We start from the raw sequence: 72,089 nt of genomic DNA, 5'->3' as shown, positions 1-72,089 counted from the left end.
AATAAAGAGTTTTGCCAACTCTGGCGTTTTAACAATTTTCTTCGTGGCAATAAACTTTGCCATTTTAGTTGTCCACTACTACCCCCACCGAGTTATTCCCTCGACTCGTCTTGGGTAACCGGTAATGAAATCCATGGAAATGCTTTCCCATTTCTCTTGAGGAATCTCCAGGGGATGGAGTAGTCCTCCAACCTTAAGACGTTCATGTTTATTGACCTGGCACTTACTGCATTTCAGCACATAAGTTTGGACGTTCTTAAACAAACTAGGCCAATAAAATTACCTTTTTACTAGTGCATAGGTCTTCTGAATCCAAGATGACCCGCACTTGGACTATCAAAACTATACCCCGAAGGCTCGGCTAGCCTCTCCGGACTAACTCTCGCCTCGCTACCCGCCGCACCTACGGCCAGTTTCTCCGGACTAGCATTATGTGCCGGCGAGGAAGGTGGGCGCCGCTGTGATAAAGTGCGTACGCGTACAGCACGCCAGACCTCTGTAAAGACAGGATCATGCTCACACAAGCCGATTTGGTATTTCAACCAAAATCTTAAGGCAAATTTCATGCCTTATTTTGCATCATGTCATTAGCACAGAAGCTAATGTACTGGAGAGCATTTTAGTAGCATAAGTTCTTAGACTATACTACTAGATATTTGTAGACTACGCTACCATGTTGCATCACCAACTTTTTAAAACTTCTCGTTGGAAAGCTCTACGGCCATCGGAGAAATAAACTAGAGCCAATCTAATCATGCATCACAAGGATTAGTTCCAAAGCTGAGAGATACTTTCTCTCTTAGAGTAACATCTTTGCACAAGCATATGCTCTAGAATCTTGTTGAGTTTCTAACTACCATCAATCTACGGATGGTTAAACTCCACTCTAACTCAGAGTAAATGTAACTTTTAAAAATTTCCATTCAAATATAACAATCAAACTTCCTATCTCTTATGCCATACTATATATGCGGGGACCATATAGTATGTGGAGATGTTTGATAAAGATTTTGCACCACTACGGGTGTCTGGAGTTACATCCAATCACTTACAACTCTTTGTTGCTATTACCAGACACATCCTTTCAAGTATTGTCTGGACTCACACAACTATTCCAGTTTATGTGATATTTGAGGATATCCCTCAAGAAAGGTTTTTGTCCTCAAAAACTCTACTCTCAAGCGGACTACGCGCTAGTGTCATAGGTCCAAGAACAAATCTAGACCGTGTTTAATATCATATGTTATATTCTTGAGTCCTTCCAAGAAACTTTTCAACATCTTGCAACGAAGATGTGGTATAGTGTCTACGCACATATGGTGGTACTATTGATAAACTGCTTTGCAACAGATAGTGGTTTCACACTTGTAACAAAGTGCTTCATTGTTGCATATTATTACCCTTCATAAGCGGTTACACACTTATGAATCATTTGGGTGGGTTGTACCATCAATCAAGAAAAATTCCAAACTACTAATAACCACATTATCAATCCACAGATAATGACTGAGCTTGATGCTGCGAAGCCATAGGTTGCTAGATAATTGATGGTAATTACACAAGCCCAATGTCTCATTACATCATACATTCAATATAAATGCAAACATCACAGTACTTCGTGATGATGAACTTAGGAATTTCATCCTATCCCTGTTTGGTGTTGGTATGAAGTATAACTATGAGAACATTATTTGCTGCCTCCTCATTATAGCGGCAAAGCTACCTACCCATTACAGGTGGCAATCTCTACCAAGCTATAACCAATGACAAGCAAATAAACAAGTACTCTTGTAAGAACTTCATAACCATATCTCACACCAAACTCATAATCACTACGGATTAAATGCCAGGGCTTGCAAATTTGAATGTTGTCTGATAGGTAGAGGGGATCATCAAACTACGTATGACCTTGACAACTCACTAGGACTAGTGATATGTAACTTTTAAGTTACTTCTCCCTTGCTTATTCCATACCATCGAACAAATCGGTCCCTCGATTTGAGCAACGTCAACATATTTATGAGTACCTCGATACTCATGGATTGTGGTTCGGTAATTTAAAATGTTGATCTAGAGTATTTCACTCGAGGATCTTAATTTTATTAGCAGCTATGTATTAGTAGTGAGTAACTACGTACCCACTATCATCACACTAGTAACTCCATACTAGTCTGTGAGTAACTCCGTACCCAATGGCGTACCTCCCCCGAGTGGGAGTACCATATACAACCATCTATAACAAGATGCTTAAGTCACTTGCTGCTAAAAAGTGACTACACAAATTGACCCCTCCATTGCACATTGCAGTACAATTCTGGTATTACAACACGAATTTTTGGACGTCCTTATCATAGAGGTCAACTTAAAAACTAGTGCATACGTCTTGTGGAGTCTCGGCTGACCTAACCACACCACTGGTGACTTCCTACAAAAAATGTGGCGCCGAAGTCACCACCTATGTACTTTAACTCCGTAAAGTACATGGTCTTCATCTATCATCTATGGAAAGTTGTAAAACATTCCTGCGATGGATTTTTATCACCCTAAAATCATTGTGCACTATTTTAGTGTGAAGAGCTTTTTTCCTGGGTACCATGGTTCACCCTAAGCTCATCTTTTGCTAAATTCTCCGATTTAACAAAAGATATGTCTGCCTCCGAACACTCCGATTCAGCCCCAGACTTTGAGTTTACTTCTTAACACTCCGGTTAAGTCAAAACTCACCAGATACAGTAGGATTTATCCTAACTCAGCCCGAGTTTATGTACACTTCATATGTCGGATCCGATACTAACAACAACCAGGCTCATCTGGAGTGAGATACTACTCACTATTGCCATGTAAACCGGTAATGAAATCCATGGAAATGCTCCACCCATTTCCCAAGGGGTCATACGACTTATAGGGTTTACACGCACATGAACTTTGTAAGCAAAATAGCCTGTCATGCAATATTACAATTGCTTATGTAGGAAAGTAATATATTTTCCAAATTCATATGGAAGCAACTAAAATGTGCTCACAATCGCACACTTATGTTGAACATAGGCAAGACTACGCTTGCAAAATGCTATAGGGCGTCCCCCATGCATGAAACTGTCCAACCAAACTAGTCTTACTGCTAACCTCTAGATTTGGATCACTCCGGAACTAAATCACTCTGTTAGCACTAGTACACCATCATGGTCTTGCTACCTAGAGCTTCTCCGAATTTTGTAACTGGGTTTTATCCCAACTTATGGCTATATTTGGTAATTTTCAAAGTTCAAATTTTATCTTGCACACTTTATCACTACAGACAAGTATACATACACACCTGCCAAAGAGTCAAGTTACATGCACAAGCCTTGGTGTCCCATTCCACCAAGACTACAATCGATTCCGTGAGAATTTGATGTCCCATACCATCAAATTACCACCAAACCAATTGATGTGACATATAAAAAGGCTCTTTCCCCCCTCGAAAGATCACCACAAACTCTCGAGCAGTGGGATGTCGACGCATGGCAATAAAAAGAAGAGAAAACCATGCTAGTAAGTTTAAGAACAGTTCTCTTCGCTCAACTTGTATAAGGGCATTGAGCATTACATCTCAAGACTATACCCCTTCAGATTTACCTTTGATTTCTACAAATCAATCCTAAATCTGCTATTATTATCTAGGCGTATGCTAATCCCTCAGATTAGTACTCCTAGATAAACCAAATTGAGTACTGTTAGCAACACTGCTAGCGCCTTTATCCCAAGTAATACACACTTTAGGGATTACTTTTACAAGGTAATCTACGTGACTAAATCAAACTAGCTCCACTACTCTCTAGGCCCAAGTAGTGATACTATTTTGTTACTACCAACAAGGGCCAGCTTGCCTCTACGGGCCAAGACTCGCTTGTTGCTACAAACAGTAAGCAACTTGTTTGGACACAAGGCATACCACATCAAGACTACGCTTGTACATGGTTCTCATTTGCCAAAGTTTATCACAATCTTCGAGCATCTGTTAAAAGATTGTGAAGGGTTATGAGCACTACGGCTCAATTAGGCTTACCTTGATTTCTCGTGATAAGCACTCCGTCTAATTTGGGCACAACTGACGCCATTGCCAGTCTTCTTAGCCCAAGTAAACACACCACAGTTTTAGATTTACACTAGCCAAACTACGTGACTTTGATGGTCAACACTAAGTCTATGCTCAGCTTAAATTTAGTTTCTCTGAACCAAATGTGTGATCACCACATGTGTTATTCTCGAGGTGCTACGGTCTTAGACTTGTTCACTAGGCACAACGGCCATAGAACGTCTTTTTCTCGAAGAACTCGGCACTACGGCCGTGGGATTTGTCTCTCTTACACGCGACGCTACGGCCGTGTGCGGTGGGTCTCTCTCGTGGAAAACAGGCACTACGGCCACACGGCACGACGGCTGTGTTGGGTTTGTTTCGTGGGATGTCTACAGAAGAACACATTTGTTTGTCACCACATAACAAACACAAATTTGTCCGAACAAAACTTTAACTCTAGCAAGACGACGCTCGCAAAAGTGTAAATTGAAATCTGGTGAGGCTACGCTCCCAGAGTGTTCATAAAAAAATAAAAATTGTCGAGAGGCTGTGCCTTGCCGGGATTAACTTTCCTCCCCTTCTGCGAGAGGATTCATTTGAAATTTCCTCATTTTTAATTGCATAAAAATGAATAATAAAGTATAAATAAAAGAAAAAATAGTTTTTAACTCTTTCTTTTTCTTTTTCTTTTTTTTCTTTGTCTCGTGGCGTTTGGGCTGGTGGCTAGCCGCTGCCGCCCCTGGCTGGCCGGCGTGGGCTGGCCGCCGCAGCCGTCGCCGCCGCCTGGTTGGCTGGCTGGCCGCCGCCGCCGCCGCCTGCTTGGCTGGCTGGCCGGCCTGGCTGGCTACGCAGCACAGGTGCCCCCTTATACAGCCAGCACGCCAGTCGTGGCTTTCGTTGGGTTGTTCTTCGCCTTTACAAGACAAGCCCCCCCCAGCTCTTCAACGCAGCCGTGGGGCTGGTGGGCTAATGCTGCTCTTCGCCCCACGTCAAAGCAGGCTCCAGCATAATTCCAGCAAGTCTTCGCCCCCCCCAGGTCATCCGTCAAGTCTTCGCCCCCCCAGGCTGGTGGGGCTAGTGTTCGCTGGGGGCTGCTCTTCGCCCCCCTCCAGGCTCTACACACAGTGAGAGTGGTATTCTCTGACGAGGCGACTGTAAAGTAGAGCTTGCAGAGATGGGTCGGTTCGCTGCCGTCCGTGGCAGGGGCGGGCTCGGGCTTGTAAGGGTTTTGTAGCAAGTCACCGTGCGTTTCCCAACTCGCGTTTCCAAGGCAAGCCCCCCCCCCCTTGTGAGGTACGGGGCTGCTGTTCGCCTTCCCCCACACTCAACGCAAGTCACAGACAGTGGGGCTGTGCCGCCCTTTCCACACAGAAAACGATTTTTTTTTTTAATTCTTTTGCACACAAGCTTCAACGCAGCAAAATACACAAATTGCTTACCTCCAATGCTGCTTGCTGTGTGACGGAGAGAGAGAGAGAGAGAGAGAGAGAGAGAGAGAGAGAGAGAGAGAGAGAGAGAGAGAGAGAGAGAGAGAGAGAGAGAGAGTTCTTCCCCTCCATTCTTCCATGGCCGCCTCCCTCCACACCCTCCATTCGAGATAAGGATAGGGAGACGAATGGTCGAAAACCATCGAGTGGGCTCCGGTCCCCCGGTCACGCGCGGGCTCTGACAATCCCATCGAACCACGCTCTGATCTGATACCAGTGTTACATTCCCGTAACGCCGCTACGGGCGTTACCACAAGAGGGGACGGCCTCTGGCTCACCACCCAGCCATAGAGGAAGAATGAGGATTGCCCCTCATCCCCCAGGCTATATAGTGTGTGGCCTGCCGTCCACACTAGCCTGGCTGCCCATGACTCCGCATGGGCATCCTCTCCCACTGAACCCCGGACATGGCCATCCGGTCTGCCGTCGGTCACCACAGGCATTACAGCCTACGTGACACTTAACAATGTGGCACCCTTAACAATATATCTTCACTATTTATAGAACCCCACATTCCACCCTCATGAATGGTGAAATGTTCTCCATTAGCCTTGCAGTCAATTAAATTCTTTCATTAGCCTCTCTATTGGTTTTGACTTCAAAAGCACTAGATGACTCACCGGCGTGTACTTGATTATATCTCTGCTTATGTAAGAGCACTTAAATACACTTGAAAAAAAGCACATGGGATGAAGAATGCAAGCTATTATGTTACATTGCTTCAATGTATCAAATGAAGAATTGAGCTCCGAACTCCCCATCTCTTCTCCTCCATTGCTAATAACCCGAATCCTGCTAACCTCAATAATAACAAACATTGTAATAATCCTACTTGTAATTTCAAAAAATAAAGAAGCGAGCAAAAAAGAGAAAAAAAAGAACAAAGTAATTATCCACCCCGTCTCATCACTAGCTTGACAAGCCTTTCTCGAAGGAACAATGACCATTAAGCATTTTGTTAGGATCAAGGACAATAACAACTTCTTAGCTCTCTGCATAACAAAGTCTTCTGCTTGATCACGAGGATACAATTGACATCATGAATGGAGGAATGTTAACCCATTTTGGGATTAACAGATGTCACCACTAATAGTCTTCATCAAAAAGAAAAGACAAACACACCGAAAGGATGTGCAATCAAAGATATGACTCAATGGTGTGTCTAAATCTACAGATTGGATAGGGGCCTGTAATGGTCCGGCAATGGAACACATGCCAATTCTTTCCACTTTAAGAGCATGTGGTAGCAAGCTAGGATGAATCCCTTGTGAATGTACTTTATGCATATTTTATGAGATTAAGCATTGTAGAAGCAATAGGTCACTTATGAGCCTTGCATGCCCGATTGACCAGTTTAACTATGCGAACACTTATGGCCTTGTATATAAGTTAGTTTGTTCTCTCATGATACAACACACTCTCCCATTGTGTAGATGTTGTCTTGCTCTTGCTTTTCTACTCTATCTTTATGCTTGTCTAGCTACCATAGCAGCCATACATGATGTAACTCCAGAGGAGAGGTTTACCGGCAGAAAACCTGATTTGTCTCATCTGAAAGTCTTTGGATGCATTGCATATGTGCATGTGCCAGATGAGCTGAGAACTAAGCTAGATCCAAAAGCTGAAAAATGTGTGTTTATTGGGTATTCCCTTGAGCAAAAGGGATACAAGTGTTATAACCCTGCTACACGTGAGTTGAGGAGGGTAAGCAGGGATGTTGTTTTTTATGAGATGAGCAGCTGGTATGCTGTTGAAAAAGAAGCTGTTGGGGCAGATGTGAGTGGAAATGTGGTTGCACAGAATGCAAGTCAGCAATCACAGTCTTTGAGTGGACCAGGAGAGTCCTCATCTAGTGGTTCAGTTCATAGACCATGGAGTGTATGCCTGACATTTTTACAGGGCATTCTCATGTTGATGGAGAGTCTATGGCTCAGAGATGAGCCTTGATGAGGATCTTGGGATACCAACTATGAGAACACCTCGTGTAAAGAAGGCTATGGAAGCCAGCTATGAGAACACCTCGTGTAAAGAAGGCTATGGAAGCCATGAATGCAAAGCTGCGAAGATCTGGGAGAGTGAAGAATCCTATGCATAGGTTTACCTATGATGGTTATGTGGCACATCACTATGCATACATGGCAAAAGTTGTGTAGGTTGTAGAGCCCACATGCATTGATGAGGATGTTGTTGGAAATGTGTGTATGGAGAAAGCTATGGATGAGGAGATGGATGCACTATATGGAAATGAGACTTGGGATTTAGTGCAATTGCCTGAAGGCAAGAAAGCCATTGGATGCAAGTGGGTGTACAAAGTAAAACATAACAGTGATGGAAGCATAAGCAGGTATACAAGGCTAGATTGGTAGCCAAAGGATATGCGCAAACATATGGCATTGATTATGAGGAAACTTTCAGCCCAGTTGCCAAGATGGCAACAGAGAGTTGTGATAGCATTGGTTGCGTCAAAGCAATGGTCTTTACATCAGATGGATGTAAAGAATGCATTCTTGCATGGGGATTTGTAGGAAGAGGTGTATATGTGAGTCACCCCGAGCATGTTTGCAAGTTGAAGAAAGCCTTGTATGGCTTAAAATAAGCACCAAGAGCATGGGGATTTGTAGGAAGAGGTGTATATGTGAGTCACCCCGAGCATGTTTGCAAGTTGAAGAAAGCCTTGTATGGCTTAAAATAAGCACCAAGAGCATGGTCTGACAAGATTTCTGAATATCTTGTCACTATTGGCTTTCATGTAGCCAATGCAGATTTCTCGCTATATGTGAGACACAGTGATGATAGAGGGGTTGTGCTTGTTGTCATCTATGTAGATGACATGATCATTATTACGGGGGACCATGATGCAGAGATCTTTGATGTAAAGATCTTGCTTAGGCAGAAGTTTGAGATGAAGGATCTGGGGGAGCTCAAATATTTCTTGGGCATTGAGGTGATTAGGTCACCACATGGTATTGGATTACTGCAGAGACGGTATGGCTTGGACATGTTGTCCTAGTACGGTATGACAGGCTATATAAGCCTATGTCAGTGTCATTGGATCAGAATGGCAAGGTGAGTGCAGATTCAAGAGAGATTTTGGAGGATCCTACTATGTATAGGCACATAGTAGGAAGCTTGATCTACATGACGATCACCAGGCCAGATTTGGGCTATGCTGTTGGGTTGGTGAGTCAGTTTATGCAGGTTCCTCGGAAGCCGCATTTGGATGCATTGAGACGCATACTGAGGTATGTGAGGTCTACTTTGCATTGTGGACTATTTTATGAAACTAGGACAGAGATATGTGTACATGGGTACATAGATGCTGATTGGGCTGATAGTATCTCACATAGAAGATCTACTAGTGGCTTCATGTTTTCTTTGGGGAGTGCTGATGTGACTTGGAGCAGCACAAGAAGCAGCCTACGGTTGCTCTATCCAGTATAGAGGCCGAGTACAGAGGTGCTGCTACTATGGCAGCATGTGAGGTAGCTTGGTTGAGAAAGCTACTTGCAAATTTATTGTCTATCAGTGGTGGATAGACAAGTTGTCATTTTCTGTGACAACATTAGGAGTATACAGTTGGCCAGGAACCAAGTTTTTCATGCTCGCACGAAGCATATAGAGGTCCACTACCATTTTGTCAGAGAGAAGGTTTTGGCACAGGAGAGGTTGACCTTGTTTATGTCAGCACACAAGATCAGGTCGCTGACATCTTCACCAAAGCATTGGGTACAGAGAAGCTCCGCAAATTCAGGGCTTCGCTTGGTGTACGTGAGATGGAGTTGAGCTCGAGGGGGAGTGTTGAGATTTTGAGCTCATCTAGTGAGGCGGTGGACACTAATGACCCGCCTGGGGGATAGGCCCCACACTTACACCACTGGCATGGTTGGTGAGATCATGGGTGATATGCGACCAGTGGGATGACAGGCTGTGTGACAGCTATTCTAGAGATTGGCATAGTTATAGCACCAGCTTATTTAGTTGGGTTCACACTATAGAGAACCCTAGTATGTATTTGGTTGAGTACCTTTTCATATGGTGGTGGGAACTCTTATTTTTGTATATGGTGTTTTGAGTGTTGTGTGAAGAAGAAGAAGATTTTCAGCCTCTCACCTTGTGTGTGCTCTTTTAGGGTTTTGTGAGTGTGTGTGTGCTTGCAAGAGCTCAAGCTCTCTTCTCCCCTGCATCTTTTCAGATGGGTGGTATGGGAAACTCTAAGGTCACATGGATCTTGCTCTCATCTATAGAATGCCATTCATGGAGATGATATGTCCAAGGATGACATCATGTTTGACCAAGAATTGGCATTTGAGTAGGTTTAACGACATATGGTAGAGTCAACATCTCTCAAAGACTAGTGGAAGATGAGTAAGATGCTCCTTCCACTTTAAGTGTATGCAGAGATTGTCAATGAATATCTCTAGGATCTTTTGAAGGAGATTCTTGTCTTTTTGAAGGAGATCCTTGAAGGCTATACACATCAAGCATTAGAAGGTGGTGTGAGGGGCATTGGTCAAGCTTAATGGCATGACATGATACATGTAGCTTCCCCATTCTGTAGCAAATGTTGTCTTTTATTGATCGGATGTTGTCTTTTATTGATCAGATGGGTCTTTTATTGATCGGATGGGTCGATCATTATTTTTGGTCATAGAGCTAGAGAAGCTATCCAAGAAGCTATAAGCTTCTGCTCTCTCTGATGACTCTTTCCAACATGTGGTCGATGTAAGGTAAGGAGTAGTGATCCGCGAACTGCAGTGGCATTAACCTTTTTGAGGAGGTTAACACATACTCTAATCTTTCCATCTTTTTGGAAAAAGGACAACCACTATGTGTGCTCGATCTTAGATGTAGCCACTTCTTTGAGCCTTCTTGATGTGTAGAACTCTTAAAACATTTCTTGATTTCTCATTCATTATGGTGACTTAAGAGAAGTAGGAAAGATAAGTTATGTTGTTTTTTAATGTCTTGTGATTTTTTTATTAATGTCTTGTGATTGTGAATATGAGAGAGAGCTATGCAAGCATGGTCATGTAAACTTGTAAAAGGGCATGGAGATTTATTCCCTCCATGATTATCCCCTCTTATACTTGTTATATGTAAAGACAAAGATAAGAGGGTTTAGGCCCACAAGTTGTCCCAAATAAGGGTCCCGCGAATAGTGCATAATGCTTATCTTCACGGGCTCTTCCTACCTCCTAGCCACACTCCCCTCTATGGCTAGGTGGTGACTAGAGCTCCTTGCCCTCTTATGCTACGGTGATGGTGATGGTTATGGGCAACATGACATTGTTATTAGAGCAATCCGTTCTCTCTCTCTCTCTCTCTCTCTCTCTCTCTCTCTCTCTCTCTCTCTCTCTCTCTCTCTCTCGCTTCTTCTTGTGCGCATGATCGAGCTTTGGAAGAGATGAGTCTTATCTTATTTTGTTTTTCAATTGTTCTTTTTTATCTCTCGTTTTTCTCTGTGTGTCTGCCTACTTGTGTGTGGAAGAGGATAAGGTGGAGAAGGAGTTGCTATATGTGCGAGTAAGCACGATTCAACGAGAGCTCTCTTCTTGATGGGAGGGGTGTGGGGTGTGGGGGTTGAGAAAAGAGACCTACACTGCTACTATCACCACCCAAATAAAAAAGGGTTTAGGCCCACAATGTGTCCCAAGTAAGGGTCCTGAGTAGTGCGTAATGCTAATCTTCACATCCATCTCGCACGTGTTGATGGCCAAATGCCAAGTCAGCACAGCCTCCTCCATCCTTTCACTAGGCGGCAACATTCATAACTCAAAATTTCCATCCAGTCCTTGTTTCTTAAAAAAAATAGTATCACTCTGGACTCTCCGTTGAGACCAGCTGGTCAGCAAACGAGATCTAGTAACAGAATACAATAATCATTGGTCTATCATACAAATCTTCCCACGACATATGCATGGGTGTCCTAGGCACCACGAGCCCATGCATCGCCTGGTCAGAACCCTCCAGGATCCTCCTTAGGTGTCCTGGCACTTCACTCAGGGAGACCGCTTCATCGGCCCTCGTCCATTGTACCAGAAGCGCACCATTTTAACCGTATCGAGGCTTGTTAAGACCTGGGTAGGCTTTGATGCGTGAGCTGTCCTTTGAACACTCCCTGCCAGAGCTGGTTGCAACTAAACTTCTCTTAGAAAAACACATACCAAATGCTCCCTCCAGCAGGCGGCGTAAGTCCTTTAAGAAAACAGGGTTTCTATGCAAGTTTTCAGTTTGATTTTCTCTTGAATACAATGAGTATATCTTAAATCAGTATCCCCAAAACTTCATAATCGTAATACTGAATTTCAAAACAGAATTCCTCGAATTCTGTAACCATGATCCTTGGATCAATTCGAAGGGTCTTAACTTAGTTTCAGATTTGGTGGGAGATTTGAGTGTATTTTCTTGAACTGGTCACATCTTCTTTTCTCGAAACTAACGAAAGAGTTTGGTCTTAGTCATAGTCTTATTCAGGGTTCGAGTCTGATAAGGTTCTTTCTAAACTATCTTTCTCAAAAAGGGTGTGATATTTCAGTTACTATTTTACTGAATTTCATTCATTAAATATTCACTTAACTGATTTCTAAATTAATCACGAATTCTGATGAGAAATAAATTAATCATTTATCTGAATATTTCGACTTCGATAGATTTCCTGAATTTTCTCTTTATAATCCGAGTGAATATAAAACGCTAGAAATTCCTCTCTCAGAGTATTTACTTATTCACTTATCAAATACTCATAGAAATTAAACATAGAATTAAAGAGAAATCTAATTTTGATATAAAAAATTCTTTATGCATCTATTTATGCATAAAATCCAACTTCAATGGAAATAACATTTTTATATAAAAGAAAATCCTTTTATGCATCTATTTATGCATAAAATTAATTTAATAGGAATAACACTTTTAAAATAAAAAGAATTTCTTTATGCATCTTTTTATGCATAGAAATTAAATTTAATGAAAATAACACTTTAATAATTTTCTTTTTCTATTATGCATCTTTCCATGCATAGAAATTAAATTCAATGAAAATAACACTTTTATAATAAAAAAATTCTATTATGCATCTTTCCATGCATAGAAATTAAATTCAATTAAAATAACACTTTTATAATTAAAAAAATTTCTATTATGCATCTTTCCATGCATAGAAATAAAATTCAATGAAAATAACACTTTTATAATAAAAAATTTTCATTATGCATCTTTCTATGCATAGAATTTAAATTCAATAGAAATAACACTTTTATAATAAAAAAATTTCCATTATGCATCTTTCCATGCATAGAAATTAAATTCAATGAAAATAACACTTTTATAATAAAAAATTTCCATTATGCATCTTTCTATGCATAGAAATCAAATTCAATAAAAATAACGGTGGGGATTACTCTTTTAGAATAACATAAAAATAAACTTTATTTTTCACAAAATTCAAGAAAATTTTACCATAACCTCCTTTGTATGACTGACCATTTTTCAAATTTTAACATTCTATTTTGAATTTAAAATTAATCCCAATTTGAAGTAAAGTACTCTAATCTACTCAATTTTCACTTTCTAGAGAGTGTAAACAATAAGAAAAGTTTAATCAATTTATTTGTTACTCATTCTAGGATAAAGAAAGGCTGAATTCTTAAGAAAGAGAAGGGGGTAGCCTTTTCATCAAGGCATAACATCAGGATTCACTTTAATCAACTAAATAAAAAAATAAGGAAATAAAAAAACCATAGATTTGAAATTAAAAAGTAGAAATTTTAGCTTACATAGAGTTTTGTAAGCTTTCCTTTGGCTTGAGGGATTGAGGGTTCTACTCTTGTTTGGATCAAGACAGGCCACCAATTTCTTTGGAGAGGATTTAGTCAAAAATAATTGAATTATCAAGAGAATTTAATGTAATTGGCTCTGGGTAGTAGGAGTAGAGTAACAGTGCAGAAACACTATTAAGCTTTTACAAAGGGGGAGGCTTCTATTTATAGGAAAAAGTGAGCCTCAAACCAAGCAAACTGATTCTAGAATTTTCCAGATCAGTTTGGTCAATTTTTGACCATTTTTGGGTTAGTTCAGCTTACTTTTTGAAACTAGAGATGAAATAGGAGAAAGGAGAGATGAAATATCTCACTTAATTGATTTAAAATTGAAAAGCAATGATGAGAAAAAAGGCGCCTCCTTCATGAGGGAGAATCCCCACTCTGAGGTGTCAAAATTTTATTTTTTTTAATGTTTCCTTTGGTCCTTAGTCCACTCTTCATCTTATGTGAGTATTTACTCATGTTGGGGGGGTTTTTCTTTATTTCTTCAATTTATCTCCTCCCTACATTTGGATTAATCTTATTGGTCCCTCAAAATCTTAATCCAAAATTTTCAGAAAATGTGGACCCTTAGGCTAAGGTCTTTGAGCAGATTGTAATTTATTTCTAATGCACCTTAGGAAATTCTTTTTAAACTTCTGTGGATATTTTTCCATCCAAAGATATCTAAAAATTGAGTTACCTCTCTCTAGAATATTTTCTCTCTCTAGGCCAAAACAGGTAGAAACAAGATCTTTTATTATTCTGAAAAGGGGATTGATTACAGGGAAAGAAACTAGACATCTTGAGGGACTGGGGAGGAATCTTACACCTCCTCTCTTCTGGATCAAACCAAATCAAAAGAAGGGAGCCAAACTAGGTCCAAATCTTATCCAAATTCAGCCAAACTAAACCTGGAAAATTCTAGAACCTAGTTGGACTTGGTTAGAGGCCTCCCTCACCTATGAATAGATCCTTAGTCTTTTATAAAAAAAAATCTGTGAACTATACCATGCTAGTATTACATTAAAATAATGATATTTTTTAATTATCCCTTAAAAATCCTCTACTTTGGAGAGAGTGGAGTCTCTCTCTCTCTCTTCAACCATCCTTGGAGCTTTCCTTTCAACACACTAACCAATTGATTGGTTGGGGGCTTCTTCTAAGATAGAGAAGCAAGCAAAAACAAGAGGTAAAGTGTAATTTTATGGTTTTTCTCTACTATTCTCAATGTTTTCACTTCTCAACCCCTCTCAAACTTGAGAAGTTTCTAAATTAAGTGTTTATAATGCAAATCAAGCTTTTCTTAAGAGTTGTAATGAAAAATTAAGCAAAGTTTATATTTATGCTTAATTAGGATACTTCTTATGTTTAATCCATAAATTAAATTTAAGGTTAAAAGATAGATATACTATCATAATTACATTACTAAGTCTTATTCTTTTCAAAAATATTAAAAATTGTCAGTAATAGTAGCGGAGCTATGGTAAAATTTTTAAGAAATTAATACATAATTTATTCTTATGCATAACGTGAAAAGAGGACTTCCTACCATATTCTAGGATTGAATATCCTAGGCTAAGAGAATGATTTTTATCACATTCAATGGAAAAATAATTTTTAAGGTTTATGTATAATTAAATAATTAAGAAAAGAGAAAATTATGGTAATTTTATTTAAATGATAAAAGAGAAATTCCCATGACATTTAGAATTCAATCATTTAAATAGGAAGAGTGGAATTCTTAGCATATTGGAATTAATGGATTTTTTATTTAAATTCAAAGAGAAATTTTAGATAACTTTATTTTATGCATAAGAAATATTTAAATAATAAAAGAGAAATTTCCATAACATTTGGAATTCAATCATTTAAATAGTAAAAGTGAAATTCTTAGCATATTGAAATTAATGGATATTTTATTTAAATTCAAAGAGAAATTTTAGATAAATTTATTTTATGCATAAGAAATATTTAAATGATAAAAGAGGAATTCCCATGACATTTGGAATTCAATCATTTAAATATTAAAAGTGAAATTCTTAGCATATTGAAATTAATGGATATTTTATTTTAGATAAATTTATTTTATGAGAAATATTTAAATGATAAAAGAGGAATTTCCATGACATTTGGAATTCAATCATTTAAATAGTAAAAGTGAAATTCTTGGCATATTGAATTAATGGACATTTTTATTAAAAAAATAGAAATTTTAGATAAATTTATTTGATGATAAAAGAGGAATTTCCATGACATTTAGAATTCAAGCAATTAAATGTAAAAAGAGAAATTTTCATGATATTTGAGATCCAAGAAATTAAATGAAAAAAAGAGAAATTTTTAGTATAATTCAATTTATGAATATTTATCAAAAGTGGAAATATGGGTAGAATTGATTTTTGTAAATCCCATGAATTCTTTTATTCAAAAGAGGAATATTGAATATAATTCATTTGAGAAATTGAGAAAGAATATGGAAATAGTCGTTGAGAAAAAGAACCTTTATCTAAGCCAAACAATTTGCAGAAATTTAGAAAAAGTCCCATTATCGGTATCGAAGTAGGAAAAGCTACTAAATGGGAATAAGATGTGAATGGATGCGATAGGATGTGAATGGATGTGATAAGATGTAAATGGGATGTGATAGGATGTGAATAGATGTGATGAGATGTAAATGGGATGCGGTAGGATGTGATAAGATGTGAATGGGATGTGATAGGATGTGGTGTGATGAAAATAAATGTGGATGAGATGTGAAGTAAATGGATGTGGATGTGAATGATGAGATGAGAGGATATGTGAAAGGGTGAGATGGAAAGTAAATGGATGTGGATGTGTATGTGAAAGAATGTGATGTAAATGGATGTGGATGTGTATGTGAAAGAATGTGATGTAAATGGATGTGGATGTGTATGTGAAAGAATGTAATGTAACGGGATGTGGATGTGAACATGGTGTAGATGTGGATGAGATGTGATGTAATGTAACGGGATGTGGATGTGAACATGGTGTAGATGTGGATGAGATGTGATGTAATGTAAGGAGATGTGGATGTGAATGTGATGTGGATGTGGATGAGATGTGATGTGATGTAAAGAGATGTGGATGAAATGTGATGTGATGTGAATATATGTGGATGTGAAGTGATAGATGTGAATGTATGGATAGATGTGGATATTCGTGCATGTGAATGATTGGATGGATGTGAATGAATGAGATGGGATGTGTATGAATGAGATATGATGTGAATGTGATGTAAAGTGGATGGAATAAATGAGATATGATGTGGATAGATGTGGACATGATGTAATGTGGATAGAATGTATGTGATGGAATGGGGATACAATGAATGTAATGAATGTGAATGGATGTGATGTGATGTGAGTCGAGATAAGTGTGAATGGGTGAGATGTGATGTGAAATGGATGTGATGTGATGAATGTGAATGGATGTGATGTGATGTGAGTTGAGATAAGTGTGAATCGGTGAGATGTGATGTGAAATGGATGTGATGTGATATGATGTAAATTGGGATAGATGTGAATGGATGATATGTGATGTGAATGGATGTGATGTGATGTGAATCGGGATAGATGTGAATGAATGAGATGTGATGTGATGTGATATGATGTAAATTGGGATAGATGTGAATGGATGTGATGTGAATCGGGATAGATGTAAATGAATGAGATGTGAGGTGAAATGGATGTGATGTGATGTGGATCGGGGTAGATATGAATGGATGAGATGTGAATGAATGTGATGTGGATATGGGTAGATGCGAGTGGATGAGATGTGATGAGTATAAATGTGGAAAGATGAAAAATGATGTGATTGGATGAGAATGGATGAAGGACGATGGGAATACATACGATTGGACTTGGATTAAGTAATGTGGATTGATGTGGAACAATGTGGAAAGACGAGAGTTCGTTATAAAAACTGTATTTATGACCTATTTTTAAATGACTGTTTTATGTCAAGAATGCTGGGGAAGCATTTTGACGGTCTTGTGAATGAGGTCGTGGAGACCTAAGTGATAAAGTTGCAACTGCTGATGAGACGGAGAGTCAATGGAGGACGTCTCGCGTAGCACGGTTGGTCGAGGTCTTGACCAGTCTTGGTTTGATTTAAATGGTGAGCTTCCGGTATGGTGGATGAGGGACCAAGGAAGCAGCCTATGAGTGAAGCGCTAGGTGACCTGCGAAGGATCCTAGAGGGTGCTGACCATACCGTGCTGCTCGGGCTCTGGGTCACCGAAGATACCCACGCGTGCGTCGAGGAAGATATTGGAACAAGGAGTAAGAGTTGTTTTCTGAATTCGGGCATGGATCTGGTTGATTGACCTTGCTAGTCCTCAATGAATAAGTCCATGGCTCTTTTATATGGATATGTTGGTTGATTGCTGATCTTCAATGTCGAGAGCCCATCTGGATTTTTATATGTGAATATATTTTCGGGTACTATGAGCTAGGAACTATTGAAAAGGCCCCTAAGTGGACAAGTGGTGAGCGTTATCGTTGCCAAAATGATGCCATAGGTACACCGATGAAGGAATGATTAGAAATTAGAATTCAACCAGATATTTTGGAGGATTATGATTAGTGATACTATGGTTTCATTAAAAGATTGTTTTAAAGACAGCTGAATTTGTGAAAAGGCATCGTTCCATTCATGGGATTGCAGTATTACTCCATCCGATGTTCAACAAGGTCGAGCTCCAAACAAACACGCAACTTAATTTGCTCAAGGATGCTTATGTGTCTCAAGTGCTTAGCTACGATGACATGGTGACCTTCGATGGAGGAGTTGGTCGTCTACTGCAATCGGGTGGGAGTTGCCTTTGGCAAGTTGAGTGCCTCAGTAGTTCAAGGGCAATCGAAACCACTTACGTGGTGGGACATCCATGGATTCCAAGCCAAAATTGCCCATACAATGGCCTTTAGATTGCTATCTCAAGTTTGTAACTTTAAGTTCTTAGTTTGTACAATGCAGTCAATGTGTAATCTTGTCTTTTGACATTTACCAGTGCATGCGAATGGAATTGGCAATTTCATATTGGGTGTGTAAGTGGTGTGACTATCTTGAAGTTTGCATGAAGCGCCGGCTAGGGGGCCTGGGAACTCTTTTCACTGGTACCCGGGACAAAACATAACCAAATTTCTAAATGGATCCTATCACTACAGTGGTTGGGCGGTTGGCTAACCCATGGGACTGGATGGGGTTAGGTTGGACTGATGGATCCCTAAAATAAGACTCAATTCTGTTATGGTACGATAGATGAAGTAAATCCCAGACAGACCTTGTTCTATGGAAAAGAATCAACGGCTGTGCCTCTCGATGAGGAAAAAAGCGTTGGTCTCTATGATCCAAGTGCAAGTCTTTTCCTTGATCTGACCATGTGACTTACGAGTTCGGTCGGATCAGTTCGCTTAGTTAAGACTCTTGACTACGTTAGAGTAAAAATAGCCTAGAGGAATCGCTCGTACTTTCTGGGCGAGGGAAGTTTTTCCAGGTTCGTTTTTGGAAGAACCGAGGGATTAGTCCCTTGTCCGGATATTTGTGGGCGAGGCCCCGAGTGAGAGGCTCTGCCCTATGTAAGAAGTGCTACTTCCACTGCTAGTACCCCCGAATTTGTTGCACGGAGGGGGCATGGATCTTTCAGTTTGGGAGGAAAAGTTGGCAGGAGCAAAGGTGGAAATCACCCTTCCTCAATTATGTGGTTTGAGCCAGGAAATAGGAGAGCAATTATTAGGCTTGGTCCAGCATTGGATGGATCCGAAGAGGCAACTAGGGGTGAAACCACATCTAGTAGTAGTGGGCGACAGCCTAGGAGGTAGCAAGGGTATGCCTCAGTGTCCTAGGAGTGGCCGATCACCGAAGCCCAAGCATGACAGTCTCTGTGGGAGGAACTCAAATTACGAGGCCATTGTGGATGGTGGTTCTGGTGCTAACATCATACCTGAAGCTACTAGGAAAGTCTTGGGTCTCCGAATTACCGAGCTAGCTCCCTTGAATTCCACTAAAAGAAGGCAGTTGGCCGGTCAGGAAGGGCATCTACCGCGTGAATCTAAAATATTCTAAAGTGCAGAAGAAAGAGCTGGACAAAATGGGAGAGGCACGTATCATCGTTCCCATTGAGCACTCCGAGTGGTTGTCACCTGTAGTGGTGATTCCAAAAAAGAAGACCAACAAGATCAAGATTTGTGTAGACTTCAGATCCCTCAATCAATGCACTTTGGAAGATGTGGCTGACCAAGGGTGGTGGTTCAAGCGAAATGCCTGCCTCAACTCACTCTAGTGTTTGTGAAGTGCTAGGTATCGGGTCTTCGTCTCCCAAAAAAAAAATCCCCCTCTTAGGTTTCTTTTTCCCTTCTTCTTTTACAAGAGATGCAAAAAAAAAAAAACTCTCTCTCACCCAACCTCCTCACCAACCAATCTCTCACTCGTCACCCACCCTTTTCCTCTCTCTTCTCCCCTTCCCTCTCTCTTCTCCCCTCAACTCTCCTCACCGACCCTTTTCCTCTCTCTTCTCCCCTTCCCTCTCTCTTCTCCCCTCAACTCTCCTCACCGACCAACCCAACCTCCCCTTCTCCCCGATCAAGCAAAAAAATAAAAATTTAAAAAAAAATCCCCCGCGACTCGGTTGCTAGCTATACCTATGAGAGCTTTTGATTCTTGAAGGGCTTTTTGATGAGGCTTGCCATGGCTACGGTTATGGCTATGGAGCTTGCCGGAATAGCTCCTATTCAAAGAGAGTGAAGCTTCTTTTGGCTATGGTTATGGCTATCTTCGGGTTGAGTAGTTACACCATTGGAGAAGGTGATCTGCAACATCTGGAGCTTCTTCTGAACCGCATGCCCAAGATTGTCAATGGCTCCCTTTACCACAGTGCCCTTTCTTCGCTTCATTATGCAACTACCCATGGCCAACCTGATATCCTCTTGCTACTTTTGGAGAATGGGGCTATGGTGGAGGCCTTGATTCATCACAACCAGACACCATTGATGTTTGCTTGCTTGAGCATGGTAGAGTGGCTTGCATTGAGCTAATGTCCTCATATTTGATGCATCCCGTGGTCCCGTGGGAGATAAGTGTGAAGCAAGCCTCGGATTTGGGGGCACACCTTTGCATGTTGCGGCCCGAGCTTTCCTCTTTGGCTGCAGGGCCCTTGGTATGGCCATCTCTGTGGTGGCAGTTTATGAGCAATCTTAACACACTGAAGCAAAAGTTCTGTTGGAGGTTGCCTTGGCAGATGCTAATGAGGCTTGGGAACAGCAGATCTTTTTTGTTAATGAAAAGTGGATCTTTTATGTACTGGCCATGGCCAGATTTCATTTTGTATCTTGTATGCCTGGACTTCGTGCCGGAAGTTTTGCCTGGACGAAGTGGCCAGATGATTATTGTTTAGATTGGTTTTTTGCTTTCGTTGAGGTTAATCTTCATGTCGGATGCTTTGCCCGAGGGACAACATGGTAATACAATTAGTGCTATCTTGCTGGATGAAGTGCCCAGGAGCTCTCAGAAATAGCTTGTTGGATGAAGTGCCCAAGAGCTCTCAGAAATAGCTTGCTGGATGAAGTGCCCAGGAGCTCTCAGAAATGGCTTGTGGGATGAAGTTGCTCATGAGCCTACTTGACTCATTTTTTGTGCATCTCTCTAGAAAAAGAAGGTTTGCTTGGAAGGATCATTGTATAAGGTTTACCTGGGAACCTACGTGCCGGATGTTTTGCCCCCGGAGGCTAGCTTGCCAAAAGAACCACCTATGTTTTTCTTGGCATTCACCGGGACGGTGAATTGAGTAGTAGTGGGTGACCTGTGGGTTGGGAAGCCAGGTCCTCCACACCTCCACCAAGAGCTGCCACCATCATCTCCGACCCCTTAGACCACTGTCCACCGCCGATGTGCTCCGACCACTCCGACCCCTGGTGCCCTTTGATGGCTCTGACCGCCAGTGCCCTCCTGATGGCTCCAGCCTGCCGGCCGTCACCGCCTGTGTTCTTCGATTGCTCCAACCGCCGGTGCCCTCCGACATCTCCGACGTGCATGGCCAACTCCGATAGCACTCATGGAGACAACACCCCTCTCCCTTTCCCAAGGCAGGGAGAGATCCTGAGCACCTTCTTCCTTTCCCCTCTCCCTTTCCCAAGGCACGGAGAGATCATATTGAGCACCACCCGAGGAGGAGGACACCGAAGGAGGAGATAAGGGGATAACTCTCTCGGTAGCAGGATACACACAGTCTAGGACACACTCTCACAGAGGAGGACACTCTCGTGTATCACCTTCATTCTAGCACATTCATTCTATTGGAGCGGAGTCTCTCTTGTATCATTCCTTTTGGTATCGTGATATGTTGTGTTGTGCTCTGTTGGGGTTTTGTCTGTCTCTTTTTGTGAGCGAGGTGAGAGGTGTGAGTGGTGTGAGTGGTGTGTGTGTGAGGCCTGGGTACTGCAGTGTGCTAGGTTGTGGTCGGAGAGCATGGTAGAGAGTGTAGAGCATAGGTCTTGCATGTCTAGCCAGTGAGGTCGACTCATCCTTGGCGGGTATACTTCCCTGAGAGGATCCACGCTCCCTTCTCCCCCAACCATAGTGTTTGTGTCGGTTGTCCTCGAGTTCCCTAGCGAGGACCGGCGGAGTCATCCACAGTAAGCACCAAATCAATGTAATTCTTATGATTGTGGCATATTTAAAGAAACATTTCTATAACATTTTTATGGGGTTTGTACCCAAAAAGGGCTTTGAATAGTCAACCAAGACGATCACTTCAAAACACCATTATCAGAGATGATAGAGAGATACTTGATAATGAAGGTGGAAGCAAGGATGATGATTCTAAGGATGGATTTGATTCTAATTTTGATAATCATGCATCAACCATTCCTCCAACACTCTAGCTTGTGTCTTCTTATGGAGATATAGTTGATAAGAATTCTTCCTCATTGAGGACTATGCATACAGTGAGGACACACCACTAGCTCTCGAGTTTCAAGATGATGGAAAGTTGCGCACAACCATTTATTGAAAATGAAAGAAGTTTAAAATGGATTGACACAAATTATTTAATCCTTCAAAGTCTCATAAAAAAGTAAACAAGATAGCTCAATGTCTCGCTTAAGCTCTCTCACACACATGCAAGAAAAAAAGAGGAGGCACAATGCACAACCATTGACTCTCTCTCTCTCTCTCTCTCTCTCTCTCTCTCTCTCTCACACACACCCACACACACACACACACACACACACACACACACACACACACACACACACACACAAACACACGAGTTAGCCAAGATTATTCTTGATTATTTAAAAGAAGTGGTGTCCAACCATAAACAATAGCGAGATTTACTATTATACTTGCCCCTTGCATTCACACTTGGTCGGCCATCTCTTTAAAAGGCTAAATAGTAGACACAAGCTTATGACAACATCCTCCTTTACATGGACTAAAGAGATATACTCTTGACTAAAGCTTTTGTAGCTTGATACATAACTCATAAAAAAATATACATGTATATCAAAATGTGCCACAAGAAAATGTATTAAGCCCAAATGGGTGTTAACATGCCCCCCTTCTTCAGGCCAATTCCATGTTTGGAAGCTTATGTTATAGAGTTTGATGTGCAGCTAACTTAAATGCTTTCATAACATGGCTACAAATTCTCCTTCATCTATGTCATGATCCATCTGCTTCTTCAACCACACCTCGCCTCCAACATTTACCATGGAAGAATTCCATTGCCACACCAAGGGATGTGTATTATGTTGTGTGCTCTATTATGCAAGTGAAGTGATGTGGTAGTAGTGGTTGTGTGTAGTTAATGTGATGTTGAAGGAAAGAGAGGGTTAGTGTTGAAATAGAAAGAGTTCAAGACTAAGAAGGTAACCTTGGAGGTGGGCCTCATGTTCTCTTTTTTGCTTGTCAAGAGCTTTACCATGTCCTTGAGAAGTTGACAACTCATGTGTTTTCTGTAGAAATTAGGGTGGATGGAGAGACACCATGATCATACTCATGCTAATTGCATAAGACAAACTAGATAAGATGAAGATTAATGCTAATCACATCATTAAATAAATGGGCAACATAATGACACAAGAGATGGGATAATGGAGGTTGTGTATTCTTGCATTAGATGAGAGCCTCTTATATAGGCTGGAGTATAATGGATTAGGGTGTGATTAACTCCTAAGCAAAACCCTAATTATATCTAGCAGAGAGAACCCAAAAACCTAAATTAGAGTGCAAAGGAGATCTCCTCCCACTTGCTCTAGGCGCCTAGAATATGCTCCATATATTCTAATGTATGTCATAAACCATAGTCTACCAAAAATTTCTAAGGTTAAGTGACCATATGAACCATATGCCCTAATTCCCAATGTCACATGGATGATTTGTTGTATTGTTTCCAACACCCTCCCTCAACAAAATATCCATGGCTCTAAATGACAATGCTAGATCTAGTTACTGTTTACAACTCTAGTTATGATGACCATCCAAGTGCCCATAGGTCTTACTCATGGTGGTTTACAATGCTTGAAGTTGATGACATATGCTAGGATACTAGTTATGATTACATTTCACTTAGGATAGAGGGGTGACCACAGGTGGGTAGATCCTAAATGGTCTAAAAAGCCTAATCATCTTCGATGAAGTTAGCCTCCACTAAGGCTCCTTCATTTTTGTTGTCGTTTATGTCTTCGCTTGAGCCTCCACTAAGGCTCCTTCATTTTTGTTGTCGCTTGAGCCTCCACTAAGGCTCCTTCATTTTTGTTGTCGTTTATGTCTTCGCTTGAGCTGCGAGATGTTCCTGCTGCAAGTAGAGATTTCTGAGATTTGTTTCTATAGAAACAATCTTTTTCTTCGTGCCCTGTTTTTCCACAAAAGTTGCATGACTTCTTGGGGAACTCTTTCTTTGGATTTGATCCGAATCCTCTCCTGTTCTTCTTGTAGCTGCCTTTGTTGAAGAAAGCACTATCTGTATTGCCTTGAGTATTACCTTGCCTTTTCTTAATTTTTGCATCTTCTTCTAGGAGAGATGCTTCCACATCCAGAAGCTTTGGTGAGGGCAAGTTACTGAGAGTGGTAACTATGTTACCATGCTCCTCTTGAGGTAAATTGTTGAGGAGGACAACTATGACTACATCTTCTTCAATAGTCTTCTTGATCCCAGCCAGCTGTGTAAGAATACTTTTCATGTAGTTCAGATGGGTCAGGAGTGACTCCCCTGAACTCAATTTTAGCTTGAAAAAATTGATTAGGACGCTGATTTTAGAGTTCTTTGACTATGCTCCAAAAAGATAATCTAGGGTATTCCAAGCCTCATCTAGAATACTTTTCATGTAGTTCAGATGGGTCAGGAGTGACTCCCCTGAACTCAATTTTAGCTTGAAAAAATTGATTAGGAGGCTGATTTTAGAGTTCTTTGACTATGCTCCAAAAAGATAATCTAGGGTATTCCAAGCCTCATTGGATGAGTCCTTTCCATCTATGTGATGGATATAGGTATCACTTAGTCCCAAGGCTATGATGGCCAAAGCCTTCTCATCCTTGCCAATCCATAGAGTTTTCTCGTCCCTAGTGTTTGGCATTTTTTCTTTCCCATTTGTTACACCCCATAGCCCTTTTCTCAAGAGAGTAAATTTAATCTTTGTCTGCCATATATGAAAGCTATACCCTTTAAACTTGTCTACTTTATATGTACTAGCCATTATGATTAGGTAGGTCTTACCTCTTGGCACTAGATATCAAAAGACATTGTCTGAACCCTTACACAAAGTTGAGATGCCAGAGGCTAGAACCTAAAGACCCCCATCACCATAGAGATGCATATTGGAGGACAAAAACCTTGAAAACCCCTGACCTCTTGCAAGATGATAGTACTATGTCCTTTTTGCTGAGGGTTTTGTTGTTTTTGACTTCTTTCCCTTTTTCTTGGGCTTCAAATGCTTTACATTTGAGGATTCATGTGATGAGGGAATGATTAACAAGGTTAATCAAGGGCAATCATTTGGGATTTAGTGAATAAATTCACTATTTTGGGACAACCAATATGCAAAATATTGGTGGATAAAATTGATGTGTTTCCACAAACCATGAGGCCAAGGGGTTAAACCACATGCATTAGCAATACATTAAGAAGAGTTTTAGCCATAAAAACTTTGGATTAGTCATAATAAACAAAGATTAATCTCTGCTTAAGTGAAGAAGCCTTTTGGAGGGTGCACAGAGCCGGGCCGCCTTCTACACCTGCTCTATTGAAATTGTGAGACCACCACCGGTCGAAAACCCCCGTGGGTGAAAGGATTTACGCAATGCTGACCTGAGAACATCGAATTTCTCCTTTCCCCCAAAGTTTTTGGCGCCGGTTTCCCTGCAGTTTGCCGGCGGTCTCGAGCTACATTGCAGCCATTGAAGTGGTCCGCCTCTTCACCTCTAAGTTGGGAAGAAGCCAGCAGAGGCAATGTGGGCTTTGGTTGAGTGTGTGGAGTGGATTCTACCCTCCACTAGCAAGTGGCTGTGGAGGTGATTTCCACAACAATGTTGCCATGGCTAGATTAGTGATGACTAATCCTACTTTGGAAGAAGGTGATTAGGAGTAGCTAATGTAAGATTAGGATGATAACCTAGCTCTTGATACCTTGTAGAAATTAGGGTGGATGGAGAGACACCATGATCATACTCATGATAATTGCATAAGATAAACTAGATAAGATGAAGATTAATACTAATCATATCATTAACTAAATAGGCAGCATAATGACACAAGAGATGGGATAATGGAGGTTGTGTATTCTTGCATTAGATGAGAGCCTCTTATATAGACTGGAGTACAATGGATTAGGGTGTGATTAATCCCTAAGCAAAACCCTAATTATATCTAGAACAGAGCACCCAAAAACCTAGATTGGAATGCAAAGGAGATCTCCTCCCACTTGCTCTAGGTGCCTAGAATATGCTCCATATATTCTAATGTATGTCATAAACCATAGTCTACCAAAAGTTCTAAGGTTAAGTGACCATATGAACCATATGCCCTAATTCCCAATGTCACATGGATGATTTGTTGTATTGTTTCCAACATTTTCATTGATTAGATCATCTTGGGTAGATGTAGAAGGTTGGCTAACTCAAACATGTCCATATCCATCTCACATGTGGCATTGGTTGTTTATACTATAGTGGTTTTTGTTGTTGTTGTGGTTGGTGCATCTCCATGACATCTAGAGAGTCATCATGAATTTCCTCAATGATTGGCTCCATCACATCTCCATGACATCCAAAGAGTCATCATGAATCTCTTCAATGATTAGTTCTAGATCTTTGCCTTGTGTTTTGGATTCCCCCAGAAAAGTAATTATCCCAATTAATTGGCTGGTCTTGGCTAATCCTCTTGACCATATTTACATTACACTTATTGTCGTGGTCCCCATATCCATCAGCTAATCAAGGATTCTAGCTCACCTCTGCTTTGAGGGAGTCGATAGTGTGGCTGCTTCCTCTTCACTTTCATGGTCTCTCTTTGGGTCAAACTCCTAGAAATCTTACATCCCCGTCTTGCTATTTAGCTGCAAACAACTGGTATAAAGGCTAACCACTTGCCCCAACCTGAAACCCAGAAGCAACAATATCCGTTAATCCTTGATTGTAAACCAAGAATTTCAGCTCTTGTGAACCACACACATCATACACATCTCTTGATATAATGCATCAGTGTTCTAAGAGTGCTTTTCTTGTCATTGGCTATGTAATTGCTTGCCTTCATTCCAACTTACATTTCTCTCGAGTCAATTTTTAGGTTTGGGCATCTATGTTACACAATATCTTTGAAAACTCTCTTTGACATGCCTTTCTCCAAGATCTCCTACCATACCCACTTTATCATTGTTCTCCATCAAATTCATCACCACAATCATTCATAGTCTAAAGAATGAAAAGCTAAGAACCATGAGGCGGCCACTTTTCATAGCTATGAGGTTTGAGCATGTATGTTAGGCAATGCCTGTAATGAATCTATTTTATATGCCTTCTCTCCTATAGTGGATTACCAACACAATTTTTTCTAGACTTGAAATAGGAGAACCGAAGGACCTACAAATTACCACACTCATAGCTTATTGAGACTAATATTTACAATGGTATAATGAATATTGAATGATTTAGTAGAGAGAAAAGGAGTTATATGCTATAAATAAGCAAACTCCACTTTGAACCATATTTTTACACTTGTTGGGAAGCAAGCACAAAGAGGCATGCTACTATATTACTAATCTTTATGGATCTTTCCATAACCTTTGCATTGTTGGACTTGCATTGGGGAGTTGTAAATATTACATCTAGCCTATGTATGTGCTTGTGTTGGTCTAGAGAGTCTAAGTGGTGAAAAACTTAATAACATGAAGCAAAAAACATGGTCTAATAAAAAGGGAAAGCATTTTGCAAATATAAGGAACAAATCAATATAAAGCCACAAGGTCAACAAGGGCTTGGAAACTCCTCCTACTTTACCAACTCCATCAAATCTACTAAACCGGCCTTTTCCACATTCTCTACAATCAATGGGAATATGCCTACAAGAGAGTTGTTACAACCAAAGTCTAAGATTGATTACTCTTATGTCTTCGGGCCAACCATGGAGGGAGCACCTCCACCTTTTTTGTATAGCTCATCACTTTTTCTTCATTAATGAAGGATGGGAGTGGGTGGAACCTAACATTTAGTTTGGTACTTTGGGACTTTCAAGTGTGCTAAGATACTTTAATGGGAATGTTTTTAGACCTTTGCCATTAATTTGGCAAGAAATATTTTTCCCTAGCTTCCTACTCATGTATATGTTATAAGAGAAGTCTCATGAGATATAATGCAAAAGTGATAGGGTCTTTTTAAAAACCCCTTAATAAAAGGACACTTTTATGTCCCTTAAAGATACCCAACTACTGCTAAACCAAAGTACATGACAAACTACATGCATGTAGGCATGGAGGCTTTAGACTTCAAGTGGAATTTCTTGTAAAAATGCACCACCACCACCACTACATATACAATTTTTCAATGTAGATATTTAGGAAAAAGTAAATGATAATTTGGTTATAACTATATGTACATGAACTGATCTCAACAAAAGAGCAATTGTTTTTGCACAAAAGCTTACAAATAAATATTTCAAGTAATAGCATTTCCACCCTATCCATGCTTGTATGCATTGTCTACATAACACAATTGTTAAGACATTGATTTCATGTAAGCAACAAGATTATTGAGTGCATTTTTTATGGGCACAACATGACTCTGGCCAAGGGTGCAAAATGCAATGCAATGAGGATCCAAAATGTGGTTGCCTCTCTTGGTCAGGAGACTTGGGTAGCAGAAAGCCCCTGAATTGGTCCACCAGCACCAGCACATGTATCAACATATATGTCAAAGAATAATCACAAAAATATGGCGTATTTTGGACGTAATTAACTTGCAAAAATATTTCCCAGCCATCATAAATTACATATAAATAGTTGAAATACTTGCAAGTCTCATCCCTCTATACCATCATAAATTACATATAAATGGTGAAATACTTGCAAGTCTCATCCCTTTCCCGTCAAATTTTACAGGTAAGGGTGCCCATCAAAAGGCAACCCTGCAGAGAACCCATCTCTGCTCCACAAATAAGGTCCAAATAATGTCACAGGTAAGGGTGCCCATCAAAAGGCAACCCTGCAGAGAACCCATCTCTGCTCCACAAATAAGGTCCAAATAATGTCCTAGGACTGATATCACACCTCTCCTCTCCATGCCCAGCCATATGGACACCATTCTATCACTACCAGTGCAAGCATAGAACTATACAATTTACACAAGCTTGAACCACATTCTCAGCCTTCATTACTCCCAGATTAATTTTTGTAGCACCATTCTGTGTGGGTACTATCGCCCACTTTCTCTCAGCCTTCATTACTCCCAGGTTAAGTGTGTTGCACCGTTTTCTTCATCGGGACTGTCGCCTGCCAGAGTCTTTTCCTGTGCTTTTTCATACATTTTCTGAGCATCTTCAGCAAAAGAAGCCATGGACTCGAACACTGTTGGAAGATGTTGCTTGAGAAGATCAAGGGTGGTGTCTCTCCGGCCTTGCACTGCTGCCAAGTGCTGATGCTTCTCATTCTCCACAAGAGTTCTATACTGGTCCAAACGAGCCCTGTTTTCCTGCAACTTGTTTTTCGTATTTTCTCTGCCCTCCACATCCTTCTTCTCCAGCTTCTTGACGAAGAGTGTCTGCTGATCTAAGCGCTTTGCCGATCTTTCTGCCTGTTTCTTTAATTTCAGCTCATTAGCCTGATCGTCCTCTAGAGAGCGAATCACATCAGCAAAGCTCCTGACAACATTGTTGACCTTCTGCCGAGTTTCAAGGCCCACAAGCACCTCCCTCCATTCTTTCAGGAGCAGGAAGATCGGGGCCCTTTCTGTCCTCTCAGAAGAGACTTTTTTGCCAGGCTTACTTGGCTCTTTTGTTTCATAGCATCTCTCTAACCATTTATGCAGATCATTGATGTACTTTTTCTGAGACCAAATCCAGTCCTGGAAATGACTTCGCCACTTTTCGAGCTCATGTTCTAGCTCAATAGTTGCCTTCTTGTGTGCTTCACTGGCCTCATCCCCCGCAATCGAGTTCTCAAGAGTCTGCATCTCCAATGCGATTGCTTGTTGTGCTCGATGACATTCCAACATCATCTTCCACATGCTCACTAACCTGCATTTAACCCAAAATGTGTTAAAAAGTGGATTAAAACTTGCTCACTCCTACCACACATAACCAAACAAAGCTGAATCTCAAGCCAGCAATACGTGTACGGATGAGATAAGGGTTTTGCCTGCCCATACCTGAGAGGAATAGTGTAAGCTCATAATCAATTACAGAGTGAGTTTTGGGACACTTCACAATTTTCCTTGTCCTACAAACGCCTTGCATCATGTATGGGCATCCATAAACCCTAATTTTGGGCCAGTATTTGATTGCTAGTTTCTTCAAAAGAAGAAGATGCAGCTTGCAGAGAAAGAGAGCCTTCTATTTCTCTCACCATTTGGTCCCTCACCCGTCTCGACTAGTGTTTTATACACTAGGTGCAACCAAGGTGTGAACGGGGATTTTTCCACAGGAGAAAGCTAGAGCATTTTACTAGCATGGTTTGGCCTGAAAGATGGCCATACAGCATGAGCAGCATGGGATTTTATTCATCAAAGTGACTTATAATAAGTCGGGGTGTTCACATATCATTAATGATTGGCTGGACATATTATTATTATTGGGCTTGGAATGGTGGATGAAACTTGGGCATCAAGCCAAGAAAAGCATAAAGTTGATATTTTTGGACCAAAACTTGGGGTACAAGCCAAGAAAAGCATAAAGCTAATATTTTTGGGCCAAAACTTGGAGTACAAGCCAAGGAAAGCGTAAAGTGGATATTTTGGGCTGGTTCAGCCACTTTTAGCCAAAAAGGGGAAAAGCACTTCAAAAATAGAGCTAGTCGACTCTATTAAAGCAGGTTTGGGCTGTTTTATCATGATGAGCATCCCTTTTCAGCATACTGGGCGCTCTCTCTCTACAGGCCGACCTACTCTGTTTCTCTCTCTTGAGTGACTGGCTGTACAGCAGGTACAGTTGCAGGCAGCTCCTTCCTCCCCTTGTGCTGGTCGTACTGTGGACAGCAAGCCAGCCAGCTCACTCTTGCACTGGTTGTACTGTGGACAGCAGGCCAGCCAGCTCACCTTCTCTCTCTTGCACTAGTACAGGCCGTACAACAGCGTACAGCAGCACAGTACAGCATGGACAGCCACCTTCTCTCTCTTCTGGGCGACTAGCGCGGGCAGCAGTTTGACATTCTCTCTCTCTCTCTCTCTCTCGTTCCTGAAGTGTAGACCGTACAGTGGTATAGTGGTCGGGTGGATGATTCTTCTCTCTTTTGCTCAGGTTGTGCACTGGTACAGCAGCTGGGTCATTTCTTCTCCTCTCTTCACCACTCCCTTCTAGGCATTGGTTCAGGGGCTGTGTTTGAAGGTACCAGGGATTGTTTTTGAAGAGCTTTTCCAGGACTGTTTTGAGAACCTTTTCAGGGCTCTTTTGGCCATAGTCACCAGAAACGAGAAACGGGAACGGAAACGTTCGAGGAATGGAAACGGGGAAACAAGTTTTTAGGGGTGGAAACGGCCATTTCTTGTGACAATATCACTGGGGAAACGAGAAACGTCCATGGAAACAGATGGGGTCCTGAAACGGAGAAACGCGTTTCTAGGGTTTGAAACAGCCGTTTCCTGTGACTATGGTTTTGGCACAGAGTTCGGCATTGGGTTTGACACCACACCGGGCTGTTGATTCGTTCTTGGAGCGGTTTGTGCTTTGATTCCTATGCAAGTGTTTGCTGAGGAAGCTTTGTGGAAAATCCGGTGCAATATTGCACCTGCACCTTGGTTTGGTTGTACCCCTTTTATTCATTGGAATAAAGCAATTCCTACGGGGGACCGGAAGTTCTGGCTCAGTGTCATGTTCCCTTTCGCATTGTTTATGGTTATTTCCGCTGTGTTTTCACATCTTTGTTTGGCATCTGAAGTGCCTGTACATTGTTTCGGATTCCCGTCTGGTTTCAATTTCGTTTCACCTCTCGGACTTCAAAAGTAGCAAGTACGTATCCTTCTCATATCATCTTTAGCGACCCCTCAATTTAGGGCTTCTACACACATGACTAGACTGAACCACTCTTGCCCACCAACGGCTGCAATGCTGTCAATATCTCCTAAGACGTAAAGCTCCTTTCCAGCCTTCCACTACATTAGTTAATACCTTGGGCCTTTCCCTAGGCAGTGGCCACCTCAATCATTCCATTTAACCCACTAGTTCCCTAAAGATGCACCCACCCTGGGAGAATCACATAAATAGAGGTTTCCAATTTAGTAGATAACGCACGAATGCACAGAGAAGTAACCATAGTTTGCAAATTTCAGATCTGCACTTCTCAATCCATATCACGCAAAGAGTACGATGGGAAAGCCACCCTGACCATTGGGATACTGTACTATCTCGTTTGTTAATTGCTGTTTTAATGTCCATCTTCATTGAATGAGTGTGTTTGATTGATCGCTTTCGCCAGGCGCTTTCATAACACAAGGAGTGAAGTATCTAGGGCACAGTGTGAGCCGCAACAGGATCAAGATGGATCCTGATAAGGCCAAACGTATTCAGGAAAGCCATATCTGTAGAATACCACCCAAATGATTCTTGATCTAGCTTCCTTTTATACAAAATGCCGAGAAGGCAACGCCCCTTGCGGAATCCACAACCAGGAAAAGATGGTTGAAACATGAAAGCAGCATAAGCAAGCATTGACTTACTCAGAAAGCTTTGTCTATCTTGGTGTGTCCTGATTTTAACAAACCCTTCATTGAGGAAGGTGATTGTAAGACCCGTCTAGCAAACACCACGATTAAGAAAAACACACAAAAACATAATCTAGCTCACTGCCCAACCTTTTAGAGCCATTCACGCTCACCACCGAGCATGCGAGTTAATAGCATGCCCATGGCATCCCATACCACCAGGACACCCCTCCAATGTATGCACAGAGTAGTTTCACGGGACTCGAGTCCAAGTCTGAGGAGCTCTCTCTCAATGACTCCAAAAGTCTCTTGTATAGATCTCCTATAAACTAAGACATAAATAGCCCAAGCCTCATAAATACCACTAAACTCCCCATAAGATGCCTAACCCCTAGTCCCACGTCAACCTAACCTGAAGTTACCTAGTAACCCTGCTTGGGACTTGGGATGTGACATGGGGAAGTGGCTCTTCAAACTATGCATTGACTGCACAGCCTCGATCTCAAACCGTCCTTTCCATTTGATGAAGTACTAACAATATATAGTATGTTGAGACCATCTAGTACGATGATCCAGAACCAACCCCGGTTGCATCACAAAAAGTAAGATCCCTCCCCGAGAACTCGTGTATTATGGAACCCTTTGGAATTTCAAGAAGATTTCAATCATGGAGTCAAATGGTAAACCTGAAAATTTTGTGTGAAAAATCTAGAGAGAAAACATCGTGTCTAGTCAAAATGATTGGATTTTGTTTATGGATAGTCACGTGCACAAGGTAGTGCCATGGCTAATCCTAGATCTAATCCCAGCATTTAGCCCTAATCCAAGCAACAGTATCAGGTGCATACATGCATCATCATCAAGTTAGCATCCTGTCAGCAGCAGCAATCAACAACAATAGATGCCACTCGGCAGCATCAACCAAGGTTGGCAACATTAGCCAGGGTTGGCATGTTATGTCACACATGTCATGTTAGAGGACAAATCAACTGGCCGACCAACATATCAGCATCATATATTAGAACATAGCATGTTAGCTCATTTTTCATCTCTCTCCATCTTGGAGTTGGATCATGTATAAACAGTAGAAGTAGTCAACATCCCTTTTGGGAAAGCCTATGGCCTATGCAACCTTTTTCTATGTACACAATACATTATATTGGAAAACCTGCCTATTTCTCTCTCTTCTCTCATGTGTTTTGCATTAATGTTCCTTCAGGGTGCTTAAGGGATGTGATTAACCGCATCAAGGCTTCCACTATGTCATGTATAGGTAGTAGAAGTAGTCAGCATCCCTTTTGGGAAAGCCTATGGCCTATGTAACCTTTTTTTATGTACACAATACATTATACTAGAAAACCTGTCTATCTCTCTCTCCTCTCATGTGTTTTGCATTAATGTTCCTACAAGGTGCTTAAGGGATGTGATTATGAAACCGATCCCGTCAAGTGGGAAGACTCCGTTGGACACCCACACGCGTAATAGCACAACTTAATACCACAATTTGAAATGGACAACTTAATTACAACTTGAAATTGAAATGAAATAAAATGAGATAAATGGACACCAGCACTGGGGCCGGAACGGGCCGACCCCCCCTCAATATATGATATATTTATTGGGAGTATTTAACAAACCAAGAACCAGATGATGTCCATGTACATATGAATACAATACCAAACAAATAGGCTCGAAGTAGATATTCGGAGCAGAACGACCACTAGCGTGGTCCAGTCTCTACGGTCATGTGCTTTCACTGGACTCCGCGGAGAGCGCCCAACTGGCGTTCCAAGACCACGCACAAACAGGCGCTCTTGTACTAACGCCTGGCTCTCCCGATCTCAGCACCTTTGGACCGAGGTTCTCCAATAGCTTGGACTACCCGGCACTGAACGGGTGTTGCCGTGGAGAGAGTCCTTTATCAGATTTATCACAAAATACTTTACTTAAATCTGAAAATTTAAATTACTTCAGGATGGCAGATGGAAGACCAACACTTATGGTGTCTGTGTGTAGTTACTTGAGAGAGACCCCGAGACACAGCATGTCGAGAGGAGTAGTTGCTGTATGGAGGTGACACACAGCCTGTATGGTTGCCAGGCTACAGTGGAGAAGAGATGGCAGCTTGCAGCCACCGGCCTGTAGCACACAGTTGGAGAGGACTCACAGCACACAGCCGCTCTGTTGAGATGGTGGCGCCCGCAGTAGACAGAGGAAGCATCGCCTGTAGTAGATATAGTACCTGGCTGCAGCCTGCGCAACTGCCTGCTCTAGTGGGCAGCCCACTGGACAACCAGTGCAGCCCACAGCAGAGGGTACAGCCACCAGCAGAGGTTAGTACACTGGCGCCTGCATGAGGAAGAAACGTGGAGGAGCAGCCGACTGTAGAAGCACAGAAGCAGCCCCCCCTGGTTGTAAAAGTCGCCTGGCTGCAGAGAGCCGACTGGCTGTAGGAGCAGCCTGTATGGGAAAGGCAGCATGCGCAGCCCGTATGGGAGAGGCAGGTGGAGCGCACAACCGCCTGGGAGAATGAGTAGCGCAGCCTGACAGCATGCGCAGCAGTTTTGATGCCTGATTGCAACCTGAAGAGCAGTAGGCGAAGGCACCGATTGTTGAAGAATATGCGCACCAAGTAATCGCCGGCTATCTTCCTTGTTATGAAGGGTGGTCGCCTCTCTTTTTATGAGTATTGGAGGGGGAGTATAACCTTAGTGATTTGGCTGGCCCCCCACGATTGCATGTGGGCGGCCAGTTCTATGGGGGTGTGGGTAGGTGACCATGCACCCACCCCCGCACACACACTTAAGTGGGGCTCCCCACCTTGGCCCCTAAGTGGGTGCCCAAAGGGGGTGCCCACTTTTAAGTGAGAGTGAACAAATGACCAAGAGACTAAGTTGACATTGAAGGGAGAGAAAGGATTGGTGGAAGAGACTAAGTCGACATTGAAGGGAGAGAGGATTGGTGGAAATTGAAAAGAAACTAAGTTGACATCTAACCACTAAATTGGAACTAGTTTATTTACATGCAAAAGTGAAAGCTGAGTAAAATGAGGCTATCCCACCACTTGGCACTAGTTACTTTGCATGCTTAGACCCAACTTGGGATTATAAAAATTGTGAGAGTTCAAATTTATGAGGAGACAAGGGTACATAGTACTATCATAGTACCCTGCACACTTAGCAGTTTGCATCATCATTCCATAGGTGATTTAGAAGACTTTTTAGCCCAGACATATAGAAACTGGGCATCCTTCCTTATATTTTTAAGGCAAATCAACAAGCAAGCAAGTGTTTTGACCCTCTCTATTTATTTTCACTCACAACTATCCAAAGTACCATGTTTTTTTTTGAAATAAAATACTTGTTTCATGTCTGCAAAGTACAGTAAGGAAATTCTTCTAGTTTTTATTTTTGATTCTCAAATTTATTAAATTTACTTATTGGTTAAGTCCATAAATAGAGAAATTAATATAGGTCTACTTAACGAGAAAAAGGTCTTTTTCACCCTATGTATTTGAGAAACAATATAAAATAAATTTTCTAATACTGAAAATTATAACTACAATTACAGAATGAAAATTTTATAATTATTTAGTCTCTAGAATTAACCCTATCCACATAATCTTTGAATTTTATAAAAGTGACCCAAAAACCTTGGTTTATGAGGACAGAAATTATTCTAGTGATCCTTTAAGTACTTCTTTGATTTTTGATTTAGGATAGAAACTTTGAAGTAATTTTTGCATTGACCAATTAATATAGGACAGTGACTCTAAGAGTAGTTTTTTTTTGGCCCTTAGCCTTATTTTGGGATAGAGGAATAAGATATAAACCCTTTTTGAGATGAAGAATCGAAGGATACTTTGTGTATCATTATAAACATTTGACTCTCAATGAGGGGATATGCTTATATGTAGCGTTGCATGTGAACGGGCATTAACTCCAAGGGCACTTTTGTCCTACGGGTTTTCCCCCCCTAAACATTTGGTGTGAAAGCATACCTAGACTAATTTTATTATTATGCCTTGTACGTGTGTGGCTGTGTACACAACCTTATCATTCTATGTCATGTGCATGAAAATGCCATGGACATTCTCTGGAGCTAGTCCAGAAGGGGCAGCCAGAAAAAGAACCATAAGAACCAGAAGTTGGAGCATCAAGTGCTGCTGATTTGGCTAGAGGGGACCAGGATGACCAGGCGGCTGCAAGAGGGGACTGTCGGCTGCAAGAGAAGGCTGTTGGCTGGACCAGATTTGAGGCGGCTGCAGGGCGCATGACATTTATGGGAATTTACTGCCAGTCAGCTGGCCGACCAGCAGTCGGCCAGCTCTTTTATTTGTTCAAGAGCCTCTAAAAGGCAAGGATGCTCATTGTGTTTTTCATTCAACTCTTTAGGAGTTGGGTCCAAGCATAGGACAGATTTTGGTGATGTTCACCTTTTGTATGAGGCAGCCTAGGGCTGTAGAGTTAGGTACCTTTTTGTACCATAAGAATATACTAAATTTCCAGCATTTCTCTCTTTCTCTACTCTCCCTTCTATTTGCGTTTCTGCATCAGCATGTTCTAAGTGGTGTTTAGGAGGTTTGTTGGTGGTGTTCCACAAAGCCAGAGGGGATGGCAGTCCTGTGAGCTAGATAGGTTCTCGGGCAACGGTCCCAAGGGAGGATTATCCTCCAAGGGGTGATGTGAGAGTGCCAGACTCATTTCTCAGGAATGAAGACCAAGACAATGTTCAGACTCAGGGCAGGAATGGATTGGGGACTGGATGGAACAGATGCATAGATATTATTCAGAGTCAGAGTGGTTTTGGAGACCGGGCCAGGTTTTCAGAGAAAAGGGTTGCCAGAGATGGATGGATGACAGAGGGACTTCGGAAAAAGAATGGGATGATGACAGTCATCCAAGAACAAGTTGGAATCCCGTCATCAAGTTTAGCAAAGGGGGATGTCATGTGCATGAAAATGCCATGGACATTCTCTAGAGCTAGTCCAGAAGGGGCAGCCAGAAAAAGAATGATAAGAACCAGAAGTTGGAGCATCAAGTGCTGATTTGGGTAGAGGGGACCAAGATGACTAGGCGGCTGCAAGAGGTGACTGTCGGCTAGACCAGATTTGAGGTGGCTGCAGGGCGCATCACATTTATGGGAATTTACTGCCAGTCGGCCAGCTCTTCTATTTGTTCAAGAGCCTATAAAAGGCAGGGATGCTCATTGTGTTTTTCATTCAACTCTTTAGGAGTTCGGTCCAAGCATAGGACAGATTTTGGTGATGTTCACCTTTTGTATGAGGCAGCCTAGGGCTGTAGAGTTAGGTACCTTTTTGTACCATAAGATTATACTGAATTTCCAGCATTTCTCTCTCTCTCTCTACTCTCCCTTCTATCTGCGTTTTTGGCGTCAGCATGTTCTAAGTGGTGTTTAGGAGGTTTGTTGGTGGTGTTCCACAAAGCCAGAGGGGATGGCAGTCCTGTGAGCCAGATAGGTTCTCGGGCAACGGTCCCAAGGGAGGATTATCCTCCAAGGGGTGATGTGAGAGTGCTAGACTCATTTCTCAGGAATGAAGACCAAGACAATGTTCAGAGTCAGGGCAGGAATGGATTGGGGACTGGATGGAACAGATGCATAGATATTATTCAGAGCCAGAGTGGTTTTGGAGACCGGGCCAGGTTTTCAGAGAAAAGGGTTGCCAGAGATGGATGGATGACAGAAGGACTTCGGGAAAAGAATGGGATGATGACAGTCATCCAAGAACAAGTTGGAATCCCGTCATCAAGTTTAGCAGAGGGGGATGTCATGTGCATGAAAATGCCATGGACATTCTCTGGAGCTAGTCCAGAAGGGGCAGCCAGAAAAAGAATGATAAGAACCAGAAGTTGGAGCATCAAGTGCTGATTTGGCTAGAGGGGACCAAGATGACTAGGTGGCTGCAAGAGGGGACTGTCGGCTGCAAGAGAAGGCTGTCGGCTGGACCAGATTTGAGGCGGCTGCAGGGCATCACATATATGGGAATTTACTGCCAGTCGGCCAGCTCTTCTATTTGTTCAAGAGCCTATAAAAGGCAAGGATGCTCATTGTGTTTTTCATTCAACTCTTTAGGAGTTGGGTCCAAGCATAGGATAGATTTTGTGCCTTTTAAGAGGTTGTTCCCACACAAGAGACTTATACATACTAGCGGTCACATTCAGTGCTAGTTTACTCAACCACCTAGCACTTGTTTATTCCCACATTAATCACTATTATTTAACATTCCCCCCCATATTCATAATGTGGCTAGAAAGCCCAGTCATCCTGGACTAGGTTTACTTTATCTTCTTGCTGCTGCTTCTTGTTTGTCGAAGGTAGAAGAAGTGGAATTTGCGAAGTCTTCATCAGCTTTCAGCTTTGCAAGCCTCTTCTGATGTTACATGCACTGAGCTTGATCGTGATAATGCACAACAGGGCCTTCTTTATACCTTATGTGGTGAATTGGTGAGAATCTTTAGCATCCAATTTAGAGAGTAGAGAGAGAGAATGAGAATGAGAATGTAAAAGATGACACAGTATTGGATCCCAAATACCCACTGAAGGGCCCCCCCCTACAAGAAGGAGTATTTACTTATATTATTCTTTGGAGAATGTTGTACAATGCTTGAGAAACAAGCGATGTGAATGCCCAACACAAGGATGAGGAAGACCGTACGTTGGCTGAGTATCCACCTAATCCGAGGCTCTGCTGAAGACTCTTCTGGCCACTACGCCCCACCGTTGTCCGGTCCGGAGTGCGCTCGTCGATCACGCGTGATCCGCTAGCGCCCTCCTCGTCTGTTGACCCCGCCTTAGGACCCAGCGAGCCCGCAGAGGCCGTAGTAGCAGATGACCCCTTTTTGGCCGATGAGCCAGATGACATGAACATCGACGTCGCCGAGGGGACCGAGGAGGACCTCTTGGAATATAACGACGACGATTATGACCTATTGGACCCTGCCGACGTTCTGACAGAGACGGAGCTCTCTAGTGGACTTTTTAAATATCTTAATGCAAAACTGAACAATATGGGTAAAGTCTAGGTTGACTTAGTCACGATGCTACAGAGCATCTCCACACGGTTAGACGCACTGACAGCCACCTCGGCGAGTACTCCGACTCCTCGTGGTAGCCGAGCTCCTGTGGCACAGGTGAGCGTAGCCTCACTAGTGGTTGCAGGAGTACAGGCCGATGCGCCTGCGGGGCCGTCCGTAGAGACAGCTTCGTCGTTATTGAAAGACTTAAAGCCGCCTAGTTTTGGTGGCGAGGAGAAGGAGAGAAACAAGGACTCGGTCAACATGTTTCTAGCGAAGTGGTCAGACTTGCACGGACTGCGACAGCAGCCTAGCCGGATACAGCAGCCCGTAGAGGCTAGCCTCTCATTAACCGGCAAAGCGTACAAGTGGTGGATGAGTTTGACAACTCGTCCTGCCACTTGGACGGAGTTTGAAACGATGTTTCGAAAAGAGTTTTTGCCTGTTAATGAGGTGGAGAGAAGCTGGGGGTTATGGGACAAGTACTCGATGGAGAACAAATCTCTGACTCAATACATCTCAGACTATAGGGAGATAGTACTCAAGCTAAAGGGGATCGATGCATTCCAGACATTGCGAGGCTTTAAAAGAGACCTCAAAGATGATTACCTTGAGTACGTAGAGCCCTTTACAGCCTAAAGACTTAGCAGAGGCAATTAAGTATGTGCAGATATTTGATGACATCAAGCGCCGTAGTACGCGTGGTGATTCGAGCAGGGCTGAGGGTAGTGAGAAGAGGAGGTCAAGCCTTAAAAGAAAAGGGTTCCGCAGTGATAAACAGGGGGATAGAATGGACCAGGGAGGACAAGGTGGTCATTGGTCTAAAAAACCACGACCATCCAGGAAGAAAAGAGACAGCAAAGTCCAAAAAAAAGAGGAGTATATTAAAGCGCGAAAGGAAAATCGCTACTTTAATTGCAACGATGTAGGGCACACGAAGGCTGAGTGTCCAAAGCTTAAAGCCAGCACGAGTGACGACGAGCCCAAAAGAGATGGTAAATCCTCTAGGCAGTTGCATACAGTGCAAAGACTCTCTCTCAGTTCCGCAGAGTTCAGAGAGGTGACAGTGTGTCATTGTGATGAGCATTACGCTTGTTCAGTTGACACCAGTGATGTGGCAGCCTACTATAGGTCCGCATGACATGGTGCGCATGTATGGCACTATAGGTGGCCGTAGAGTCACAGTTTTTATCGATGATGGAGCTAGCCACAACTTCTTGAACTACTCGTAAGTCAAGAAATTGGGATTGACTGAGACCCAGAGCGATCATGAGTATACTGTTGGCCTAGCCAACGGGTATGACAAAACGGTATGGAATACTGTAGTATTGGGGGTCCCATTATCTATGCAGGACTATGAGGCTCCGCTTGACTTTCAGGTCATGCACTTAGCCAGAGCAGATGTATATCTAGGCAGGGAGTGGCTGTATGGCTTGGGCCCTAGTCTAGCCCGGAGTTACCTACATAATATGCTACGTTTTGAGCATGGAGATAGAGTCATTACCTTGCAGGGCGACCGTACTGTCCCCGCCACACCACTTATTTCCTCCATGGAGCTGTACACAACAGTCTGCAGAGGCCAGATAGCAGAGGTATATGCTTGTTATCCTCTTTTAAATTCTGTTTCCGTAGATGAAACTGTAGATGATGTTTGCTTAGACAAACAAGGAAAACAAAATAGCCTTGGACGAGACCCACTGTTTGAAAACCTTGTTTGGCATGCATGCGATTCAAACAAGAAAAAATCCAAGGTGAAAGAGACATTAAAGAAAAAGTACATAGATACTTTAATGAATTTATTAGAGGAATTTCAGGATGTTTTTCTTGATGATTTACCAGATGGCTTACCACCATCTAGAGAAGTAGACCATGGCATTGAAGTCATGCTAGGATCAAAACCTATAAGCAAACCTGCTTATAGATTAAGCCACTCTGAGACACAGGAGGTGGAAAAACAATTGACGGAATATTTGAACAAAGGCTTCATTCGGTCTAGTTCAAGTCCGCTAGTTCAAGTCCGTGGGCATCGCCTATTCTTTTGGTAAAGAAGAAAGACGGATCTATGCGGATGTGCATAGACTATAGGGCTCTTAATCAGATAACGATTAAGAACAAGTATCCGATGCCACGCATGGATGAGTTGTTTGATCAACTCTATGCATCGAGATACTTTACAAAAGTAGACCTGAGATCAGGGTATCATCAGGTTAGAATTAAAGCAGAAGATGTTGCGAAGACAGCATTTAGGACCCGTTTCGGGCATTTTGCGTTTTTGGTTATGCCATTTGGGCTAACCAATGCTCCAGCGACATTTATGACGCTGATAGACAGCATTTTACGTCCATATCTGGGAAAATTCGTAGTAGTTTTCCTAGATGATATTCTTGTGTACAGTAAGACACAAAAAGAACACATAGAGCATTTGTGTCTAGTGTTCGAGTTATTGCGAGAGCACAAACTATTTGCAAAGAAGAGCAAATGTGAATTTTTTGAAACAGAAATTCACTACCTTGGCCATATTATATCCGCCGATGGTACGCGGATGGAGCCAGAAAAAGTAGAGGCTATTCTTAAATGGCCAGCGCTGAAGAATCTCGAGGAACTTGTCAAATCCCCACGGATCTCCTCGTGATCCTTCTTGGTACGCGACTAAAATCCTGCAAACAAACGAACAAACAAACAAGGGGGTGCAGGCCTGACTCACCTCCCAACCATGACAGCCGTGGGCAAGCCCACAAACTTGGCTGTCCCCACCGAGCCACGAGCTGAGCTAACTAGGTTGACATACTGACCAATCTCCTCCTCGCGACGTCCCATACCGCCACGAAACTGCCCTCGTGGGCCTCAAGATTGCTGCCGGCCTCGGCTGCGTAAAGCAAGTGCACGTCTACACTAGATCCAGGCTCCAAGACTCTCTGTATCCCAATAACTAACCTTGGCCACCCTTTTATAGGCTCTTGGCCGGTCATCGGGCGTCCACACTTGGGCGCCCGTGGGACGCCCGTCCGTCCATACTTGGGTGCCCGTCCGTTAGTATATCCCTAACTCAGCTCGTCAATCAGTCTGCCTAGTTTCAAGCTTCCCCAAGCCTCGAAACTAGTCTTGCGTGCGTGTAGCACACGGTAGATACACACTGTGCACATGACATACTCCCCTTCCTCTAAGAGCTCACTCCTGAGCTCTTAGAAGCCAAGGTAATCTCTCTGAAGAGTAGTCAATGTCTCCCATGTAGCGTCCTCCTCAACACGATCCTTCCACTTGATCTTGTATTCCGTGATAAGCGTATTACGCAATCTTCTTTCACGAAATCCAAGAATCCTTTCAGGTTCGTGCGGAACAAATGTCATGTCCTCGACATCTATAATTTCTTGAGGAGTAACTAACTGATCTGCTCCACCCAGTACTTCCTTAAGTCTACTGACATGAAATACAGGATGAACTTTCACATGAGAAGGCAAATCCAATTCATATGCAACTGAACCAATCCGTCGTGTAACACGAAATGGTCCACAATATCTAGGGAATAATTTCGGAGATCTACCTGTCCGTAAAGTCTCGGAATGTTTCGGAACTCGCAAATACATTCCTTCGCAACTTGTAACATTTCCTGCATATCTTGGAAAAAATTACGTGCTGCATCATGCTGAAGTCCTGAGAATCCTACTGTCAGAGGTGATCTAGGTTGAAAACCATACATAAGCATGAAAGAACTAAACCTTGTACTCGTATGCTTAGTACTGTTATATGCAAATTCTAACATAGGAAGATAATCCTCCCATGAACTCTGTCTTTTGGATACATATGCTCGAAGCGTATCCTCCAAAATCTGTTTCACTCTTTCAGTCTGGCCATCAAATTGAGGATGATCTGAGAAACTCAAATTCAAAGTTGTTTCCAACTTCTCAAAAACAAGTTTCCAAAAATCACTCGTAAACTTAGAGTCCCTATCACTGACTATGTCTTGCGGTAACCCGTATAGTCTAAACAATTGCTCGATAAACTGCCGAGCTAGTTGCGTAGCTGTAATAGTCTTCCGGGTCGGTAAAAATCTAGTCATTTTTGTCAAGCGATCTACCACAACCCAAATAGAATCATGACCTTGATGTGTTCTTGGCAATCCGATAATAAAATCCATGGAAATACTTTTCCATTTATTACCTAGGATTTGCAAAGGATGCAATAACCCAGCCTGTCTAAAGCGTTCAGCTTTATTTGCCTGACAAATTTGACACTTGAGAACATAATCTTCTACATACCCTTTCATCTTTGGCCAATAAAAAGTGTGTTTCACTAACGATAGTGTCCTGTGTACCCCAGGGTGTCTAGCAGAAGGGGCGTCATGACACTCCTTAAGAATCTTAGACCTAATGTCCGGGATCTGTGGTATACAAATTTTGTCACTACGGAATAGCAAACCATTCCGAATCATCCACTGGCTGCCTACAGCCTGAATGGTAGACTGCTCAATCATCGAGTCTTGGTCAATCAATGAGCTCCCGTCCTGGATCTTCTGCCAAAATGGACCAAAATAACTATCACTCCTGCAAAACCCTCTCAATCATCCCACTGGCTGCAGCCTGAATGGTAGACTGCTCAATCATCGAGTCTTGGTCAATCAATGAGCTCCCGTCCTGGATCTTCTGCCAAAATGGACCAAAATAACTATCACTCCTGCAAAGCCCTCTCAATGACTGAAATAAGTCAGTAGAAATCTCGATGAACGACAAAGTATTCACCTCTTGAATTCGACTAAGCGAATCTGCAATACTATTCATGGACCCTTTCCAATAACGGATCTCAAAATCAAAATCTTGCATTAACTCAGCCCAATGAGCTTTCCTTCCTCTCAAATCATCCGCATCACACACATACTTGATTGACTGATGATCAGTAATACCACAAACTTGGAGCCATATAAATAATGTCTCCAAACCTTGAGAGCATGAATCACGGCATAAAGCTCCTTCTCAAGGGTTGGCCAACGAGATTGAGTGTCGTCTAGCTTTTTACTTTCAAAAGCAACCGGTCTACCATCTTGAAATAGAGCAGCCTCGATAGCATAGTCACTGGCATCAGTTTCAAGAACATAAGGCCGATTAGGATCAAGCAATGCTAAGATAGGTGCTTCCTTGACTTTATCTTTCAAAAGTCTGAAGGCCATATCCAAATCATTATTCCAAGTGATAGGCTGATTTGACTTACGTCCACGACCTTTCAATAAGTCGGTCATCGGTAGTGTGAGCGGAGAGTACTCCCGCACAGATTTCCGAAGAAAAACTACAAAACCGAGAAAAGAACGAAGTTGTTTCACTGTTCGCGGTATAGGCCAGTCCAGAACCTTCTGAACTCGGTCATAGTCAATGCTCAATCCATCTCTAGTGATCTTGTGTCCCAAGTAAATGATGTCAGTCATAAAGAACTCACATTTACTTAACTTAGCATATAGTCGATTCTGTCTTAAAATAGATAAGACAATCGTGAGGTGTCTGACATGATCCTCAAGAGTACGACTATATATCAACATATCATCCAGGAACACCACCATAAATTTCCCCAAATGTTCACGAAAATGATCATTCATCATTTTGCTGGAAAGTGGCTGGAGCATTGGTTAACCCAAAAGGTAATATGAGAAACTCGTAATGGCCATACCTAGTCCGAAAGGCGGTTCTTTCGACATGCCTTTCATGAATACGTATCTGGTGGTAACCAGTACGTAAATCTATCTTCGTGAAATATTTCGCTCCCGCTAACCGGTCAATCAGGTCATCTGATCTAGGGAGAGGATAACGGTTCTTAATGGTCAGCTTGTTCAATCTCTTGTAATCTATACACATTCTCCAGGTGTTGTCCTTCTTTCTCCTAAGCAACATAGGTGCACCCTAAGGTGATTTACTTGGACGGATCTGGCCCATCCTCAAATAATCTTCGAGTTGTTTAGCCAACTCATCTTCCTCAGCTTGGCTCATCCTGTAAGGTGGAATACTGACAGGATGAGCACCAAGGATCAAGTCAATACAATGATCTACTGCCCGTTCTGGTGGTAAACCCGATGGCAGTTCCTTAGGAAATACGTCTTGAAACGAATCAAGTATCTTCTGTAATTCTTTGCTTTCAAACACACTTAATTCATTTACATCCAAAGAAGGGATGAGAAAGGAAGAAAGTGGAATCAATACACAATGGAAAACCCGATGGCAGTTCCTTAGGAAATACGTCTTGAAACGAATCAAGTATCTTCTGTAATTCTTTGCTTTCAAACACACTTAATTCATTTACATCCAATGAAGGGATGAGAAAGGAAGAAAGTGGAATCAATACACAATGGAAAGCGGTATACAAAGAAGAATCCATTATATTTCCAAAATCAATTGTATTTACAAGAGGTCCCTGAGAGGGATGAATACAATCACCTAAAATACTATACTTCGTGTCCTTATGCTGAAAAGAAAAAATATGACTAGACCAATCTATCTGGACTTCAAGAGTCTTAAACCACTCAATCCCTAATAACAAGTCTACATTTTCCAGATGCATAACTCAGCATTTCAGAGTATCTTTGTAGTCCTGAATCTGGATTGGAAGCATCTCCACCTTTCGATCCCAAACTTGCCTTCCCGCAGGTAGGCGTACCTCATAGGTATGATCGCTGGGTGTCGTATCAAGACTCAATTTTTGCACAAGTTTGTAGTTAATAAAATTATGTGAGCTACCAGGGTCTAGAAGAATGTGAACCTTATGGCCATTCACTTCTCCATAAACTCGGAGAAGATCATGCAAGCCAAATACTTTTGAATTGAACAGACAATCAAAGACAACTGGTTAGCTACCTTTGGCTTGGGTCCTGCGTTTGTCTTGGTACCCTTTTGCTTTGGGCATTTGTTACGCATGTGTCCTTTTTCTTCGCAGATAAAACAGCGTCCTTCCTTCTTGAGCTTTAAAGCCCTAAGGAGTCGTTTCTTCTTCGCTGGTGTCGAACTTGAATTCTTCGAAGGTTGGTCCGAAGTCCTTCTGTCGTGTTAGCCATAGGCGTGGAGAACTTTCTTTTATGCTTGTTCCCCTGCTCGGTAACGGGTTTCGACTTGGAAGAGACCATTGTATCATCATAGATACGAGCTGAATGAATGGCCTCGTCCAATGTTATGCATTTGTTATTTTTAACCAGTAAACGGTATGAGTTTGGTAAACCAGCTACGAAAAACCCCAAAAGAGTAGTGGGATCCATCTATGTAGCTTTCATCTGTAAGTCCCTAGACTTCTGGAGGTAGACCTCATAAGTGAGGTGCTGCGAGGTCATGGTCAAAGCTGAAAACCGGGCAACAACATCATAATCATCCTCTTTCTTGAGGAATTCTTGCTTGAAGACGTCTTCGAATTGTGCCCAAGTCATTGGCTTAGGGTTGAGTTCCTTCCACCAAAGCAAAGCTTTGCCGGACAGGAAACCTGCTGCTAACTGTATCTTCTTTCCGTCATCATATGAATGAAACTGAAAGTGAACTTGCCACTTATGTAGCCACGTGTCCACAATCTTCTTGGTGCGCTGCTTTTGCTTGCCCCAGAACAGTTCCGGAGTAATGTTGGGGCCTAAAGCAGAAGCCAAGGTATCCATACTCGAGAAAGTAGAGAGGGTAGTAGTCAAGAGAGCAATGGAGTTCTGCAAAGCTTGCATCTGGGTTGCGATTTGTGCTTGACGTTCCGTTGAAGAAGCTTCGAGAGCTACTTTGAACTCTTGGAAATCTGATTTTGACACAAAATCGTCAAAAAGATCGGCATTGGTACCTTTCGTAGCCGGCAAGCCTTCGCGTTCCACAAGGGGCTCCAACTCCGATTCTTGGGTCGACATCATGAAGAGGGTACGTGGAGAGAAAAGTCGATCTTTGCACAATGAAAGTGCGAGTGAACTTGAGAGCTTGAGAGCTTGAAAACTTGAGAGATGTGTGGCAAGAAGCTCACTTAAGGGGGTTTATAAAGGTTTCTACAAAAACTAAAAGCTATCTTTGGCTTATGCTTTTGTGTTTGTTTGTTTATATATATATATATATATATATATATATGACGGCGTCTGTGTGTCGTCGGTATCTGCACGCCAGCCTGGGCGCCTGCCTTGCCTGGCCTGAGCGCCGGCTTGGCCTGGCCTGGCTTGTCCGCCTGGCCTAGGCGCCTACGTGGGCCTGGCCTGGGCAGCAGCCCGCCTGGCCTAGGCGCCTACGTGGGCCTGGCTGCCTGGCCACCTGGCTACGTAAGCCTAGGCGCCTGCCAGCCGACTGGCCCTGGCCGCCCATGCACTTGCGCCCTCAACCACTCGCATCATCCTACTGCACCCGGCCAACCGCACGTGACTAGCAGCACTCCGCCAACATGCCCACTCGCCAACGTGTCCACCTTCGCACACGCGCTCTCTCTCTCTCACTCGTTCGTGTTCAACCAAAAAAAAGCGTCGTGCTTTTTCTATTTTCTCTTCCTGCAGTTCATGCGACTACACAAACAAGTCTCTTCTCTTCTTTGCAACGCAAACGACCCTACCATCTACCATCTCCCATCAACATGGGTTTCTTTGATGAAGAAAAAACACACACTGAATCTGAAAACAGCAGTATGCACAGAAAAAAAACAGCAAGTTTTTTAACACATACCTTTCTTCGACCTCTTCTTCTCTACCGACTTGCTCATTCACGAGGTATGCTCTGATACCATTGTCAAATCCCCACGGATCTCCTCGTAATCGTTCTTGGTACGCGGCTCAAATCCTGCAAACAAACGAACAAACAAACAAGGGGGTGCAGGCCTGACTCACCCACCTCCCAACCATGACAGCCGTGGGCAAGCCCACAAACTTGGCTGTCCCCACGGAGCCACGAGCTGAGCTAACTAGGTTGACGTACCGACCAATCTCCTCCTCGCGACGTCCCATACCACCACGAAGCTGCCCTCGCGGGCCTCGAGATTGCTGCCGGCCTCGGCTGCGTAAAGGAGGTGCACGTCTGCACTAGATCTAGGCTCCAAGACCATAGAGCTCTCACGAACTCGCGAGACTCTCTGAAACCGATCCTGTCAAGTGGGAAGACTCCGTTGGACACCCACACGCTTAATAGCACAACTTCAAAACCACAATTTGAAATGGACAACTTAATTCAACTTGAAATTGAAATGAAATGAAATGGAAAGATGGACACCAGCACTGGGGCCGGAACGGACCGAGCCCCCCCTCAATATATTGGGAGTTTAACAAATACAATGCTCCATGGGTTCCAAGAACCAGATGATGTCCATGTACATATGAATACAGTACCAAACAGATAGGCTCGAAGTCCCCGTTCGAAGTAGATGCTCGAAGTAGAACGACCACTAGCGTGGTCCAATCTCTACGGTCCTGTGCTTTCACTGGACTCCGCGGAGAGCGCCTCATTGGTGTTCTGAGACCACGCACAAACAGGCGCTCTCGTACTAATGCCTGGCTCTCCCGATCTCAGCACCTTTGGACCGAGGTTCTCTAATAGAGCTTGGACTACCCCGGCACCGAACGTGTGTTGCCGTGGAGAGAGTCCCTTATCAGATTTAACACATAGTACTTTATTTAAATCTGAAAATTCACTTACTTGTGGTTGGCAAATAGAGGACCAATACCCGTGGTATTTGTGTAGAAGGTGTAGCCACCCAGGAGATGTGAAGTCCTCTTGTAGCCGCCAGTGGAGAAGACGTGTAACCTCTTTCAAAGAGAAGGAAATAGAGAGGCAGCCTTAGGAGAGGTAACACCTTGCTGAAGAAGCAGCCACCTTGTTGAGATGGCACAGTCGCCTCGTAGAGAACTTAGTGCAGCCACCAAGATAAGTACAACCACAAAGAAATATACTGAGCTTGGTGCTGTCGATCTGCTCCCGCGAGCTCCGCCTCATCCCCCTCCCGTCTTGCTGCTTCTCGCCGTCGCGCGCCCCCCTCTCCCCCCCCCCGTCTGTCCCCCGTCATCTCCCCCGCCATCTCTCCCCCCCCGCCTCCTTCCTCGCTTCCTCCCCCGCCATCTCTCCCCCCCGCCTTCTCCTCCGCTTCGCGGCTCTTCCCCCCGCCTTCTCCCTCTCCTCCCCCTCCGTCTCGCCCCTCCTCCCACTGCTAGCTCCCCCGCCTCAGCCCCCCCCCGCTCCGCCCCCGCTATCCTCTCTCCTTCCGCCTCTCCGTTTCCTCGTAGGGCTGTGTCCCTCCCGTTGGTGACCCCGGTATCTGGCCTTTTCCCTCTGGAGGACTCCATGGAAGCCGCTCCGACTACCCCTGCCGATTCCGGTCTCCGTCTGGAGTTCACAGATGCAGATCATCAGTTGTTTGTTTCCACAGTATCCGCTCTTGAGCCCTCCTCCTTGGTCTGCAAGATAGTGGGTAGCTGTCCGATGCGGAGAGAGCTTCGCGACCTTCTGCAAGGCAGCCTCGTTGGCGTGCCTGCCAAGATCGTCAGCGTCGATTTTTTGGGACGTGGCTACTACTACCAGGTGGATTTCGAGTCCCCCCAGGCAGCTCAGACGGTGCTGGCTCGGAGCCCCATTGCCCTCCGCTCATCTCGGGCGTTCCTGGCGCGATGGACTCACGGTTTCGACCCCGCTTCTGACCCGCTAGCACGCGCGACAGGTTTCCCCATCACTATCTGCTTTCCTGGACTCCGCAGGGAGTACTTGCCCCTCTTGTCATCCATTGGCAAGGCGTTCGGGCAGGTGGTGGAGACGCCTCAGACAGCGGCTTCAGTAATAGCTCGGGCAGCAGGACTCCCGGCCATTCGTGTTGTGGTTCCGTCACCAGAGTCCCTCCCGAAGACGATCCTCCTCCCTTGTCTTTCTGGAGGACATCTGATACAGCGCGTGGAGTATTCGAGCCTCCCCGGCCAGTGCTACATCTGTCGGGAGATGGGCCACCTCGCACGCGCTGTCCCCGCAAGGGGGTTCATCCTTCACGCTCTGCCGCCTCTGGACACCCTTCAGGAGGCCCGAGGGGTGGCCATCCGCCTCAGAGACCGGACATCCCTGGCTCGTCTCAGCAGACGCCATCATCTGACGAGCAGGCCCCAGCGGAGGATGCCGCGCAGACCCAGGAGGCTGCGGATGGCAGGAGGTTCGCCGGCGGAAACGCCCGGCCCGCAGGGACCATTGCAGACGCCAGCAGGCAGCACAGGTTGGCGGACAGGCACCTACCCGCACTTATGCTCCAGTCAGGGATAGGCGGCCAGCAGCAGGTCCCACCCCGATGGACAAGGATTCAGTCTCAGTGCCCGTTGAGGCCGCCGGTGGAGCCCTCCACGTGGAGACCCCACTCCCGACTCCCCCCGCGGGGGGGCCCGCCCCCTCCATGGAGCAGATCCCTGAGGATCCCGGGCCGCACTCTGCGACCCCCGGCCCCTCTTCCCCTCACTCAAAGAGCACTCCTTCCTCTCCCCCCCTCTCCCCCCCCCAGCCCCCCCCTCCCGCCTCCCCCGACGGCCCCCCCTGACACCTCTCCTCTGGCAGATGCCTCTCCATCCTCTCCTTGCTCTCCCCCCTCCTCTCCGCGAGCCACCATCCCTCCCTCGGCCTCTCCAGGATACTCCTCTAGACCACCCAACACTGCCCCGGGGCAGCGCAGCTGGGTAGGCCAGAGTTCAGTTCAGCGCCTTTTCCACCGCCACTCTGGGCAGGTGGAGATGGGTCCTAGCTTCGCCCGCCACAGAGTTCTCTCCAGCCTCCCCTGGGGGGCCCCCGCGAGTGATGGGGCTCCCAGTGGATTATGGATTTTTCAGGTGTCTCCAGCTGGATGCTGGCCCGTTCGAGACACTGGTCGCGCCCTTGCGAGTTTGCGTGGTGTGCCATCCCTCTCGTTCTCCTTCAGTGGTGAGCAGCATGGTGGCCTTCTCCTTTCCTCTCAGTGTTGCCCCAGACACAGCATGGGATTGCAACTCTGTAGAGGAAGTTTTGCGTGATCAGATACTGGAGTTTTCTCACCACTTCAGTGACTTGGGGCTCACGGACTTATTGCAGACCCGATTACACTCAGCCCGCATGAGCTTGTTTGGTATAGGAGATTGGCGGGCGGATCCGGTCCACACCTCAGTTGAGGCGGTGTTACTGATTCTCCTCCACGCCGCCCCGAGGATGCAGCCTACCTTTAGATACATATATGCAGAGGATTGGTCTCACGCCTATGCCCTGGACAGGGCGAAGGTGAAGTGGGGCTGGACACAGAGACATGTCACCCTCTTTTTGGAGAGACTCCGCACCCGGATAGACAGTGACTATTCTCCCTCCAAGCCGGCACCCAAGACTCACAGAGTGGAGGGCAACTCATCCGGGCCGGCTGAGAGGGGTGAGCCAGTGGCGGCTGCTTCACTTGCCATAGCTCATCCATGAGGATCCTCTCATGGAACATCCAGGGTCTTGGTGGACCTCGTTGCTACATTGGTCGGGGCAGACTTCGCCAGGAGATCCAGAGGGCTCTTGTTGGAGGACCCATAGATATCCTTTTCATCCAGGAGCACCACCTTTCTGCCGGGCGTACCCGCACCTGCGGGAAGATCTTGCGGCAGGAGTCACACTTTTTGGTCACCGGCATATGGCTCCCAGGGGAACCAGGGTGGAGTATGCATCTCAATCAGCGAGCAGCTTCTGTCCGAGGTTGTGGATTCTGGCACTCTGGTCCAGGGTCGAGCGCAGTGGATCATCCTTCAGGTTGGGGAAGACCGCATTGGCTTCCTCAACTTCTACGCCCCTAATGGGGCGACCGGGAGAGCTGAGTTCTGGAGCACCATTAGGCAGTCCCTCCCCATGGCAGACCATTGGTGCCTAGGGGGGGATTGCAACATGCTGGAGGATGCAGAGGACAGGATGGGGGGCAGCCAGGAGACCATTCATGGCCGGAGCTCGCTGCCTGGGAGGAACTAGTGCTGCATGTGAGAGGCCAGGATCCGTGGACTCTCTCGGAGTTTGGCAGGTTGTAGGGGAGTTTATCTTTCTCGCGCTCGGATAGACAGGCCACAGGAGTTAACCTTTCCCGCATCGACAGGTTTTACATTGATGAGTGGGCTTGCGATAGAGGTGGCACTGTGGGTATACTTGCAGGCTCCTCGTTTTCAGACCACTTTCCAGTGCTTCTCCAGATCGAGGACCCTACGAGAGGAGAGCGAGGCCAGAGCGTCCGGATTCCAGATTGTCTCATAGAGGAGCCCGAGATTGCGACCAGAGTTGAGCAGGTCTGGCAGGAGCTTCAGTTTAGGAGAGGATCGGCAGCCAGCGATCTTGACAGGGGTCTGCAGGAGATCAGTAGGATGCTCAGACAGGCTGCCCTGGACCGTCTCGAGGCTTTCAGAGAGCAGGAGAGGAGCCTGCGGAGGAGTCTAGCTTCCCTTCAGAGACTTCAGGAGAGGGATCCTACGAGCCCTTGGATTTCAGAGCAGATGGAGTCAGCTCGCACAGAGATCAGATCCATCGAGGAGAGGAGGGTGGAATTCCGATTCCATGCTTGGGCTTCTTTTTGGACACAGGCTGGAGACAGAGTGACTCGAGATTTCTTTGAGGCGATGGGGCCTCGCTTCAGACGAGAGGGTCTCGGGCGTCTTCGGCAGGCTGATGGCCAGGTAGTGGTGGATCCCCCCAGGGTTCGGGCGATCGCCACAGATTTTTACAGGGATCTGCTCTCTGCTCAGCCAGCAGATGACAGGGTGAGAGAGGCTCGGGAGGCAGTCTGGAGCTTCACGAGACCGGTTGTGCCGGCCCATTTGCAGCACTCCCTTCTCTCCCCCTTCTCGGATACGGAACTGGAGGCGGCTCTTCAGGCACTTCCTCGGGGCAAATGCCCAGGAGAGGACGGTCTCTCAGTTTCTTCCAGAGGTACTGGGGTCTCTTGCATAGGGGTTTCAGACTGGCATTCCAGGAGATCATGGAGTCGGGAGACATGCCGGACAGCATGGCAGAGGGGTTGATCCACTTGATCCCCAAAGAGGGAGGAGACAGACTGGAGATTAGACAGTGGAGACCGATCACCTTGCTAGGCACGGCCTACAAGGTCCTAGCTAAGGCGATCAGCAGGCGGCTTCAGCCTCACCTTCCGGACATCATCCACTCCACGCAGACAGGCTTCATCCAGGATAGGAGCATCCTGGATAACATCTTCTCTTTCTGGGAGGCTACGGCTTTGGCTAGATTTCGGCAGGAGGATCTGGCAGTGCTCCTTCTCGACTTCGAGAAGGCATATGATCGGGTGGACTGGGCCTTCTTGGAAGGCACTATGGAGAGGATGGGCTTCCCCCCTCAGTGGATCCGTGGGGTCTCTGCACTCTACACATCGGCTCACAGTCAGGTGCTGATACAGGGCGTGCGCGGAGAGAGGTTCCAGCTCTTCCCCCCTCAGTGGATCCGTGGGGTCTCTGCACTCTACACATCGGCTCACAGTCAGGTGCTGATACAGGGCGTGCACGGAGAGAGGTTCCAGCTCTCGCGCTCGGTGCGGCAGGGGTGCCCCTTGGCGCCCTTTGCATCAGGTGGATCTTTACAGAGCAGCGATCCAGAGGAGTGGGCCTTGGCTTCGAGGAGCGTTTTGCAGCTAGCCTTCTGAGGGCCTGGGAGCATCTGAGGCCGTCACTCTTCCAGACTCCCCCGGGCACCGATGAGGAGCGCCTGAGGCAGCCATTGATCTGGAACCCCTTGATCCGACTTCCCAGTGGTCATATGGTTGGATCGCGATCTCACGTGTCGTGGGGCCCGTTGAGCTCCGGCCCAGCCCAGTCCCTAGACGACTGGATATGTTTTCAGCAACTGCCTCTAGAGGTTCAGGAGAGGAGACTCAGCGGGATGAGGGGCAAAGAGTTGATGAGGCAGGACATTGAGGCGGCCATCCCCCGGGAGTGGCGGACTCCAGTACAGGACCCTCCACCTCCACAGTGGATGGGCGTCTTTACTCGGCATGAGATCCTTCTAGCGGTCTGCGGCTCAGCAGAGAGAGTCGCCCCACTCACTTTCGAGGTGGGAGAGGGAGGCCAGCTTCAGAGGACCCGACTAGATTTGGATGAGTTCCAGGGTTGTATCTTTCAGAGGGTGCGGGTGGTCGGCTTTCATCAGAGACAGTGGCATGTAGACCCCTCACCGGCCTCGATAGGGGAGGACTATTCTTGGAGATTATGGGCTTGGGACAGCAGGCCTCTTATTCGCCTTCAGTGGGATCCAGGCGAGTGGCTTTGGCGAGATCCCTACTCGGCCCCTACCAGCCCAGGCACCCCCTTTTTTCAGTACACAGCGAGGCTGGGGCGGCGGATCCAGAGGCACAGGATAGCGGGCACCCCGGCGGCGGTCGAGAATTGGCGGCGACAGGGGCTCTCCCCTGCCTTCCTTAGGGACTTCTGGCAGCGCCTTTGGGCCAGCTTCCGGCCCCGGAAGGTGACGCTTTTTCTCTGGCTTACAGCGCATAGAGGACTGGCTGTGGGGGCTTGGCTAGCTTTTGGCAGACACCCAGCGTCCTGCCCGCGGTGCGGCCATGCACAGGAGTCGCAACGGCACTGCTTATGGGATTGCCCACACGCACAGCAGGTCTGGCAGCGCGCTCTCCGGATGGTTTTTGCAGGCTCGCCAGGTGAGATGATGGTGACGTGGGGGTGCGGTGGCTTGGGCCACGGACAGCGGCCCGGCCCTTGGATACGAGGACGTCCCTGGCAGTGTGACCATCCAGGTCTCTGACAGGGCGATGGCGGTGGTTCCCACGCCAACCTTCTCTTCGGCAGTCTCCCAGGAGGGGGACGGGCACAGATGGGAGATGATCAGCAGCATGACAGCTTGGCACATATGGAGAGCCCGATGTAGGGAGGCCATAGACCGCCAGGCGACTCCATCGGCGGAGGTCATACAGGCCCTCTGGGTGGACATCATTCACACCTTGAGAGGACACTCGGGGGAAACTTCAGGGCGACTCGGATCGCATGAGAGGTCGCCGCAAGGCGTTCCTCCGCACTTGGCAGCCTGGCCCTTTCCTCATCGCGAGGGGCGAGGATGTCACTTGGCACTACAGGCCTCCAATTTGGCTCTTCTCACCTCCCGCATGTATTACTAGGTAGCCCCCCCCAGAGAGCGGCCAGCCACGGGGGTGGAGCTCCGGTGTTCACTATGTTTATTATCCCTCCTTGTGAGGTGAGCTTTGTAGCCTTATGGCGTTTTCTCATTAACTAATAGAAGGATCGTTTTTCCCAAAAAAAAAAAAAGTACAACCACAAAGACCACAGCCACCTGCTGTGAAAGGAGCACCCACTTGCAAGGGAGGAGTTGCCTGGCTGCAGCGTGGAGGAACCGGCCGATTTGAATGGGCAGCCGCTTGTAGATGGTGGGGCGGCCCTGCTGAAGAACAGGCACAGCCTGTGAAGTATGCAACCGCCTATAGATGGTGGGCAGCCGCCTGTAGATGGGGGGGGGCAGCCCTGCTGTAAAACAGGCGCAGCCACCAGTATGAGAGGCAGTCGCCTATTGGAGAAGGGAGCGCAGCCTGTCAGCAGCCGGGTACAGCAGTACAGAAGGAGCCGTTTGCTCGTGTACATGCGCAGCCTGAAGGAGCGAAGAGATGAACGCTCGATTCTCCACAAAGGGTGAAAAACGATTGTTGCTGATGATCCACGATGGAGGTGGAGGCTTTAATTTGTAAGGTTGAAGTGGAGTAATATCATAGTGATTTGGCTGGCCCCCCCACGATTGCATGTGGGTGGCCAGTTCTATGGGGTGTGGGTAGGTGACCATGCACCCACCCCCACACACACACTTAAGTGGGGCTCCCCACCTTGGCCCCTAAGTGGGTGCCCACTTTTAAGTGAGTGTGAACCAATGACCTTAAGTGAGTGTGAACCAATGACCTTATAAAACAAAGGTTAAAAATATGAAATATTAAAATAACATGTGCAATATACTTACCACCTGTTCACATGCACCAAAACTCGTCAGAAGACAGAGCAGACTTCACGACTCACTAGCAGGCGTCCCCGCTCAGTAAGTAACACGTCAAGCAGGCAAACGCAAAAATACAAGTCATGTAAAAACACTTTCAAACATGCAAAACATGAGTGCAAGTGCAAATAGTATCATGGACATATCTCTCGTTCATGGAACAAGTACAAAATATCTGTCGGCACAAAAATGGCACGATGTAAAACATAAAAACCTGGTCTTCCTATGGAGTGACAGTCCCATAGGTAAGACACAGTTCCAGGCACGAGTCTCCCTATGGTGTGACAGTCCCATAGACAAAACACGGCACGAATACTGGCTCTTCCATGGCGTGACAATCCCATGGGTCGAACACAGTCCAAGTCATACACGGGTGGCACCGGTCTGGCTTCCGTCCATACGACACCATCTTGCTAACACATGGGTGGCACCAGTCTGGCTCCCGTCCATGTCAGCAAAATACTGGCCTCTTCACATGAGACACCGGCCTCGCCTCAAGTGAACGAGACACAAAAACTAGAGATGGACCAAATGGTGGGCCAATTGGTGACAACAACTAGGAAATGTTCATTATCAAGGTAGCCCTGGATATAGATGCGCAACTTCCCTATTAAAGGGGTAACCTGCACCTCTTTACCAATAAATGCAGCTTCGGCTTCAATCTGAGGTCCCATGTTCTCAACCTCAATACCCAATGCAACTGCCGTTTGCATAGAGATGAAGTTATCGGTTGCACAGTCATCAAACATGAATAAGGCGGGTTGATCCTTGATTTGCCCCCAAGCCTTGCAAACCATTCGCTCTTTTGCATCATGACTTGTATTTCCTTGCACATCAGGAACTGCATGTACATTAGCTTTGGTCTGCTTGTCCTCGTGCTTTGGTTTGCGATCTGGGCATTGTCGAAACATGTGGTCTTTGCTACCACAAGAAAAGCATTTTCCATCTTTGGCATATTGCTCTCTTTGCTCCGGGGTTAAGCCGAATTTGTTCTTCCTTGGGCCCTGATCTTTAGATGTGTTATTTTCAGCTTTACCACCCTTGTAGGTCTCCCGGAAGTTCTTTTTAGGTGGCTGTCCACCCTTTTGCAGATTTTGGGACAGCCTTGTCTTTCCCCTTTGAACCTCCTTGATCCTGCTTAATCTTGAGCACCAATTGCTCCGTAGCAAGAGCAGAAGCTGTGAGCTGTTGCAAAGTATGTTTCGGGTGCAATTCAATGCCCGATCGATATGCTGGTTGCAGTCCAGAACGAAACTTCCTCTTTCTTTCATCCTCTGTGATTTGCATAACGGGAGTTACTTCCAGCAACACTTTCCAGAATTTATTAACATACTGTTGCACGCTTTCATTATCTCTTTGTTCTAGCCTGTCCCACTTTTGAGTGAGTGTTTGCTCCGCATTTGGTGGCAAAAACTGAGCATAGAATCTGTCTTTAAATTCCTTCCAAGTGGAGATGGGATCCTTGGTGATCTTTTCAATGAGCAACAGTCCCTTTCAAAAACATGCTAGCATGGCGTACCTTCGACTTTTCAGTAAAGTCCTCATCGCTAAAAGCAATGTCGAACTGTGCCACAAATGCTAACACTTTAGAAGCATCATGTTCACCATGAAAGACATCACACTTAACAGATTTGTCACCTGCTTTGAATTCCTTGAGCTTTCTGGCATGAGGCTCATGGTCTTCTCTTTTTCTTTTCCCCTTATCCAACGGGGCAGCCCTATCTGCATGGGCTCCATGGGCCGTCATAGAAGTTTCATGAGGCACGGTGGCATGTGCTCCACGAACTTGAAACTCAGATGCATGTGACTTACCTGCATATGGCAATGTCTCTCCATGAGACAACTCAGAAGGCAAAAATTTTTCTAGCAGCAGACCTGTCACCCTTACCAAGAGATACATGTCTTGAATGCATGTGACTTTCATGCCCTCCATGAGCACTGGCATACATATATCTGTCAGGCTTAGTGCCTTGTGGAGAAGATGCATGTCAAGAGGTGACTGTCACCTCTTCCTTTTGCATAAAAGATTTCAGCCTTTGAGATGCGGGATCTCCATGCTTTAGGCGAGGTGGATTTCTGAATTTCAGCTCTCCGTCATCCCCCTCTTTGATATCACCTTTGCGGAGGAGGTAGGCAAGTGCCAACTCCCTTGGCTTCTTGCCCACTTCCCGTGCCATGGACTCAAAAGTTACATCTACCGTTGCATCAGCCTTCCTGGCTTCAATAGCACTTTGCACATGGGGATCTTCATGCAAAAACTTTAACTCTTGCTCTTGTGCCTGCAAAAGTTTTCTCATATGTTCCATTTCAGCCCTCATTGCATCGGCTCTTGTTCAAGCATGACTGTCTTTCCTGGAGACATTTGACCCTTTGATTCACTATCCTTAACCCTTTCAAGGGGCTTGTGTCTTCCTCGCAGGGCATTAGACCCACGAGAGGCACTAGATGGACCCCTCGAATGCCTTGGCTGTCCATTGTGTTTAAAGTGTGCTAAAAGCGGGATGTCCAGTACACAAGTTCGTTTCCCCACTAGGAAGAGGGAAACAACCGTGCTCTGATACCAATGAAACCAATCCCGTCAAGTGGGAAGACTCCGTCGGACACCCACACGCTTAATAGCACAACTTTAAAACCACAATTTGAAATGGACAACTTAATTCAACTTGAAATTGAAATGAAATGAAATGGAAAGATGGACACCAGCACTGGGGCCGGAACGGGCCGACCCCCCCCTCAATATATGATATATTTACTGGGAGTATTTAACAAATACAATGCTCCATGGGTTCCAAGAACAAGATGATATCCATGTACATATGAATACAGTACCAAACAAATAGGCTCGAAGTCGCCGTTCGAAGTAGATGCTCGAAGCAGAACGACCACTAGCGTGGTCCAATCTCTACGGTCCTGTGCTTTCACTGGACTCCGCGGAGAGCGCCTCACTGGTGTTCCGAGACCACGCACAAACAGGCGCTCTCGTACTAACGCCTGGCTCTCCCGATCTCAGCACCTTTGGACCGAGGTTCTCCAATAGAGCTTGGACTACTCGGCACCGAACGGGTGTTGCCGTGGAGAGAGTCCCTTATCAGATTTAACACACGGTACTTTATTTAAATCTGAAAATTCACTTACTTGTGGTTGGCAGATAGAGGACCAATACCCGTGGTATTTGTGTAGAAGGTGTAGCCACCCAGGAGATGTGAAGTCCTCTTGTAGCCGCCAGTGGAGAAGACATGCAACCTCTTTCAAAGAAGGAAATAGAGAGGCAGCCTTAGGAGAGGTAACACCTTGCTGAAGAAGCAGCCACCTTGTTGAGATGGCACAGTCGCCTCGTAGAGAACTTAGTGCAGCCACCAAGATAAGTACAACTGCAAAGACCACAGCCACATGTTGTGAAAGAAGGAGCACCCACTTGCAAGGGAGGAGTTGCCTGGCTGCAGCGTGGAGGAACCGGCCAATTTGAATGGGCAGACGCCTGTAGATGGTGGGCGGCCCTGCTGAAGAACAGGCACAGCCTGTGAAGTATGCAACCGCCTATAGATGGTGGGCAGCCGCCTGTAGATGGGGGGGGGCAGCCATGCTGTAAAACAGGCGCAGCCACCAGTATGAGAGGCAGTCACCTATTGGAGAAGGGAGCGCAGCCTGTCAGGAGCCGGGTACAGCAGTACAGAAGGAGCCGTTTGCTCGTGTACATGCGCAGCCTGAAGGAGCGAAGAGATGAACGCTCGATTCTCCACGAAGGGTGAAAAACGATTGTTGCTGATGATCCACGATGGAGGTGGAGGCTTTAATTTGTAAGGTTGAAGTGGAGTAATATCATAGTGATTTGGCTGGCCCCCCCACAATTGCATGTGGGTGGCCAGTTCTATGGGGTGTGGGTAGGTGACCTTGCACCCACCCCCACACACACACTTAAGTGGGGCTCCCCACCTTGGCCCCTAAGTGGGTGCCCAAAGGGGGTGCCCACTTTTAAGTGAGTGTGAACCAATGACCTTATAAAACAAAGGTTAAAAATATGAAATATTAAAATAACATGTGCAATATACTTACCACCTGTTCACATGCACCAAAACTCGTCAGAAGACAGAGCAGACTTCACGACTCACTGGCAGGCGTCCCCGCTCAGTAAGTAACACGTCAAGCAGGCAAACACAAAAATACAAGTCATGCGAAAACACTTTCAAACATGCAAAACATGAGTGCATGTGCAAATAGTATCATGGACATATCTCCCGTTCATGGAACAAGTACAAAATATCTGTCGGCACAAAAATGGCACGACGTAAAACATAAAAACCTGGTCTTCCTATGGAGTGACAGTCCCATAGGTAAGACACAGTTCCAGGCACGAGTCTCCCTATGGTGTGAAAGTCCCATAGGCAAAACACGGCACGAATACTGGCTCTTCCATGGCGTGACAATCCCATGGGTCAAACACAGTCCAGGTCATACACGGGTGGCACCGGTCTAGCTCCCACCATCCTGCTAACACACGGATGGCACCAGTCTGGCTCCCGTCCATGTCAGCAAAATATTGGCCTCTTCACATGAGACACTGGCCTGGCCTCACGTGAACGAGAAAAAAAAACTGGAGATGGACCAAATGGTGGGCCAATTGGTGACACTCTCTATATCCCAATAACTAACCTTGGCCACCCTTTTTTTTAGGCTCTTGGCCGGTCATCAGGCGTCCACACTTGGACGCCCGCCCATCCATACTTGGGTGCCCGCCCGTTAGTATATCCCTAACTCTGCTCGTCAATTAGCCTGCCTAGTTCCAAGCTTCCCCAAGCCTCGAAACTAGTCTTACGTGCGTGTAGCACACGGTAGATACACACTGTGCACATGACAGAACTGCAGATTTTTCTTGGCATGTTGAGGTTCTACCGACAGTATGTGAAGGACTACGCGAAGATCGCAGTCCCGTTGACTGACCAGTTACGGTCAAAAACTAAAAACATTAGTTGGGGGGAAGCCCAACAAAAGAGCTTTGATAAGCTCAAGGTGACCGTAGCAGCTGCACCTGTTTTGACTATTGTCGATCCAAATGAGCCATTTGTCTTGGAAACAGAAGCTAGTGATGAGGCCATTGGGGCCGTACTTATGCAAAGGGGACGCTATAGTTCATGCACTGAAAAAGTGGAGATACTATTTATATGCTCCTTTTGAGATCCAGACGGACCATGAAAGTCTGAAATGGCTTTCAAGTCAAAATGAACTGAAGGGTAGAAAAGTATCGGTGGGCGGAGATTCTACAGGAGTTTGACCTTCATATACGTTACCAAAAAGGTAAGTATAACGTGGTGGCAGATGCACTTAGTCGCATGCCACAGATTAATGAACTTGGTTTCACGGTCTTCAAGAATGATTTCTTGGAGTCACTACGTGGTTTATGTGAGCACGATCCATCTTTTACAGAGGTCTGGCGCGCTATACGCGTACGCACTTCTTCACAGACGCGACCACCTCCCTCGTTGGCACGGATTGCTAGTTCGGAGAGACTAGCCGAAGGTGCAACGGGAAGGGAAGCGAGAGAATTATTCCCTGCGGGAACCTGTGCCTAAACCATCCCGGATTATCCCTCCACTGCCGGGACAGAGGTGTTCGTTTGATAAATAAAATAAATAAAAATTCCTGGCTGGCTGCCTGTGGGCTGGCCGCCTATGGGCTAGCCGCCGGCTGCGCTGGCCTGGCTGGCCGCCCACTGGGCTGGCCGCTGGTTCCCTCCACACAAGAGACAGCCGCCATTACAAGCTTCACTAGGCAGGCCGCCGGTTCCCTCACACAGTCGACAGCACCAAACAGCCGCCTCTCTCTCTCTCTTCACAGATGACCTCTTCTTTCGCAGACAAGCTCCAAAGCAAAAAAGCAATGGAGAGCTTGGGTGTGTGCAACGGGAAGAGAGAGAGAGAGAGAGAGAGAGAGAGAGAGAGAGAGAGAGAGAGAGAGAGAGAGAGAGAGAACCCTTCCTTCCAGCTATGGCCGCCTCCCTCCACACAGTCAATTGTACCCTGTAGAGAGATAAGGATAAGATTTTTTATTGAATGGTTGAAAACCATGTAACACCACTACGAGCGCTACCACAAGAGGGGACGACCTCTGGCTCACCACCCAGCCACCACAGAGGAAGAATGAGGATTGCCCCTCATCCCCCAGGCTATATAGTGTGTGGCTTGCCGTCCACACTAGCCTGGCCGCCCATGACTCCGCATGGGCGTCCTCTCCCACTGAACCCTGGATGGCCCCGTCCGCAGCCATCCGGTCTGCCGCCGTCGGTCACAGACGTTACAGCCTACGTGACAACAGCCGTAGCCACAAGCTCTCCCCAAAGTGGCCAAGGCAGATCACGATGCTCCAACATCGTCCTTACCATCTCCACCACAGTCCGGTTCTTCCGCTCAACCACTCCATTCTCTGAAGGCGAACATGTATTGGCTAGCTCCCGCTTGATGCCATGTTCTGCACAAAACCGCACAAACGCATTAGAAGAGAACTCTCCTCCTTTGTCAACCCGAAGAGTCTTTATCTGTAATCCAGACTCCTTCTCCACCATAACATGCCACTCCTTGAATTGAGCAAAAGCTTGGTCCTTCTCGGAAAGGAAATAAACCCAAGTGAATATGCTACAATCATCAAACAGCAGCATAAAATACAAAGAACCTCTCAAGGATGGGGTCTGCATAGATCCACACAGGTCAGTGTGTACCAACTCCAAAGGTTTCGAAGCCTGCTTGGAAGCCTACTTCGGAAAAGAGTCCCTGCTTGCTACCAACATCTGGCAAGCCATGCACCCACGAGAGGAATACTCCCCCCCTTACCATTGGGAATGATCTCCATCCTACCCTCACTATGAATCGGTATAGTGGAATTGTCGCCAATGAAAATGTGACCTGACTGCTGTTTAAGATCCTGTAAGAACTCGCGGGAAGGAGTCATGTGCCTGGAAGCACCACTATCAAGAATCCACTCCCGAGTATCCCTGGCGGTGAAGCCAACTGCCTCCTCGGTCGAAGAAGATGAAGCATCTATGTCCAAAATCTCCAAGTGCACAAAGGCTGGAGTCTTTGCAATTGAAGCTGAAGAATCAACACTCTTCTCGGTATTCCTCTTAGGACACTTTCTCCAATAGTAGCCTTTCTCACCACAATCGTTACAGTCCACTCAGCCTTCAGTTTCTCACGGTCTGAATCGGGCTTCTTCTCAAAAGACTTCTCCGATGAAGACTTTCCTTTGCCCTTCTTGTTATTATGGCCTTTCGACCACTGGCCAGTCAAGGCCTCGGAACCTCCGCCCTGTGGAGGGTTTGTAAAACGGTCCAAGACCATAGGCACAAGCTCCTCCCACGTGATGGTGCTGAGCCTGCCACTGGTGATTGAGGAGGAGTAAAATGCTGAGTACTGAGAGGGCAAATGGGACGACAATGTGATAGCTATGTCCTCTGAAGATATCTCTTTCCCTGCCAGAAGAACCTCCTGTTGGAGAGCTTGCAACTTGTTGATATGCTCCCGCATCGTTGACGACTTTGCAGGATTCAACACCCGCATCTCCACTTCCAAGGAGATCCGCTTCATGGGTGATACCATGTTATACAGAGAAGCCAAATGCTGCCAAATCCCTTTGGCCAGCGTCATATGCTTTATATGATTAATCACCTGTGGTGTGCAATTTAGGAAGATGAAAAAACGGACACGGGCATCGACACGATCCCATAACTGTGCGTGAGCCTCCCGTTCCTTCTGTATAGAGGGTAACTCCCCGTCTTCCAACTCCGACTGTGGAACACCAACTACAATGAAATGAGCCAAGTCATAAGACTCTAAAACGGACTCCATCATTACCTTTCATATGCCGTAGTTGTTTCTGTCCAACTGTCGGTCCACCGAGAACGTGGGGAAGGAATCTTCACGTGCTTCTCCGCCATCTCAAGCAAGTCTGCCATCTCAAGGGTTCACAAGGTCTTGTGAAGGGAGGGTGGCTGGGAAAAAAGAAAAAGAGGCTGTAAATAATATGCAAGGTGCTGTCCAACGGTGATAGCCACCTTCTACCTGATCTGTAAGTCCCGAACAGCCCAAGCAATCTCAAATCAGCACCTCAAATCAGCAAACCCTCGAGGTCCCACTGTTTCCAAGCTTCAAGCTACCTGGGGCTCTAATACCATGTCAAAATGCACAGCGGAAATGAAGACAACTGCTGTAGAGAGCAAAATGCAGATGAGAGAGGGAGAAGCTGTGTAACTCTGCTATATATATACAAGAAAATCCCGAATGATACAATGGCAAGTGTGGGGGGCAGAGGCCATTTTATATGGCCCCAAGCTGCTGGTCGGCTAGCCCAAAACAGGACGACAGCAGCATATATGCTCACGACTAGCACAACTTGCTCACGACCAGCAAAAAGCAAGTCGGCCACTGTTGCACAGCAGGTCAGGTAGCAAAGGGATCAGTCAGCCAGCACCTGATACAGCCGACAGCCCTCCCACACCCAGAAAAATGGGAAAAAATACATGGAAAGTCAGGAAAAATGGGGGAACACCCAAACTGGGTGGGCACACCCACAACAGAGAGGCCCTGGTGTAATGTACAGACAAGAGATGACTGCTAACATAATTATGGTGGGCTGTGCCACCTTGTACAACGGATTTGGACCCCTCCACCTCCTCTCCCCCATTCTTCTCCACCTCTTTGCACTTTCCCTTCTCCTAGAAGCTGCGCCTAACTCTCCTTGGCTCACTTCCCTTTTTCTGCTGTGGGCACCTGCTGTACCTGCTAAAACCCTAACAGTACCTTCTGTGGCACCTGTTGTACCTACTAAGACCCTAACAGTATCTGCTGTACCTTCTGTACGGGCTGTACCTGCTGTGGGCACCTGCTGTACCTGTTGAGACCCTAATAGTATCTGCTGTGCGGACTGTACCTGCTGAAACCCTAACAATACCTGATGTACCTTCTGTACCAACAGTACCAGCTATACCTGCTGTGTACCTGCAACGGTCCAGGTCAAAGGCCTCACTCTAGGCGAGGTTGAGGACGATTGGGCTTTCTAAGCCTCTTCTCCCCTTCATCATTTTGTATAAGTCAAGGGTTCTCTGCCTGGGTTGTCCCCCAAAATCTAATTATTTTTTATGTCTTTTGATATGTTGTAAAGCCTTGATGCTATAAAAGGCAAAGATGTATTCTTATCCCAGCTAGGAATCGCGCGCAAGGGGTGTAAAGCAATAATCTCATCTTCGGTCATAAGCTGATTGAGGGAATAGCATGGCATAGGAGGAGTGCATGGCTAGCTCGCCTCTTTGCAATGATATGATGGAGTTGAAGGTTGGTTGCTTCTTTTGCGTTTGGGTCACACCATCTCTGCTCCAAGGAGGGGGGGTGTTGGAATAGTCGGAGTTTCAGTGGTATGAAAGGTTTAGGTGGTTTAGGTCTTTTGGTGTGAACACATTAGGTGTGAACCACCTCTTATTAAGGGACAAAAGATAGTGCTCCCTAGTGCCTATAAAAGCATTGTACATAGTGGAAGTCTTATGCATATAATTCATTCATCATTGTGTTGTGCAATCTTGCTCTCTTGTGTGATGTCCCATCTCTCTCTCTCTCTCTCTCTCTCTCTCTCTCTCTCTCTCTCTCTCTCTCTCTATGCTCCCACACGCCATGGCTTGATCTCTCCACATCTCTTTCCACTCTCACTCCTCTTGGGCCTGGCACCATAAATTCCAATAATTAGGACTCTGATCATGCCTTGTCTGACCTTAAGCATTACAAGTGTATGGTGGGCTCTGGCAGCATGCAACACCAGGGCTTGTGTAAGGTGCCAAGCATAGTGTTGGTCTAGCAGCCAGCCTTAGCGTGACACTTTTGGCAGAAAAAATTACACAGCAAGCACTACCAAACCATTCTCAATGAAACACTTTCAGCAGATAAAATAACCAAGTAAGAAAGCATACCCTCCCAACAGCTCAAATAACTGCGGGTACAATTCTCCATTTGTAAGGGCTTGGAGTCTCGTTGAAGCTACATGTATTGCTTTGAGAGCCACCATAAGCCGCATGTCTAATTTTTTTAGAGTAGCTTTCATCTTATCAAGCACAACAGGATCACCACCCTTAGCATTAAGGTTGTGTAATTGCTTGCATTTCTGGTCAAAGGCCATCTGAATAAGTTCTCCTGCCTGAACAATAAATCATGAGGCCTCAGCATTCCACACCTTCAGAGGAGTAGGATAAATGATGCTTGAGTTGTTACAGAGAAAGACCAATCAACATTTTGTAAACTAGCAAATATACATGTGTGTGCATCTGAACATACAAATAGTTCACACACACACACAAACGTGCACGCGCACATACATATATGTATGTATGCAAGTAGGTGCTTATGTATGTATGCAAACATGCACGTGCGTATGGTGAATGTATATATGCATGCATACATATAAACATAGATATATATACACATACATTTGTATATGTACATGTATGTGTGTGTGTGTGTGTGTGTGTAGTATGAACATACATATATGTGTCCTAAGTGTATACATAGATACATACACGTGCGTGCGTGCGTGTGTGTGTGTGTGTGTGAGAGAGAGAGAGAGAGAGATGCACACACACATATGTATGTGAGTGTATACATATGCACAGAGATGCACACATATGTATGTGAGTGTATACATATGTGCATATGTATACACTCACATACATATGTGTGTGTGCATCTCTCTCTCTCTCTCTCACACACACACACACATATGTATGTAAGTGTATACATACATGCATATGCATATGCATATGTATACACTTACATACATATGTGTGTTCATCTCTCTCTCTCTCTCTCTCACACACACACACACATATGTATGTGTATGTGTATGTGTGTGTGTGTGAGTGAGAGAGAGAGATGAACACACATATGTATATGTGTGAGTGTGTGTGTGTGTGTGTGTGTGTGAGAGAGAGAGAGAGAGAGAGAGAGAGAGAGATGAACACACATATGAATATAAGTGTATACATACATGCATACACATATGTAAGTGTACACACACATACACACATATGTATGTGTGTGTGTGTGTGTGTGTGTGAGTGAGAGAGATATGAACACACATATACATACACATATGTATATGTGTGTGTGTGTGTGTGAGAGAGAGAGAGAGAGAGAGAGATGAACACACACATATGTATATAAGTGTATACATACATGCATACGCATATGTAAGTGTACACATACACACATATACAGAGAAGAATACAAAAGCACATGCTCGCAGTACTGCACACAACCATAAACATTCAAAACTTGACAAAAAACAGATTACATTCCTGACTTCACAAAGCTTCAAACCAACTCTACATGCTATGATAGACACCCTTACTGATATGAACACTGCTCTAGAGTAAGCGGAGGTTTATATATAAATGACCACCTTCCTTTTGATCGATTCTTGCAGGTCACAATGACAACTACACTCTTATTTAATCCAAACAATGACATAATGGCAGTACAATATACCTTAAGGGTACAAGGCAACGGAAAAGAGGCCCACCTTCACTTCATCATAGAGCTTCTTCTCCCATGCAGACAGCCGCTCCAAAGTTGAAGCATGGCTGCCAGCCATGCCACATTCTGATACATCATTGTGTTCAAATGCATCACTCATCGGAGAAGATGTTTTCTGAAACCAGTGAGACGTGATTGCATTGAAAACCTTGGACGAGTCTGCAAAAACAACTAAGTAATGAAAATCGATCTCGCAACCCTGAGTTTCAGAGTGCAGGCAAAAAAATACCTTTCAAGCTAGAGATTCTTGAGTGATAATGCATCTGTGTTTCCAACATCCTGGACACATCCCCACCGCTTTTGCATGCTCTTGCAAACTGGTCATCAATGTGCCTCACAGCCTCCGTTAGGTTCCTTTCCTTCAGAGTGGTGACAAAAGAAAGATCTTTCTCCGGCTTTTCCTTTCCATCCTTCTCTGCGACCACCATGTCTTTGTGCACAGTTGACACCACGACCACCTGATCCTTCTGCACACTATCACTGACAGATCCATCTTCGTCGATCTTTGTATCAGAAAATCCGACCTTTTCCTCTGAAACGACCCTCTTCTCAATTTCCTTGGTCACAATCTCCTCAACTTTGTCCCTGTCATCGTGCCCTGTCTCATCTTCCTTGTGTTCTACCTCTTCTAATTCAGGCATCCCCTCTTCTTCTCGAGCTTCTTCATATTCAAGTATGTCTTCATCTTCACCAACCCGCTTCATTCGTCTCTGCTCTTGGAGATGATAGGGGATAAGTGGAGGAGTAAAAATGTCGAGCGAAAACCATGAAGAATCTGTGAGAAGAGAGGATGGTGGTGGGGGGCTGTATGCCATGAGGGCATCATCCGGGTCATCTCTTGTAGGGGAGTAATAGGGTGGGGAAAATTCACTGCCCCTATCAGGGGACGCCATGTAAGGTAGAGGGGTGTCCATGATGTCTGCTGGGGGGCTGGTATCATGGAGAAAGGGAGAAGGGGGACTAGATGGTGAGAAGGGAGATGGATCGGTGGGTAATCGTAATGGAGAGAGTGGGGGACTCACAGATATGGCAGGGGGAGGGGTTGAAGGTGGGTTAGGGTTAAGATTGTGGTTAGAGGGACTGGATGGAAGTGGGGAAAGAGTAGAAGCAGGAGATCTTGAAGGCGGGGGAGGGGACAAGCCTCCTGCAGTAGGTGACAAAGGTTGACGTAGTGCTAAAATGGGGGTACTGGGAGTTCTAGGGGATGACTCTACATCAGAGATTTCTCCTTCTGCGAAACGCCTGAGTGCCAACCCAACATTTCTGAGGCTCTGTATATATGCAATGTGCGCAATTGCAAAATCCTGCCTGTGATTCATGGCACTTTGTATCAGCAACCGTCGTTCCTTGCATTTCCTCACCATATCATCTGAAGTATCCACCAAAAGTCTAGAGGTGGTACAACCCATCACTTAAATATGACACAGCAGACTTCCTTGCCCTTCAGAAAACTTTCATAAAATTACTGTGAACATCATCAGACTACATTGAAACTACTGTTCAGCGTGGCCATTTGAGCGATTGTCATGTATACAGAGAGTAAAACCTTGGCAAAGGTCTCTAGACATCTACAAGCGTACAAGTATGCCTTAGTTCAATTTTGGAAGTTGTTTACCCTTTCAGTCCTCAAAAGCCAACCAATTTACCGCAATTTCAACTCCAGACGAGACAAAAATTCCATCATTAGCCTACATCAATGAACCATTTTCGCCTCCATCTTGAACCCAAACAGGAGATGGGCACTCTAAAACTATCATTCACTAATAAACGCAAAATTCTGGGAGAACTCTTCTAAGTCATCCCACTGATTCTGAAATGGAAGGAAAGGAGCAGAAACTGATAACTTACAGATCCAAAAGCAGCTGTTAGATGGCGAAGAAGAGGAGGAAGATCGCCTGCTTCATTGCATAGCCCAGATGAAGGTCGCGCCGAGTTTCCCTTCAGCAACAGCAAGGGTGCGCAGGCAAAAGAAAACGCGTGGACTATATGAAAAAGATATGGTAGAATTCAAATGGGTTGCAATTTCGATGAGAGAATGAGAGGGTTATGGATGGGTACGAGGTAGCAGGCGATCAGAACAAGGTCGTCTCTTTCAGAATTGAAGGGTTTTGCTTACAAGGCCGCAAAAGGCCTGAGAAAGGCGATGGGAGCTTTGTGATGAGGAAAACGCGCTGTTGAAGGTAAAGGGCTCTCTCTCTCTCTCTCTCCCCCTGTTGGTGGTGGCAGCGTGTCCTGGGCTTTTTAGGCACGTGCGATCCCACCGCGCCAAAACTGCATTTTGCCACCTCCACCTACACACTCGGGATTCTAAGAGACACGTGGCACAATCTCCCCGGGCTTCAAGATTCCATATCGCATCATTGATCATCAGTATAAATAGATCAATTTTAATTTTTTTCTCGAAAAGCATAACAGATTGACAAATGCAAGTCGCCGAATAAATAAAGTAAATGGCATATTATGGCAAATATATGTATCATTTATTGAATAATGAAAGTCATCCATTACTATTACTATTGAATAAATAAAGTAAACTAGTGGGCTGTGCTCCACTGCCACGGTGGCAAAACTACATCAAGAATAGTGAGAATAATAGTGTAGAGATAGCTTTGCTAGCAAGCTCGCAGCTACTCCACCATTTTCATGTGTGTGGTGTCTGAGACTCTCATCCTTATAAAAAGCATCAGCATTTTCCAACACTCGCCTTCTAACACCAGCACTAGCAAGTTACTCCTCTTCCTTGTGAACGCAAGTTCGAGTCTCGGCTCAACCCCCCCCCCTTCTCTTCACACGATCAGGTGTGCGATTAAAATAATGAAATGAAACCCTCTCGCAATTTTTATTTTTTAAGTCTCCTTCTAAACTCTAAGTTCTAACTTCCTCAAGGCCTCAAACTTCAAAATTCAAAGGCCAAATTGCAATCCCTTATCCCTAGAGTACATAAATTATTCAGATGCATACTCACTAGTGTGGATGTGAACATACTCTAGAAACGATGATGCAAATTTTTGCATGAGAACGTCACACACAATTTAACATTCACTTGTTTTTTGGAATTAAAACAAAAGCACATATTCCCCTTAATAACTTATTTGCAATAGTAAATGTAAAACATCAAAACTATCAAAAAACAATTTAAAGCGTGAGGCTATAGGTAAGCCTTGCAATGAAAAAGAGAGCACAGCAATGAGAGGGTTAATGTGTGCTCTTGAAGGTATAGGAGGGTTTTTTTAGATTGTGAGGCATTATTTTGCAAGCCCTGCTTTCTACACACTTTGGTCTTCTTGAAAGATTATAAGAAATGGTTTCGTTTAAGTGCCAAATACCAAGCACATTGTCATAGCACAAAGCATAGGACAAGTTCATGTACGTAAAAACTTTTGGCAAAAGCCTTTCATAAATCAAATACACTTTTTTTCCATTGTCTCCGTGTGTATCTATGTATATTATTGTTTCACCTCGAGTGGAGCTTTTACTAATAAGATAGAATTGTTCAAAATAAAATAAGCAATTGTTTTCCACCCTTTTCAATGTTTTCAACTTGCTTATAGTACAAGATGACTAATGTCCCTAATGAGTGACGACATTTAGTGTCAACCAAGCCTACCATATAGAAAATAAGGGCCAAGGAAGCTGTGTGTTTGGAGGGTTTTCTTGGCTTACAAAAGTAGTCATGAGAGTTGAAAATACGATTTAATATACATAAGAGTATAGTAATAAAGCATTCCTCCTACATACAACATGTCTTACACTATTAACTTATGAAGTTGTGTCCATAAGAGTTGAACCTCTAAGATGGAGGCTATAGTAAGGCCTTAAGGACACCCTCTCAATTTGTTTCATTGGATTACATAAACCCTCATTTTTTTA

General features: G+C 44.9%; 1 protein-coding gene across 2 annotated transcripts; it reads right to left on the bottom strand.

Moving 5' to 3' along the window:
• Positions 1-28,807: 28,807 nt before the first annotated feature.
• Positions 28,808-70,450, bottom strand: LOC147605557 (protein ROLLING AND ERECT LEAF 2-like). 2 transcript variants are annotated; one of them, XM_086792994.1, is made up of 5 exons: positions 70,068-70,450; positions 68,449-69,787; positions 68,206-68,378; positions 66,602-66,825; positions 28,808-30,087 (listed from the first exon to the last, which is right to left on the bottom strand). In XM_086792994.1, exons 2-5 carry the CDS (start codon positions 69,626-69,628, stop codon positions 29,295-29,297), a joined length of 2,370 nt encoding a protein of 789 aa, XP_086649120.1. In that variant the 5' UTR covers positions 69,629-69,787; positions 70,068-70,450; the 3' UTR covers positions 28,808-29,294. The 2 variants fall into 2 exon arrangements, with proteins under 2 accessions (XP_086649120.1, XP_086649121.1); XM_086792995.1 differs by having other exon boundaries at positions 68,449-69,527.
• Between the last annotated feature and the right edge of the window lie 1,639 nt (positions 70,451-72,089).

This window comes from Cibotium barometz, chromosome 59 (assembly GCF_041138505.1).
Source record: "Cibotium barometz isolate CiBa-2024 chromosome 59, ASM4113850v1, whole genome shotgun sequence".
NCBI lineage: Eukaryota > Viridiplantae > Streptophyta > Polypodiopsida > Cyatheales > Cibotiaceae > Cibotium > Cibotium barometz.
This window is presented reverse-complemented; position numbering and strand designations above follow the sequence as displayed.

Excerpts from the sequence above, each read along its gene's own strand:
- LOC147605557 (XM_086792994.1), bottom strand. The coding sequence starts at position 69,628 with ATGGGTTGTACCACCTCTAGACTTTTGGTGGATACTTCAGATGATATG. Across the intron at positions 66,826-68,205 it reads AGCTCTATGATGAAGTGAAG|GCAGGAGAACTTATTCAGAT; the intron begins GTGGGCCTCTTT and ends TTTATTGTTCAG. Across the intron at positions 30,088-66,601 it reads TTATTTGAGCTGTTGGGAGG|GTTAGTGAGCATGTGGAAGA; the intron begins GTATGCTTTCTT and ends GGTTAAATGCAG.